Source organism: Mya arenaria, chromosome 8, assembly GCF_026914265.1.
Source record: "Mya arenaria isolate MELC-2E11 chromosome 8, ASM2691426v1".
Taxonomy (NCBI): Eukaryota; Metazoa; Mollusca; class Bivalvia; order Myida; family Myidae; genus Mya; species Mya arenaria.
This window is the reverse complement of record NC_069129.1, coordinates 46186876-46258964: the sequence shown is the minus strand read 5'-3', so window position 1 is coordinate 46258964 and position 72089 is coordinate 46186876. Positions and strand designations below refer to the sequence as shown.

Sequence of the window (72089 nt, the reverse complement as noted above, 5' to 3'; positions counted from 1 at the left end):
CCTGTAAAAATTGTAGTATATATGTTAAGCATGTGTTTGTTTATAAATAAATTATATTTATTGCTTGACTTTCTTCCTGATACTTGCAGGCTGTTTTCATGTTGGTGAACTCCGTTGTATTATTCACAGTCTAGACGTGTATTTTATACCATCAAATCCTAAAAATCATGACAAACACAAAATTTCGTGGGTATTAGTTATTTGTTTTACTTATAATCACCTGTTTCGAGGAAGTCTCCAGTGGTCAGATGGCATGTGTGTTTTTGGCCTATCTCGTTGACTGGACAGATAGCTTGACATTGCTCCATTTCCTAGAGCCATACAATACTGGACATTTGATTGGTAACTTCTTGACCTTCGTTCATCTATAACAGTCGTGAATATGTTGAAAAGAGATAGGTTACTAGACAGAGAGTTTAGCATTCACCCATCTCCTAAAGTCATAACTAACTGGGTCGATTTCTGATAAATGGACAAAAGGCCTGGCATTGATTCGTCTTCTAAATTCATAGAATACTTGACAATTGCCTTGTTACTCGACAGAGTGCTTGGCTTTCGTCCATCTGGTCAATTGCCTGATTTCTTGACAGAGGGTTTAACTTTCGTCCCTTTCATAGAATCATGAAATACTTGGAAAATTATTTTAAATTGGAAAACGGGATTGACTTGGCCAATCTCCAAGAATCGAAAATTTTTTGTAACTGATTGGTTAAGAACTTGGCCTTTGTACATCAAATATAATTCAGATTCATAACATATGCCATAAATGATTGGTTGATAGACAAATGGTTTTGCACGTAAACTCCTTCTTGAGGCAAACACTTATTGCCAAATGATTGGTGACTGGACATAGGTCATGACCCATTCCACAAAATAATAAAATACTGGGGAAATGATTGGTTCCTTGACAGAGAGCTTGGCTTTCATCAAACACCTAAGTGCATATAAAATTAAAGGTGTGGTAACTGGACAAAGTGCTTGTCTTCGTCCCTCTGCAAGGGTCATTAATTACTCGGCCAATGATTTGTTACTGGACAGAGGGCTTGTCATTAGTCCCTCTGCTAGAGTCATTAATTACGCGGCCAATGAATTGTTACTAGACAGAGGGCTTGTCCTTCGTCCCTCTGCTAGGGTCATTAATTACTCGGCCAATGATTTGTTTCTGGACAGAGGGCATGTCTTCGTCCCTCTGCTAAAGTCATTAATTACGCGGTCAATGATTTGTAACAGGACAGAGGGCTTGTCATTCGTCCGTCTGCTAGAGTCATTAATTACTCAGCCAATGATTTGTTACTGGACAGAGGGCTTGTCCTTCGTCCCTCTGCTAGAGTCATTAATTACGCGGCCAAAGATTTGTTACTGGATAGGGGCTTGTCCTTCATCCCCCTGCTAGGGTCATTAATAGCTCGGCCAATGATTTGTTACTGGACAGAGGGCTTGTCCTTCGTCCCTCTGCTAGAGTCATTAATTACGCGGCCAATGATTTGTTACAGGACAGAGGGCTTGTCCTTCGTCCCTCTGCTAGAGTCATTAATTACGCAGCCAATGATTTGTTACTCGACAGAGGGCTTGTCCTTCGTCCCTCTGCTAGAGTCATTAATTACGCTGCCAATGATTTGTTACTGGACAGAGGGCTTGTCCTTCGTCCCTCTGCTAGAGTCATTAATTATGCGGCCAATGATTTGTTACTCGACAGAGGGCTTGTCCTTCGTCCCTCTGCTAGAGTCATTAATTACTCGGCCAATGATTTGTTACTGGACAGAGGGCTTGTCCTTCGTCCCTCTGCTACAGTCATTAATAACGCAGCCAATGATTTGTTACTGGACAGAGGGCTTGTCCTTGGTCCCTCTGCTAGAGTCATTAATTACTCGGCCAATGATTTGTTACTGGACAGAGGGCTTGTCCTTCGTCCCTCTGCTAGAGTCATTAATTACTCGGCCAATGATTTGTTACTGGACAGAGGGCTTGTCCTTGGTCCCTCTGCTAGAGTCATTAATTACGCGGCCAATGATTTGTTACTCGACAGAGGGCTTGTCCTTCGTCCCTTTTCTAGAGTCATTAATTACGCGGCCAATGATTTGTTACTCGACAGAGGGCTTGTCCTTGGTCCCTCTGCTAGGGTCATTGATTACGCGGCCAATGATTTGTTACTGGACAGAGGGCTTGTCCTTCGTCCCTCTGCTAGAGTCATTAATTACTCGGCCAATGATTTGTTACTCGACAGAGGGCTTGTCCTTCGTCCCTCTGCTAGGGTCATTAATTACTCGGCCAATGATTTGTTACTCTTGTCCTTCGTCCCTCTGCTGGGGTCATTAATTACTCGGGCAATGATTTGTTACTGGACAGAGGGCTTGTCCTTCCCCCCTCTGCTAGAATCATTAACTACTCGGCCAATGATTTGTTACTCGACAGAGGGCTTGTCCTTCGTCCCTCTGCTAGGGTCATTAATTACGCGGCCAATGATTTGTTACTGTGAAGGGGGGTTGTCCTTCCTCCCTCTGCTAGAGTCATTAATTACTCGGCCAATGATTTGTTACTCGACAGAGGGCTTGTCCTTCGTCCCTCTGCTAGAGTCATTAATTACTCGGCCAATGATTTGTTACTCGACAGAGGGCTTGTCCTTCGTCCCTCTGCTAGGGTCATTAATTACTCGGCCAATGATTTGTTTCTGGACAGAGGGCATGTCTTCGTCCCTCTGCTAAAGTCATTAATTACGCGGTCAATGATTTGTAACAGGACAAAGGGCTTGTCATTCGTCCCTCTGCTAGAGTCATTAATTACTCAGCCAATGATTTGTTACTGGACAGAGGGCTTGTCCTTCGTCCCTCTGCTAGAGTCATTAATTACGCGGCCAAAGATTTGTTACTGGATAGAGGGCTTGTCCTTCGTCCCTCTGCTAGGGTCATTAATTGCTCGGCCAATGATTTGTTACTGGACAGAGGGCTTGTCCTTCGTCCCTCTGCTAGAGTCATTAATTACGCGGCCAATGATTTGTTACTGGACAGAGGGCTTGTCCTTCGTCCCTCTGCTAGAGTCATTAATTACGCGGCCAATGATTTGTTACTCGACAGAGGGCTTGTCCTTCGTCCCTCTGCTAGAGTCATTAATTACGCGGCCAATGATTTGTTACTGGACAGAGGGCTTGTCCTTCGTCCCTCTGCTAGAGTCATTAATTATGCGGCCAATGATTTGTTACTCGACAGAGGGCTTGTCCTTCGTCCCTCTGCTACAGTCATTAATTACTCGGCCAATGATTTGTTACTGGACAGAGGGCTTGTCCTTCGTCCCTCTGCTACAGTCATTTATAACGCGGCCAATGATTTGTTACTGGACAGAGGGCTTGTCCTTGGTCCCTCTGCTAGAGTCATTAATTACTCGGCCAATGATTTGTTACTGGACAGAGGGCTTGTCCTTCGTCCCTATGCTAGAGTCTTTAATTACTCGGCCAATGATTTGTTACTGGACAGAGGGCTTGTCCTTGGTCCCTCTGCTAGAGTCATTAATTACGCGGCCAATGATTTGTTACTGGACAGAGGGCTTGTCCTTCGTCCCTTTTCTAGAGTCATTAATTACGCGGCCAATGATTTGTTACTCGACAGAGGGCTTGTCCTTCGTCCCTCTGCTAGAGTCATTAATTACGCGGCCAATGATTTGTTACTGGACAGAGGGCTTGTCCTTCGTCCCTCTGCTAGAGTCATTAATTATGCGGCCAATGATTTGTTACTCGACAGAGGGCTTGTCCTTCGTCCCTCTGCTACAGTCATTAATTACTCGGCCAATGATTTGTTACTGGACAGAGGGCTTGTCCTTCGTCCCTCTGCTACAGTCATTTATAACGCGGCCAATGATTTGTTACTGGACAGAGGGCTTGTCCTTGGTCCCTCTGCTAGAGTCATTAATTACTCGGCCAATGATTTGTTACTGGACAGAGGGCTTGTCCTTCGTCCCTATGCTAGAGTCTTTAATTACTCGGCCAATGATTTGTTACTGGACAGAGGGCTTGTCCTTGGTCCCTCTGCTAGAGTCATTAATTACGCGGCCAATGATTTGTTACTCGACAGAGGGCTTGTCCTTCGTCCCTTTTCTAGAGTCATTAATTACGCGGCCAATGATTTGTTACTCGACAGAGGGCTTGTCCTTGGTCCCTCTGCTAGAGTCATTGATTACGCGGCCAATGATTTGTTACTGGACAGAGGGCTTGTCCTTCGTCCCTCTGCTAGAGTCATTAATTACTCGGCCAATGATTTGTTACTCGACAGAGGGCTTGTCCTTCGTCCCTCTGCTAGGGTCATTAATTACTCGGCCAAAGATTTGTTACTCTTGTCCTTCGTCCCTCTGCTAGGGTCATTAATTACTCGGGCAATGATTTGTTACTTGACAGAGGGCTTGTCCTTCGTCCCTCTGCTAGAATCATTAATTACTCGGCCAATGATTTGTTACTCGACAGAGGGCTTGTCCTTCGTCCCTCTGCTAGGGTCATTAATTACGCGGCCAATGATTTGTTACTGTAAAGGGGGGTTGTCCTTCCTCCCTCTGCTAGAGTCATTAATTACTCGGCCAATGATTTGTTACTCGACAGAGGGCTTGTCCTTCGTCCCTCTGCTAGAGTCATTAATTACTCGGCCAATGATTTGTTACTCGACAGAGGGCTTGTCCTTGGTCCCTCTGCTAGAGTCATTAATTACTCGGCCAATGATTTGTTACTCGACAGAGGGCTTGTCCTTGGTCCCTCTGTTAGGGTCATTAATTACGCGGCCAATGATTTGTTACTCGACAGAGGGCTTGTCCTTGGTCCCTCTGCTAGAGTCATTAATTACTCGGCCAATGATTTGTTACTGGACAGAGGGCTTGTCCTTGGTCCCTCTGCTAGGGTCATTAATTACTCGGCCAATGATTTGTTACTCGACAGAGGGCTTGTCTTTCGTCCCTCTGCTAGAGTCATTAATTACTCGGCCAATGATTTGTTACTCGACAGAGGGCTTGTCCTTCGTCCCTCTGATAGGGTCATTAATTACTCGGCCAATGATTTGTTACTGGACAAAGGGCCTGTCCTTCTTCCCTCTGCTAGAGTCATTAATTACGCGGCCAATGATTTGTTACTGGACAGAGGGCTTGTCCTGCGTCCCTCTGCTAGGGTCATTAATTACTCGGCCAATGATTTGTTACTCGAAAGAGGGCTTGTCCTTCGTCCCTCTGCTAGGGTCATTAATTACTCGGCTAATGATTTGTTACTCGACAGAGGGCTGGTCCTTCGTCCCTCTGCTAGAGTCATTAATTACGCGGCCAATGATTTGTTACTGGACAGAGGGCTTGTCCTTCGTCCCTCTGCTAGAGTCATTAATTATGCAGCCAATGATTTGTTACTCGACAGAGGGCTTGTCCTTCGTCCCTCTGCTAGAGTCATTAATTACTCGGCCAATGATTTGTTACTCGACAGAGGGCTTGTCCTTGGTCCCTCTGCTAGAGTCATTAATTACGCGGCAAATGATTTGTTACTCGACAGAGGGCTTGTCCTTCGTCCCTCTGCTAGAGTCATTAATTACGCGGCCAATGATTTGTTACTCGACAGAGGGCTTGTCCTTGGTCCCTCTGCTAGAGTCATTAATTACGCGACCAATGATTTGTTACTCGACAGAGGGCTTGTCCTTCGTCCCGCTGCTAGGGTCATTAATTACTCGGCCAATGATTTGTTACTCGACAGAGGGCTTGTCCTTCGTCCCTCTGCTAGGGTCATTAATTACTCGGCCAATGATTTGTTACTGGACAGAGGGCTTGTCCTTCGTCCCTCTGCTAGAGTCATTAATTACGCGGCCAATGATTTGTTACTCGACAGAGGGCTTGTCCTTCGTCCCTCTGCTAGGGTCATTAATTACGCGGCCAATGATTTGTTACTCGACAGAGGGCTTGTCCTTCGTCCCTCTGCTAGAGTCATTAATTACTCGGCCAATGATTTGTACTCGACAGAGGGCTTGTCCTTGGTCCCTCTGCTAGAGTCATTAATTACGCGGCCAATGATTTGTTACTCGACAGAGGGCTTGTCCTCGTCCGTCTGCTACAGTCATTAATTACTCGGCCAATGATTTGTTACTGGACAGAGGGCTTGTCCTTCGTCCCTCTGCTAGAGTCATTAATTACGCGGCCAATGATTTGTTACTCGACAGAGGGCTTGTCCTTGGTCCCTCTGCTAGGGTCATTAATTACGCGGCCAATGATTTGTTACTCGACAGAGGGCTTGTCCTTCGTCCCTCTGCTAGAGTCATTAATTACGCGGCCAATGATTTGTTTCTCGACAGAGGGCTTGTCCTTCGTCCCACTGCTAATGTTATTAATTACGCGGCCAATGATTTGTTACTCGACAGAGGGCTTGTCCTTCGTCCCTTTTCTAGAGTCATAAAATAAATGACGCATGATTGGTTACTATACTATTACAGAGGGATTTGCAATCTTCTCAAATGGTTTTTCCTAGTGTTATAAACTACACGCAAATGGTAGTATTTCATATTGTTTATAATTTAAATTATGGACTTGTCGAACTTACTACAGTAGAAATATAACAGACTTAAATACGCGGTGAACGATTGCATTTGGGTATACTTGACCTTGGTGTTATTAAAAAATAATTAAGAATAAATCAAATACCGCCTCTTTAATACATGGGGAGTTGAATGTCGAAGCAAGCATTTCGATATTTGGTAATAAATATGTAGCTATGAGATGAATCCGGGACGATTTAAAACGTTGTTATGCTAAATTATTTAAATTCGCAAGATATTCACAAAACAAGTAAAAAATGTATCTATTGCAAAAACTGATATTTGTGAAATTAATGCATTGTTTTATCTATCTCTGCAAGACTATATCAACGTGCAGTCCCATTGACTATTTTCTGTTTGAACACAAATGTTTTTTATCTCCATAAATTTTCAGTTATTTTTTTATTGAAAATTGCATTTGTAAAGTACATTGATGTTTAGCTCTTGGCTCCATAGGCACAAACTGTGCTGTATATGGGTTGTTAATTACCAAAGCTTAACGTACTCGCAATGCTTTTGTTCGAATTTCCTAAAGTTCTAATAAATAAAAAAGTAATATTGAAGTACGAATGGAAGGTTCGTTAAGTGCCAGTTGAATAAAGTGTTTCGACTAAAATGGCGTCCTTTGTATCCTAACACTTGCAAGCATGCACGCTGGCGGGGATCCAGGATATGTAGCTGGAAGAGACGCTAATTGAGATTTTAAATAGATAGGGTTTAAATCTGGTATGGAAAGTCGGGGACCTATCCAAAAGAATGAACGATTTTAACATTCACAATTGTGTCTGTGTTTACTTTCCGGCTGCACTGTGAAGACCATTGGCGGGAAAAACATGTTTGGTTTTATTTTTTATTTTATTTTATTTAAATATATGCCTATGTTTTTTATCATATTGACATACAAATAAACTCGAAAAATGTAAGATGGGGTTAAACTTTATCACTCACAGCAGACTTCAGGTGTGGGAGTCGCTAGTGGTGGTAGTGTGTGTAGATTAATTCTTTTTTCTAACAACGCTTATTTACAAATTCCGGGCGGGTTCTATTGATACGTGTTAGACATACAAATCTGTTTCATTATTTAATAACTCTGTAGCTAGACAAGTCCGAATTGCTTGAAAAGAGCCGTTTCGTTTCAAACTTAATTATTATTATTAACTCAACACAACACATTTTATTAAAGTAAACGAAGACCCCTGAACCAAGATACACAGAATAGATCTACATCTATTCAATCATCATAGTTGCAATGCATGTAATATATTAATTATACTCAATACTATCACGTTTATAATATTCAATGATAGATACGATCATATATTTACATCGTTAATTTTCATATACTAGTAGTATCAATATTGTTTGATCCAATGTTTAAAAAGTAATATTCAGCAATACTGTTTTCAGATAGTATACCATTATTAAAGATATTGTTTACAAATAATATCAAGTTTTCTAAATTGAACAAATGTGTGATATTCATAGTTATATACAACTGTCATATTGTTTTGATTCAGACACAAAACACAGTCTCTCATCTTTAGGAGTATTCAATTCAAACACGAAGGAATATTTATTCAATCGTCGTTTATGTTTTGCGTATCAACCATCATGCCCATTGTATATAATTAATGGTATATGAGAGCTTTAACCTGTACTCTTACAGATTGAACGTTTTGACAACTTTTTTTATTTTTTGTCTTGAAACGAACCAATTTATGCGAAAATGCATGGAAACCGGTGATATAAGACTGCTGACAAAAAATCAGATCGCAGATTTTCGTAGTTAAGTTGAAAAAAATGAAGTTTTCTTAAACAGTTCGCAACGCTTTAAGCCATAAAACATTAATTTTCTAACGGAAATATGAAAATCTTTGATATGATCTTTTGTCATCAGTCTTTTATCACTCGTTTCCAGATATCTACGCAAAAATTGGCTCATTGCAAGACAAAAAAAAAAGAAGAAAAAAAGTTGTCAAAACGGTACACTCTTGCGCACAGTGGTCGGAAATTGGCTGATGGTGAGCATTATTTGATAAGCTTATAGAAAGCTGAATTTTCTACCTTCTGTACCCTGTGCGGTAGGAGTGGGTAAATCTATGAGAGTGCAGCTTTAAGGTTGACTTTATTGCAAGAATATTACTTTAGAAAAGTGAAACATTAACATCGCAACGAAAAATATTATATCTGTTTACACAAGTGTTTAATGATTAAAACTAGAATAAAATCAAAATCATCTGAATTTTCCTCAGCATTTATAGAACGTCAAACAAACAACTGTCAGCCGCTGTTTTAAAATCAGCGGATCTCGCATACAACATGCAGTTCATAAGAACATATGATATCATTCCATTCAAAGTTCATTTCTCCATTCGCGCATGCGCAATTTTCTTCTCCAATGAAATCGTTTGGCTCACCCCCTTCCCATGGAAAGAACGCCACTTCATCTCCCGATGATGGATATTTCCAAATTCTCGACAAATCCGTTACAGCCCCGAGCTAAACCAGTGCCGATCTACCATCTTTAAAACAGAGAAAGAATTTTTAAGTTCAACGAGTTTCAGAACGTATGCGCTAGTAGATACACAATCGAACACCATTTGTTTTCATAAATAGACAGTGGGCAATATGCTTTAATACAGTGGCAAATATTTATGTTCTTAGAGTTTCTATCGGTGTTACCTCTTAAACATTGCTTTTTCATTCTCTGGAATGATGGTAGGCATGTAAGACTTGACGATAAAACCCTTTTTACGCATAAAAAGGCTAGATATTTGTTTGGTTCTCCGTTCGCCCTTATGCGATACTACGTCCCAAACGTTTTTCATTTGGCAAACCAGTCGACCTCAGCGGGACTTGGTAAACCAAGTTTAAAGAATCGGCCAACATATAAGTTATTTTAGCTGGCAATTACATTGAACTTCATTAACACTTATACTAAATATTGATGCCTTGTTATCCCATCTATTTTGTCATCAGTTGAATTGGTATTGACTACTGATAACAATGTAAAATTAAAGGCAAAACAAAAAAGATTAAGTAAATGGTATTTTCGTTCTATATTATATAGCCATCATAAATCCGTACGCAATTACATATCGAAAAAAGGTAGTCCGTATTCCATTGCAGTGTAATTCAGCAGTATTCCACTCTTACCTCACGTCATAACAAGTATCGTTGCACTATGTTCAATAAAATGACGTCAAAAAACAAAATTTCATGACATTAAAATGACATTTTTATGCAAACTTTAGTATTTTAAGGGATTTGATCAGTAAAGGGCCAGGCTCCCGCCTTATGAAATAAATGCAACCCCCTGATCAAAAGGCAATACTAATAACCCTAATTTATTTCAGCTGGAATTGGAGGTGAATTTATAAAATTATGTTACAGTTTATCAAGGCCAAATTTTGCAAAATACGTTCAGTATTGTTTTACATATTGCTTCACTGCTCATGAAACCACGTCAATTGATACTTACATTAAGGGTCACCACCAATTTAAACTCCAATACTTGTAATTGAGTATACGTTACCTTCAATATATTCTTTTCTTTGATTAACTGAGACCATAGTACGCCCCACTCTTTAACACCCTTAAAGATAACTTTATATAGTTTTTCTCTGGCCTACTATTGAAATAAATAATTAGACTTAAATATTTCATCCAGCTTCTCTCGAAGGTATCCTTGCTCAGTGGTATATCTCGGAAGGACAACGTCACCTCCTCTCTCTGCAAAAGCAATCTGAAAACAAGGTATTCAAAATCGAACAAACAATATTTTCCATCTCATTAGATCAGGGGACGTTTCAGTAAAGATCTTAGTAGATTTTAGTCGTAAAATGACAATATCTTAGTGTCATTATTGTGCTTCTCTTTTGTGTGAATCGAACGTAAAGGCCTAGTATAATACGTCTATAAGTGACACCCCCCCAAAAAAAAACAAAAAAAAACAACAACAACAAAAAAAACCACTCCCCCCAAAAAAAACCCAACAACAACAAAATAAATAAATAAAAAACAAACAAACAAACAAACAACGTGTATTGTACACGACCTCTGTGTATTGATCTTAAGCTGATTGCTTAAGTGTCTTATCAGATCTCCGATCTGAATATCCTGCTGTGCAGTTTTGGAAGTTTTATTTTGGAAATGGACGCTAAATGGTCCTGAGCCAATAAACAGATAAACAGGCCTAGTTTAAGGAATGTTTGGCATGATAATCCCAATATAATAAAGCCAATTTCCTGTGTATTCGTTTATCATCGTAAAATATGAAATAAGTGTCTCAAGTTAAGGTATGAAGCCCCCAATGAATTCCTTGGTGATTTCATTGGCCGTTACAACCCGTTAACGCTCGTAAACTTGTTGAAACCAATAGTGAAACCCTGTGCCACTGACCATCCAGGCCGTAGCCACAATATTTATTAATTTATATTTAAGAAATATAACACACCACTGAGGGTCATATGACAGTATAAGGACCGGCCAGTCAGCCACCGAAAGTGTATATGGACAGAGGCGTTAGCCAAGGTCCATTCACCTTCGGGGGCTGACTGACCGGTCCTTATAATGCCATATGACCCGAAGTGGTGTGTTATATTTTTTTTATAATATACCGAACATTACCATTCAATATTTTTTAAAGCGATTTATATGTGTTTTATTGAATAAAGTTAATAATGTTTACTTGCGACAAATTTTCGCCGTTGTGAAAATAGCAAGCCGCACTTACCAATTGTATGACGTCAGCGTTCCATATTACATTTTTGGCGAGGTCCGGACCGGCCAAAAATATAATATGGACCGCTGACGTCATTAAACTGGATTTTCATCAAAATACAGTGATATACGGACCGATCGAGTTTATATATACAAATAAGGGACCCATTTATGTGAGGTATAATAATACTTTGATGTATGTTACGTCTGTCTGTGTTGTTTTGTACGCTGTCGTCTCTCTTATGGTGTCTGTTAGGCCTACGTTTTGTGCTTTCAAATAAGGTCTTCGATACTTTGTATTATTGTAGTCGGGTATTATACACATTTTATAGTAGGACTATAAATATTACAAAAACGAATGCAAACAAATCATTTAAATGTACACTAAATTGACATAAAAAACAAAACAAATAGCATGGGGTTCAATTTTCACATAATTTGTCTTGAATGCCTTAACAGAAAATTCAAGGAAAACCGGCCGAAAAAAAGCAGGCAATTTATGAGTTGCAACCCTTAGTCATCGTAAGCTGTTGAGCGCATGCGTGTACATACGATGTTACTGGTGTTTACGGTAATCAAAATGAAAGCAGAAGAAAGGTTTGAATTTTTGTGATGAAATTGTACTGTTGTTTTTGTGCGTGAAAAATATCAAATGAGAAGCGGAGGGAATACATATAAAGACGCATTAAAAAAATCAATACACTGAATTAAACGAAGAATTCAAATAATGGCATAATATCATGTTCAACATACCACAGCTTAGATTTTGTGACCACCTTCCATTTTCACAAACACTCCCAGAAACTGAACGAGATGGCGTAAAACCTTTGTCGCAAACGACTTTAATGGCCGACCAATCACGTCTCATGTTGCTTAGTAACGTCCCATTTCTTACATCTGGCAGGTGCGCACACTCTATATGGTTAAAGAATTAGCATATTTTGCAATATGATATACCAGTTCATTCTTGGTATTTAAACAAAGGGCATACATTACCCCCCCCCCCCTCTCTCTCTCAGTATGCAGAAATCACAAAGATACCTAATCGCAACAAAACGACTATGGCCAAAATGTTCGTATGCTTGCAAACATCAAGGTTAATTGTGGCGTTCGTCTTTTCTGGAAGATCGCATAAACCAGCATGGGCGGCGTGTGATCTGTCCAGAAGAGAATCGATACGATCTTGATAAAAAGTAGCGTACTGATGAATATCTCCCGAGCTGGAATTCGAACCTGATAGTCGTTATTTCCTAGACAACTGCTTGAAAATACCGATTAACAGTGTGAAACAGTGTTTAACAATAAAACAAAACAAAAACCGAACACCCAACTCCCAAAACCGTAGAAATAAAAGAAACAGTAAATCAATGGATCTCATTAACATCCCAATTAAGTCTCAAACAATCCTGAAAAGAGCAAAAGAAGTAGAATACAAAACAAAAGGAGGGCGGGACGGCAACGACATGCTTATCCGCTGGAAAAGACGTCTCGAACATCATGAAGGATTAACGCTATCATAGACTGACGTTACTGTTATCGAGGGTCTAAGGGCACATACCATCTTTTGACATTCATCAGTATCTTAACAGACCCAAAACAAAAAAGAGCTATATTAAAAGGGCTGAAATGGATGAAGTTTACGTAAAGGAAACACGTGTTATAGCCCGTATTTGATATATTCCACCCTTTTAAGCCCGTATTGGATATCTCCCCCGTGTTTTAGCCCGTATTGGACTTCGTCCACGTGTTTTAGCCCGTGATGGATATCTTCCACGTGTTTTAACCCGATTTGGATATCATCCACGTGCTTAGCCTGTATTGAATATTTTCACGGATTTAGCTCGTATTGGATATCTTCCACGTGTTTGGTCCGCATTGGATATCTTCCACGTGTTTTACCCCTTATGGGATATCTTTCAATTGTTTTATCCCGTAGTGAATATATTCCACGTGTTTTAGCCCGTATTGGATATCTTCCGCGTGTTTTAGTCCGTATTGGATATCTTCCTCGTGTTTAGCCCGTATTTGATATCTTGCACTCGATTAGCCGTATTGAATAGTTCCACGTGTTTTAGGCCGTATTGGATATCTTCCGCGTGTTTTAGCCCGTATTTGATATCTTGCACTCGATTAGCCGTATTGAATAGTTCCACGTGTTTTAGTCCGTATTGGATATCTTCCTCGTGTTTAGCCCGTATTTGATATCTTGCACTCGATTAGCCGTATTGAATAGTTCTACGAGTTTTAGTCCGTATTGGATATCTTCCTCGTGTTTAGCCCGTATTTGATATCTTGCACTCGATTAGCCGTATTGAATAGTTCCACGTGTTTTAGGCCGTATTGGATATCTTCCGCGTGTTTAGCCCGTATTTGATATCTTGCACTCGATTAGCCGTATTGAATAGTTCCACGTGTTTTAGTCCGTATTGGATATCTTCCTCGTGTTTAGCCCGTATTTGATATCTTGCACTCGATTAGCCGTATTGAATAGTTCCGCGTGTTTTAGTCCGTACTGGATATCTTCCTCGTGTTAAGCCCGTATTTGATATCTTGCACTCGATTAGCCGTATTGAATAGTTCCACGTGTTTTAGTCCGTATTGGATATCTTCCTCGTGTTTAGCTCTTATTTGATATCTTGCACTCGATTAGCCGTATTGAATAGTTCCGCGTGTTTTAGTCCGTATTGGATATCTTCCTCGTGTTTAGCCCGTATTTGATATCTTGCACTCGATTAGCCGTATTGAATAGTTCCACGTGTTTTAGTCCGTATTGGATATCTTCCTCGTGTTTAGCCCGTATTTGATATCTTGCACTCGATTAGCCGTATTGAATAGTTCCACGTGTTTTAGTCCGTATTGGATATCTTCCACGTGTTTAGCCCGTATTTGATATCTTGCACTCGATTAGCCGTATTGAATAGTTCCACGTGTTTTAGGCCGTATTGGATATCTTCCTCGTGTTTAGCCCGTATGTGATATCTTGCACTCGATTAGCCGTATTGAATAGTTCCACGTGTTATAGCCCGTATTGGATATCTTGCACTCGATTAGCCGTATTGAATAGTTCCACGTGTTTTAGGCCGTATTGGATATCTTCCTCGTGTTTAGCCCGTATGTGATATCTTGCACTCGATTAGCCGTATTGAATAGTTCCACGTGTTATAGCCCGTATTGGATATCTTCCACTCGTTTAGCCCGTATTGAATAGTTCCACGTGTTTTAGCCCGTATTGGATATCTTCCACTCGTTTAGCCCGTATTGAATAGTTCCACGTGTTATAGCCCGTATTGGATATCTTCCACGTATCATTGAGATTCATCTTCAGTTGGGTCGAAAATCGAAAATTGTCTATGATTAATATTTAAACTTAAACAGTACCTCAATTTAGTGACATTGATCATTGAAGCTGCATCTTTTACCTCGAATGGATTTCAGCTGTCGACGACTTTGAACTTGGCAAACTAGTCTTAAATTTTCGCTGTCTAAAAGTAGACACTAGGACCATCGCCGATATAGATGATAATTCTTTCACAAATAAAGATAATCTGTCATATAGTTTAACTTTCTCTTTCCATACAGTACTTTATACAGATATTATTAATGATTTTTTTTGTTCAGAAAAAAAACCTTTTAATCCTTAAAAGCATTTTGTGTTTTCAAATAGAGGCTTAATTGTATGGTTACACCGATTAAACAGAAGTTCAACAATTGCCTTTTTGTCATTGTCGTAGTTTATAAAGCTTGTTCCCAGAATACAACGGTATTCGCTCTGTACTTATTGAACAGGCAAATACATCGACTGAGTAAAACTGGTAAAACATGCAAAATGTAAGACTCGACTTTAAATGCAATTTAGATTCTAAGCACCAACTTTTCGATTAACTCGTGTTTAATCAGTTGTTAAGGCCAACTCTCTGTTTTTACGTTTTTATATGTTTGTATTTACGAATAAAGCAATTCGATTACTGATTACATTAGCATTAGGCCCCTTGAACGCGTATTCATAACTATCTGCCTAGTTACGAACTATTTTGACAATGTGGACAATTGTTCCAAAGTATATTCACCCAACATTCAAAATATAATTTTATTGTTGACAGTCTTAGCTAGAATTCGGAAAAATTCGACCGAAAATATAATTTATTGTATTTAAATGTTTTACTTGAAACGTCGCATGCCGCGAAACCGGGTTTACAACTTTCATTACCGTCCATCAATGTTAGCTGAAGTTAACCAATGTTTGACGCCCGCCCGGCCGCCCACTCAACGACATCTCCAATGTAATTACATTGTTTTCGTTGAAAAACATGGTTAATAAAACTCAAAGCTATCTTCTGTTTGCCGTGTCGCAGTTCATTTTGTCCCGGCATCGACGTATAAACACCACACACACACACACACCATGGACATATAGCAAGCAGACCACACACGCATCCAAATTATATTACAGTCGAATCCCGTTGGCTCGAACTCGTTTGGCTCGAATTCCTCGTTCGCTCGAGCTAGATGTAAAGGACCGATTTCTTTACACTGAATGTAAACGATCCCGCTTGGCTCGAATTTTCCGAGGCTCGAGGTATTTTCGCCGGTCTCAGGGGTTCGAGCCAACGGGGCTCGAGCTAACGGGGTTTGGCTGTATAAGCTTTACCGATAAATGATGGGATTACGACCTTCAAACGGTCCGCGAAACACGAGTCAACTAGAATACTAGTCTGCGTGGGGCTTATACTTGTTTTTATGGCCACACTTTAATACGTTTCCCATTTTTTTGATAATTACAAACATTACAAGGTCACATAAGACTTTCGGCCGCTTGTCTTTTCTCTATAATTTAAATTGTTTTTGCAACATTCGCAATATAATAGCCGTATTTTGCGGCTTTCTGTCAAATCCATTTTTGGCATACTTTGTACTTGTCTCATGTCCCATGTCTGTAAAAAAATGAACCTCTCTATACATGTATTTATATTATTGTAAATGGAGTGGAATGCATCATTGCGTTTCTATCAGCATGGTGCGTGAACGGTTTTCCTATTGTCAAAAAACATGAAATTCTGAGAATATCTTCCATGGCTGAGAGTGTTCATTCCTACCCGAACATAGGGTGTTTTGTGGAAACGATGTTTACCGAGTTTCCTCAGTACACCAAACGCGAGGGTTGGGATGAACCTATCTTACTAGAGTAAACATTGTAGATGTTTTTTCCCCACCTCAGTTGAACAAAATATAGGAAAAAATAATGATATTTATACATACATGTATGGCTACTTATTGCAAATCGAAATTTCATATCAGAAAATGTTCAATGTCGCATGAACTCACGAAACAAGAAACAATCCCTACATTAACATTTATTTGATATGACTCCTCAGCCATTTCATGTTATAACAAGAAGAAACATCTGCTAGACTGGCATGTAGTACATGAGTTCACAACATGAGTCCATATGTATTGATAAGAACTATGCATTGTTAGCGATATTCAAACGCGGCTGAATTTGTATGTAGTACACGAGTTCACAACATGAGTCCATATGTATTGATAAGAACTATGCATTGTTAGCGATATTCAAACGCGGCTGAATTTGTATGTAGTACACGAGTTCACAACATGAGTCCGTATGTATTGATAGGAACTATGCATTGTTAGCTATATTCAAACGTGGCTGAATTTGTATGTAGTACATGAGTTCACAACATGAGTCCATAAGTATTGATAAGAACTATGCATTGTTAGCGATATTCAAACGCGGCTGAATTTGTATGTAGTACACGAGTTCACAACATGAGTCCATATGTATTGATAAGAACTATGCATTGTTAGCTATATTCAAACGTGGCTGAATTTGTATGTAGTACACGAGTTCACAACATGAGTCCATATGTATTGATAAGAACTATGCATTGTTAGCGATATTCAAACGCGGCTGAATTTGTATGTAGTACACGAGTTCACAACATGAGTCCATATGTATTGATAAGAACTATGCATTGTTAGCGATATTCAAACGCGGCTAAATTTGTATGAAGTACACGAGTTCACAACATGAGTCCATATGTATTGATAAGAACTATGCATTGTTAGCGATATTCAAACGCGGCTGAATTTGTATGTAGTACATGAGTTCACAACATGAGTCCATAAGTATTGATAAGAACTATGCATTGTTAGCGATATTCAAACGCGGCTGAATTTGTATGTAGTACACGAGTTCACAACATGAGTCCATATGTATTGATAAGAACTATGCATTGTTAGCGATATTCAAACGCGGCTGAATTTGTATGTAGTACACGAGTTCACAACATGAGTCCATATGTATTGATAAGAACTATGCATTGTTAGCGATATTCAAACGCGGCTGAATTTGTATGTAGTACACGAGTTCACAACATGAGTCCATATGTATTGATAAGAACTATGCATTGTTAGCGATATTCAAACGCGGCTGAATTTGTATGTAGTACACGAGTTCACAACATGAGTCCATATGTATTGATAAGAACTATGCATTGTTAGCGATAATCAAACGCGGCTGAATTTGTATGTAGTACACGAGTTCACAACATGAGTCCATATGTATTGATAAGAACTATGCATTGTTAGCGATATTCAAACGCGGCTGAATTTGTATGTAGTACACGAGTTCACAACATGAGTCCATATGTATTGATAAGAACTATGCATTGTTAGCGATATTCAAACGCGGCTAAATTTGTATGTAGTACACGAGTTCACAACATGAGTCCATATGTATTGATAAGAACTATGCATTGTTAGCGATATTCAAACGCGGCTGAATTTGCATGTAGTACACGAGTTCACAACATTAGTCCATATGTATTGATAAGAACTATGCATTGTTAGCGATATTCAAACGCGGCTGAATTTGTATGTAGTACACGAGTTCACAACATGAGTCCATATGTATTGATAAGAACTATGCATTGTTAGCGATATTCAAACGCGGCTGAATTTGTATGTAGTACACGAGTTCACAACATGAGTCCATATGTATTGATAAGAACTATGCATTGTTAGCGATATTCAAACGCGGCTGAACTTGTATGTAGTACACGAGTTCACAACATGAGTCCATATGTATTGATAAGAACTATGCATTGTTAGCGATATTCAAACGCGGCTGAATTTATATGTAGTACACGAGTTCACAATATGAGTCCATATGTATTGATAAGAACTATGCATTGTTAGCGATAATCAAACGCGGCTGAATTTGTATGTAGTACACGAGTTCACAACATGAGTCCATATGTATTGATAAGAACTATGCATTGTTAGCGATATTCAAACGCGGCTGAATTTGTATGTAGTACACGAGTTCACAACATGAGTCCATATGTATTGATAAGAACTATGCATTGTTAGCGATATTCAAACGCGGCTGAATTTGTATGTAGTACACGAGTTCACAACATGAGTCCATATGTATTGATAAGAACTATGCATTGTTAGCGATATTCAAACGCGGCTGAATTTGTATGTAGTACACGAGTTCACAACATGAGTCCATATGTATTGATAAGAACTATGCATTGTTAGCGATATTCAAACGCGGCTGAATTTGCATGTAGTACACGAGTTCACAACATGAGTCCATATGTATTGATAAGAACTATGCATTGTTAGCGATATTCAAACGCGGCTGAATTTGTATGTAGTACACGAGTTCACAACATGAGTCCATATGTATTGATAAGAACTATGCATTGTTAGCGATATTCAAACGCGGCTGAATTTGTATGTAGTACATGAGTTCACAACATGAGTCCATATGTATTGATAAGAACTATGCATTGTTAGCGATATTCAAACGCGGCTGAATTTGTATGTAGTACACGAGTTCACAACATGAGTCCATATGTATTGATAAGAACTATGCATTGTTAGCTATATTCAAACGTGGCTGAATTTGTATGTAGTACACGAGTTCACAACATGAGTCCGTATGTATTGATAAGAACTATGCATTGTTAGCTATATTCAAACGTGGCTGAATTTGTATGTAGTACATGAGTTCACAACATGAGTCCATATGTATTGATAGGAACTATGCATTGTTAGCTATATTCAAACGTGGCTGAATTTGTATGTAGTACATGAGTTCACAACATGAGTCCATAAGTATTGATAAGAACTATGCATTGTTAGCGATATTCAAACGCGGCTGAATTTGTATGTAGTACACGAGTTCACAACATGAGTCCATATGTATTGATAAGAACTATGCATTGTTAGCGATATTCAAACGCGGCTGAATTTGTATGTAGTACATGAGTTCACAACATGAGTCCATATGTATTGATAAGAACTATGCATTGTTAGCTATATTCAAACGTGGCTGAATTTGTATGTAGTACATGAGTTCACAACATGAGTCCATATGTATTGATAAGAACTATGCATTGTTAGCTATATTCAAACGTGGCTGAATTTGTATGTAGTACATGAGTTCACAACATGAGTCCATATGTATTGATAAGAACTATGCATTGTTAGCGATATTCAAACGCGGTTGAATTTGTATGAAGTACACGAGTTCACAACATGAGTCCATATGTATTGATAAGAACTATGCATTGTTAGCGATATTCAAACGCGGCTGAATTTGCATGTAGTACAGTCCATATGTATTGATAAGAACTATGCATTGTTAGCGATATTCAAACGCGGCTGAATTTGTATGTAGTACACGAGTTCACAACATGAGTCCATATGTATTGATAAGAACTATGCATTGTTGGCGATATTCAAACGCGGCTGAATTTGTATGTAGTACACGAGTTCACAACATGAGTCCATATGTATTGATAAGAACTATGCATTGTTAGCGATATTCAAACGCGGCTGAATTTGTATGTAGTACATGAGTTCACAACATGAGTCCATATGTATTGATAAGAACTATGCATTGTTAGCGATATTCAAACGCGGCTGAATTTGTATGTAGTACATGAGTTCACAACATGAGTCCATATGTATTGATAAGAACTATGCATTGTTAGCGATATTCAAACGCGGCTGAATTTGCATGTAGTACAGTCCATATGTATTGATAAGAACTATGCATTGTTAGCGATATTCAAACGCGGCTGAATTTGTATGTAGTACACGAGTTCACAACATGAGTCCATATGTATTGATAAGAACTATGCATTGTTGGCGATATTCAAACGCGGCTGAATTTGTATGTAGTACACGAGTTCACAACATGAGTCCATATGTATTGATAAGAACTATGCATTGTTAGCGATATTCAAACGCGGCTGAATTTGTATGTAGTACATGAGTTCACAACATGAGTCCATATGTATTGATAAGAACTATGCATTGTTAGCGATATTCAAACGCGGCTGAATTTGTATGTAGTACATGAGTTCACAACATGAGTCCATATGTATTGATAAGAACTATGCATTGTTAGCGATATTCAAACGCGGCTGAATTTGTATGTAGTACACGAGTTCACAACATGAGTCCATATGTATTGATAAGAACTATGCATTGTTAGCGATATTCAAACGCGGCTGAATTTGTATGTAGTACATGAGTTGACAACATGAGTCCGTATGTATTGATAAGAATTATGCATTGTTAGCGATATTCAAACGCGGCTGAATTTGTATGTAGTACACGAGTTAACAACATGAGTCCATATGTATTGATAAGAACTATGCATTGTTAGCGATATTCAAACGCGGCTGAATTTGTATGTAGTACATGAGTTCACAACATGAGTCCGTATGTATTGATAAGAACTATGCATTGTTAGCGATATTCAAACGTGGCTGAATTTGTATGTAGTACACGAGTTCACAACATGAGTCCATATGTATTGATAAGAACTATGCATTGTTAGCGATATTCAAACGCGGCTGAATTTGTATGTAGTACATGAGTTCACAACATGAGTCCGTATGTATTGATAAGAACTATGCATTGTTAGCGATAATCAAACGCGGCTGAATTTGTATGTAGTACACGATTTCACAACATGAGTTTATATGTATTTATAATAACAGTACATTTTCAACGATTTTCGAACGAGGTTGGCCTGTTATGTAGTACATCCAACTCGAGATATTTTTATTACGGAATGCCGTTAGGGCCATCGCCTATGAATGTGTTGATCTGTAACGCGATACTCGATAGTACGATGATGAAAACACGAAATCACGAAACTACGATGGTAAACACGCGATAGTACGATGATAAAAACGCGATAGTACGATAATGAAAACACGACAGTACGATGGTGAAAACACCATAGAACGTACTACCGAGTAACGCGTTTCAGATCAACACATTCATAGGCGATGGCCCTAATGACATTCCGTAGTTTATTGAAACAGTGTTTACGGTAGTCGAATGCATACCAAATCTTCATGGTAATATACACATAGCCTCCCAAGAACACTGGTGTTCAATGTTTGTAAAAGTTTGCAACACTTTATCTAACAAAGTAAGTGTTCTTAATACTTCCTTTTGAACAGTTTGTAAGTTTTACAAATCACGATCATTTCAAGTAACTCCAATGTTTGAAAATGTATATCTGAGAAAAACTCAGAGACGCCATCTCATCAAATACCGAATGTTATGAAATGTTAGCAGTGATGTTTATTGAATACAACTGTTTTTTTAAAATAAATATGTTTTAAATGATAATTTATAAAGAATTAACCAGATGCTACTCATCTTCTAAATCACCAAATACACATACAAAGAAGCATTTTATAGTCTATTCTGTAATTGCCAATAAGAGACCAAGAAATTACCTAAGTCCTTTAAAATAATAAACATATTCATAATGCTCTAATAAACCTATCATCGACAAAAACTTCGTTTAATTTTCAGAGAACCTAATTTGCTTATCTCTGTAGTTTGTATTATATTATTGGTGAAGGAAAACAACGTTCGTATTCATGATTACAGCCTAAAATACAAGGTAAATTACAGTATTCAGTCTTCATATTATGCAGATTACTGTCCATCTAATCTGATTTGTTCAATTAATGCGACGCTGATTATAAGATACTGCAAGATGAAAGCAAATAAGTATAGAGTTACCTTAAATCTCAGATACTTATTAAATAGGAATCATTTAAGACAATATTGCTTATTGACAAATTAAAAAGTTTTTCATCAATATCAATGTAAACGTAAAACAACTTTGAAAGGATATTCTACGGATTAGAGATGCAAATACGTAGCATTAACATACCGCTCTTAAATTATAGTTAAGCTGATGATCTCTGGTGTGAATGCCCGTTGCGAGTATAAAGTCATCAAGTCGTAGTATGGAGTTCATTATTCTTTAACGCTAAATTACTGTTGGATGGATTCTCAGTCATGGATAGCGATACAACTCAGGCTCTCCACCGTTACAATAACGACAAAACCTGGGAATATCTTCCAGCGTCAATCTTTATCATGACGATAGCTATTCTCGGAGTATTGGGCAACTCCCTCGCTATTGCATTCTACGGACAAAAGAAAAAGAAGACCATGTCAACCATTCTCCTGCTAGTGGTTTCCATCAACGACTTGCTGACATCGATAGCTTTGAGCGACATGACCATCACGCTGTGCTACACGGTGACTTACACAAATTTACTTGGGTGCCAGTTTGTTTGGTTTATTAACCATACTCTCGTTTCAAACTCTGTGTGTTTTCTGCTGCTTCTCGCCATTGAGCGTTTTATGCTGGTATATTTAAACAAGAGACTCACAAAGATGTTCATTGCGTGCATAATCACAGCCATGGTTATCTTAAATCTAAGTTTATCAATTCGTGACTTCTGGATCGTGGATACCGTTCCTGTGAATATCTCTCTCGAGAGAAATGTTACCATTGGCGGCTACCATTGTACGCACACCGGAGATCAAGCACTACAGACGACAATTCAATTGTTTCATTTGATAGATCTAATTGAAACGGTTGGTCTGTTCTCTGCTCTTTTTGTACTTTATATGTTAATTGCGACAAAGATATATAAGTCTAAACAGAAACTACAAACACACAGCAACAAGAAACTACGAAAACACAACAAACCATCGGACGTGGTTTTTCAGGTGTCCGGAACGACATCTTCTGCGGTTCCGTCGGTTGAAATATCTCCAGAGAAGGATGACTTTAAACTGGCGGCCACATCAAATCGTGTATCAAAGCAACGATCTGAAACCCGCATTACAAAAATGGTGTTTGCGATCATCGTCGGCTCTGTTGTTTCGTTTGTTCCTTACTTTGTGGCCCATCTACTGGTTCCTTACCGTTTCGACCGTCCCCTTTGGGTAGTCTTCGCTCGTCGGTCTATTATACTGAACAGTGCCGTCAACCCTTACATTATGGGCTACTTTAACGTCGAGTTCAGAGAGTACATCGTCAGAAATCTAGCTTGTATGAGGTGCAGAACCTAGAGGAAGGTACGACACAAAGTTAAAATTGTATAATTTAACACCTCTGTAAACTTTGTTGTTTTCCATTATCGGGAAAAATCATTAGTTTATAATCAACTGGGTAATGTGTATGAGTTCTGTCTGTTTTCATATGTGTCTTTTGTTGATATTCTGTTCAACTTGAGTATTTGATCAGTGTCCAAAAATAATATCCCAGTGAATTTTAGATGACTGGCTTATACCTGTACATGTATGTCGTCACCTACGAATTATAGATATTGTGTCTGTACGCGTCATATATTGTATTAGTAAGTGGTTCTTAATACTTGGCCTATCCCTTTACATGTTGTCTCCGTTGCGTTATAAAGTGATTCTAGATCCCTGGACTATTCCTATATATGTTGTCTCCGTTGTGTGATTAAGTGATTCTAGATCCCTGGGCTGTCCCTGTCTCTTTATTATTAAATGATACCAGATGCCGTAGCTGTCTCGGTACATGCTGTCTCCGTCGCGTTATAATGGATTCTAGATCCCTGTACTGTCCCATATTATTTAGACTCAAATGCGTATTTAAGGGATTCTTTGGCATCGGGTTTGTCCCGGTAGTTTTCATTCTATTAAAATCATATCAGAACTTTATGCAGTTAAACCTCCAGTAAATTAACTCATGTCAGGATACAAATACAAGTTTATTCTCAGGTTGGGCACACAAACTGGTTCAAACCCCCAGTCACTTTACATTTTACTGACCTTTCCAAGGCGGTACCTTACACTCCTTGATAAACATACATATATACTATGTTGTTTGTGGAGTTATTTGCTGTTGTTCCATGCTTGTGGTTTGTGATTGTTTGTTTTTTTGTGTTTTATGTCTTTGGCGTTAATCCTGTACCCATAAACGGGATTTATGTTTAAATTGACTACTGTGCTTGTTTCTGTAGTTTTTTATATACATATTTATATGTACATTTTGTGAAGAAGCTTAATTGAACGTTTAAGCTTTTTGGAAAAGGAAATACAACATTACATTACCTAAAATTACATAGTACTAAACACATCAACAATCATTAAAATCAAATAACAAGAATACATTATATATTTTTCACCTTAGGTGAAAGAAGACTAAAATACTTTATTAACTTTCGAAAGATAAATGTTTAGTGCAACCTGCAACTTATATAATTTCCAATTACTGATGTACCTGGTTAACTTAAATAAACACCGTTCAGCCTATATTATAAAACAATATTTGCATATAAGTTATACCATGAACTTTGACCAAAATATATGAGAACATGTATGTAGTGTCCCTGTTGTTGTCATTGTATTATTGTAGACAATGTACGATGTATAAGTCTTAATAAAATTACACACAATTTTGTTCTGTTTTATTCCACATATATACACCATCTAAAATAAATCTAAGGAACTATGTATATGTTTCCTTGATATGACATACGTAACTTGATGTGACACAAAAACTGCAAAACTGTTTGTAAAAAGGCGCACAATTTAGGTTGGTGCCTCTTTTGGTAATGTTAATGCATTTTCAAATTAAAATATTTTTCCTCTGACTTTTGCCAAAACTGTTGAGGGAGCCAGCGAAAAAAGACATTCAATAAATATGTCAGTTATAATATGTTACAACCGGAAGAAAGCGAAGAACATTTTTTTTATTCTTATTATAAATATAAAGAAGAAAGATTGTTTCTATATAATTGCTCTATAACCCTTCGGAATTCATTTTTGAACTGAATCTCTATTTAAAAATATTCGGATACATACTATTTATTCATCCGTTTTAGTAATATATATGCAAAAAGCTACAGAAACATGCTCAATAGCAAAAAGTTTAAACACAAACCCGGTTTAGTGGCAATGGGCAACGCCAAAGACATATAACACAAATTCACAAACAAAAAAATAGAACAGCACACAATTCTACAAACAGCACAGTGCATAAATATATATATATATATAAATAATTGGTATGTTTATCAAGAATTGTTAGGTACCGCCTTGGAACGGTCAGTAAAATGTAAAATTACTGGGGGTTTAAACCGGTTTATGTGCACAAACCTCACTCTTATCCCAACAATTCTTAATAAAGATAAAACGCAAAAGATAAGTAAGCCAAATTTAGCAATAAACAAAATTTCTAAGATGATTAGAAAATAAACTAAGTATGATGATCATTCAAAATAAAAATATCTCTGCAATTCAAAAAATGTTTGAAACAACTTAACATCACTTTAACATTATTTGCAACTGTATTTATACATTTATTAAGATTAGTTTTGGATGTTTTGAATATCAAACTAAATGCAGTAGCATGTGCTTACCAAATGAAAAGTATAAGGATATGATCAGCATATTATTAAGGTCAGGGAGTTGTTTTATTTCTTTAAGATTATGCTGTTAAATTAACTTTAATTAAGGTGATTACTTAAGGTTAGAATTACCTATATTTTCTATTCTATCGGGACCGGTGTTCCATTCTGATCAGATATCTTTTCGGAAAGTTTTTGTCAGTATTTGGTCAAAACTGGCGTTGAAACATCATTTTGGACCAAGCAAGGAAACATACTCCTGTTGAGTTAACCCGTTTTTCTACAGCATCGACGTCATAAAGTCAAATATTTATTCACAAGTATCATGACTTGAATCCAATAAGAGAGTTATTTTTCATCATTCCAATTTCTATCCACAAAATAATTACTTATTTTGCATTATATTAGCTACCAGTTTCAGGTGCACATATTTAATTATCAAAAACAATGATTATGTTGTGCATGGAATGATTAACAATAGCTTCGAGCAAGGTAACAACATTCATTCAAATAACAGTACCGGAAATCGCCATTTCGATTGAAATTATTGAAACTCAGCGCATGGGTTTTCTGGCCTTCACAAACAAAATCTAGAACTGCGTATGACAATTATAATTGATGATATTTCAGCTTTCAGTTCTCACAAAAATCCAGTTAGTGATGAAAATAGAGGTGCGGTCGCACGACAAACTTAAATAATTTTTTGTACATTTTCAAAAAATAAGTGCGGTAATCCGCGAAACGAAAAATCAATTTGGTGTTTGAATTTCATAATAAAAACGAAAGAAAACAACAATATATGATAAAGGTACAGATAGAATCATATAAGCGTTTTAAAGGCAACACATGTCCAAAAGAAACAAAAACAACAAAAAACAACAACAATGTTTGCGTGTATGTACACTTGACATTAACAATTTAAACATAAACAATTGAATTTTGACAACTTTTCTTGCAATGTTGACCACCCGAAAGGTCGAGCGCTTAAGACCTGGACTAGCAATTCAGATGTCCAGGTATCTCCTGCCGATTTAAAACATTATTTTAGGTTTCCAGGTTATTTTTTTATTTTTTAGAATCAATTTTTTTTTAACAACAATTCTTGAAAAAAAATTAAAAAAAATATATCATTGATCACACCAATACCGTCGACAATGACACTTCTGAAGCCTTTGATAGTTTCAAACAGAGACAAATATGGTGATATCAATTCACGGGAACATACCTGATCGCAGAAACCGCTTTGTACTGCATTTTCGCATGAAAAGCAATGATATTCCAAGGCGAACAGGTATTCCTGGCTATAAGGGATATTAACCAAATCATCAGTCGTTAAGGTCAATGAAAATGCTACTATGTTTGAATTCTGATGCTCACCTTTTTGTCTACTTTATTAAATCATTATTATCATTCTATATTGTAACTAATTTATTTCCATGGCGTCTTACATATAAATATAAAAAAATAGTAAATAATCAGAACTATTCTACATTTGTTTGCCAGAAAAAACAAAGCGGTCATTTTAAGTACAGCTTTCTGATCTTTATGGCATTTATCATGCTTATCTATTGTAATCTTCCTGCAATGTGATCGGAAGTTATTGAAATACTTATTAATGTCACACTAATATATTAAAGGTTTCGAAAACTAGGAAGCTGATGATCTGGTCTTGGGTTATAACCAACTTAAATTAAAGTAAAATCGACAAAATGTGACTTTAGATGAGCGGCTACAACGGCAACTGTTGAGGCACAATGGCACACCATAATAACATACAATTCACGACGCTAGATTAAAACAATTAACACATTCCTGGTGAAAATTGTGAAGTACGGTATACCGGTGGTACAAGTATTGCCATAGTACGAATCCTACCGGACGGCACATTTGTTTCGCAGTGGTATGCTAAAGGAATGGCTTGGCTCAAATGTAAATACATTATTTATTTTCATCTTTAAGACGAGACAAAATTAGACCGGAACCAAAGGACATGCATAATAGTTAAGAACAAGAACATCATTTATGTTAATACTCGAAGAAGCCGATCATGAAGTAATTAGAGATAACTGGTCTTACCCTAATAATTCAACTTTATTAATTGTTCAGCTAAACAATAATTTAAATTAATAATTGTTCAAGCTATCGTGTTAAAGAAACGATTGGGAGCGATTTTGCAAATCAGAAAATTTGCATTGTTCATTTTATAATAAGGAAAAACAACTGTTGGATTAGTATGTTGTATACGAGTTCAAAAATTGATAGAAACAATACATTGTTAACGATATCAGACGCGGTTGAGTTGGTATGTAGTTCACAAGTTCACAATATGAGTTTATATGTTTTGATAGTAACTATACATTGTTAACGAGTTGTTACAAGACATTGTTAATGATATCCGAACGCAGATGGACTGGTATGTAGAACATCCAACACGAGTAGCTATTTATTGATTGTTACAATACATTTATCGCCAGATACACATACAAGGTATCATTTTATGGTCAATTCTGTCATTGCCGATAACAGGCCAAGAAATTTCCGTCCGTCTTTAAAATAATAACATATGATTCATAATGCTCTAATGAGCCTATTAACGACACAAACTTAATTTATTTTGAGAGTTTGCATGTTATTATTGGTGGAGGAAAACAACGTTCTTACTCATGATTAAAGCCTTAAGTACAAGGAAAGATACAGTATTTTAAAATTTAGTCTTCATATTATGTAGATTCGCGTCTATCTAAAATGATTTGGTCAATTGATGAGACACTAATTAATAGAGACTGCAGCATGAAAGTACATAGTAACGTTAAATCTAAGCTTCCTTTTAAAAAGGGATCATCAAAGACAATGTTGTAAACTGAAGAATAAAGAGTTCTTGATCAATATGAATGTGAACATAAAGCGTTATTGAAAGGATTATCTATCAATTAGACAACGAACATTAGCATACCGCTCTTAATTAAGCTGGTGTTCTCTGGTGTGAATGCCCGTTGTGCCTATAAAGAGCCTGAACTCGTAGTATGGAGCTCATTATATATGCAAAAAGCTAAATTATTACTAATTATTATCATCATTTCTAAACAACGACTTACATTTCGTTGAATTCTCAGTCATGGACAACGATGCAACTCGAGCTCTTCTCAGTTACAATAATGACAAAACCTGGGAATATCTTCCAGCGTCAGTCTTCATCAAGACGATAGCTATTCTCGGAGTGTTGGGCAACTCCCTCGCTATTTCATTCTACGGACAAAAGAAGAAGAAGACCATGTCAACCGTTCTCCTGCTAGTGGTTTCCATCAACGATCTACTGACATCGATAGTTTTGAGCGACACTATAATCACCCTGTGCTATACGGTGACTTTCACAAATTTACTTGGATGCCAGTTCATCTGGTTTATTTACCATGATCTCATTACAAACTCTGTGTTATTTCTGCTGCTTCTCGCCATTGAGCGAATTATGCCGGTATGTCTTAACAAGAGACTCACAAAGATGTCCATTGCGTGTATAGTCACAGCCATGATTCTCTCAACACTAGGTTTATCTATTCGTGATTTTTGGATCTTGGATACAGTGCCTGTGAATATAACGCTGCGGGGAAATGTTACCATTATCGGGCACCATTGCATGCCTTCTGGAGATCAAGCACTACAGACGACAAAACGAATATTTTATTTGATAGATCTAATTGAAACAGTTGGTCTATTTTCTGCTCTTTTTGTACTTTACATGTTGATTGCGACAAAGATATATAAGTCTAAAAAGAAACTACAAACACAAAACAACAAGAAACTACGAACACACAACAAACCATCGAATGTGGTTTTTAAGGTGTCTGAAACGACATCTCCTGCGGTTCCGTCGGTTGAAATATCTACAGAGAAGGATGACCTTAAACTGGCGGCCACATCAAATCGTGTAACAAAGCAACGATCTGAAACCCGCATTACAAACATGGTGTTTGCAATCACCGTCGGCTCTGTGGTTTCCTTTGTTCCTTACTTTGCGACCAGTCTACTAGTCCCTTACCATTTCGTTCGGCCCCTTTGGGAAATCATCGCTCGTCGGTCTATTATACTGAACAGTACCGTCAACCCTTACATTATGGGCTACTTTAACGTCGAGTTCAGAAAGTACATCGTCAGAAATCTAGCTTGTATGAGGTGTAGAACCTAGAGGAAGGTACGACACAAAGTCAAAATTTATACTTAAATTGGATAGTTCTAACACCTCTCTAAAAAATTATTTCATAATCGTTCCAAGGCTGTAAACTACTCATAAGTTGATATCAACTGGGTAGTGTGTATGTGCTCTGTCAGTTATCATGTGTGTATTTTGTTGATATTTTGTTTAACTTAAGTATTTGATCCGTGTGTCATATAGTCAGGCTTATACCTGTACATGTATGTCCCTGTGCTGTCCCAATACATGTTGTCTCCATTACGTTATTAAGTGATTCTAGATCCCCGAGCTGTCCCAATATATGTTGTCTCCATTGCATTATTAAGTGATTCTGGATCACTGGACTGTCCCCGTACATATTGACTTCGTTGAATTAATAAGTGATTCGAGATCACTGAACTGTCCCTGTTCATCTTGACTCCGTTGAATTAATAAGTGATACTAGATCACTGGACTCTCCCTGTACAATGTGACTTCGTTGAATTGATAAGTGATTCTAGATCTCTGGAATATCCCTGTTCATCTTGCCTCCGTTGAATTAATAAGTGATTCTAGATCACTGGACTATCCCTGTACATGTCATGTCGTCTCCGTGGAATTGATAAGTGATTCTAGATCACTGGACTATCCCTGTACAATGTGACTCCGTTGAATTGATAAGTGATTCTAGATCTCTGGAATATCCCTGTTCATCTTGACTCCGTTGAATTAATAAGTGATTCTAGATCACTGGACTATCCCTGTTCATCTTGACTCCGTTGAATTAATAAGTGATTCTAGATCACTGGACTATCCCTGTACATGTCATGTCGTCTCCGTGGAATTGATAAGTGATTCTAGATCACTGGACTATCCCTGTACAATGTGACTCCGTTGAATTGATAAGTGATTCTAGATCTCTGGAATATCCCTGTTCATCTTGACTCCGTTGAATTAATAAGTGATTCTAGATCACTGGACTATCCCTGTACATGTCGTCTCCGTGGAATTGATAAGTGATTCTAGATCACTGGACTATCCCTGTAAAATGTGACTCCGTTGAGTTGATAAGTGATTCTAGATCTCTGGACTATCCCTGTTCATATTGACTTCGTTGAATTAATAAGTGATTCTAGATCACTGGACTATCCCTGTACATGTCGTCTCCGTTGAATTGATAAGTGATTCTAAATCACTGAACTGTCCGTGTACATGGTGACCCCATTGTATTAATAAGTGATTCTTGATCCCTTGACTGTCTCTGTACATGTTGACTCCGTTGAATTAATAAGTGATTCTAGATCACTCGACTGTCCCTGTACAAGTTGACTCCGTTGAATTAATAAGTGATTCTTGATCCCTGGACTGTCCCTGTACATGTTGACTCCGTTGAATTAATAAGTGATTCTTGATTCCTGGACTGTCCCTGTACATGTTGACTCCGTTGAATTAATAAGTGATTCTTGATCCCTGGACTGTCCCTGTACATGTTGACTCCGTTGAATTAATAAGTGATTCTTGATCCCTTGACTGTCCCTGTACATGTTGACTCCGTTGAATTAATAAGTGATTCTTGATCATTGGACTGTCCCTGTACATGTTGACTCCGTTGAATTAATAAGTGATTCTTGATCCCTGGACTTTCCCTGTACATGTTGACTCCGTTGAATTAATAAGTGATTCTTGATCCCTGGACTGTCTCTGTACATGTTGACTCCGTTGAATTAATAAGTGATTCTTGATCCCTGGACTGTCCCTGTACATGTTGACTCCGTTGAATTAATAAGTGATTCTTGATCATTGGACTGTCCCTGTACATGTTGACTCCGTTGAATTAATAAGTGATTCTTGATTCCTGGACTGTCCCTGTACATGTTGACTCCGTTGAATTAATAAGTGATTCTTGATCCCTGGACTGTCCCTGTACATGTTGACTCCGTTGAATTAATAAGTGATTCTTGATTCCTGGACTGTCCCTGTACATGTTGACTCCGTTGAATTAATAAGTGATTCTTGATCCCTGGACTGTCCCTGTACATGTTGACTCCGTTGAATTAATAAGTGATTCTTGATCCCTGGACTGTCCCTGTACATGTGACTCCGTTGAATTAATAAGTGATTCTTGATCCCTGGACTGTCCCTGTACATGTTGACTCCGTTGAATTAATAAGTGATTCTTGATCCCTGGACTGTCCCTGTACATGTTGACTCCGTTGAATTGATAAGTGATTCTTGATCCCTGGACTGTCCCTGTACATGTTGACTCCGTTGAATTAATAAATGATTCTTGATCCCTGGACTGTCCCTGTACATGTTGACTCCGTTGAATTAATAAGTGATTCTTGATCCCTGGACTGTCCCTGTACATGTTGACTCCGTTGAATTAATAAGTGATTCTTGATCCCTGGACTGTCCCTGTACATGTTGATTCCGTTGAATTAATAAGTGATTCTTGATCCCTGGACTGTCCCTGTACATGTTGACTCCGTTGAATTAATAAGTGATTCTTGATCATTGGACTGTCCCTGTACATGTTGACTCCGTTGAATTAATAAGTGATTCTTGATCCCTGGACTGTCCCTGTACATGTTGACTCCGTTGAATTAATAAGTGATTCTTGATCCCTGGACTGTCCCTGTACAAGTTGCATTCAACGTTTTCTTAAACCTATGATAAATGTTTCAATAAAGTTTTTTTTCGGAAAAGAAAAACAAAATTACATTACAAAACATTACAGTGTACAATTAAACGTTTTTATCAAAAAGTGACACTTTTATGCAAAATCAATACATACACACGTATAACAAACATAAATTCTGAGTGATTAACTACTTACTAAATAATGCATTTATGGAACATATTAATTACTGATAACAATATTATAACGTGTATTTTATTGCTGAAAACGCAAAAATAATGAATGATTGGTGAATGCTAAAAGATTTACTGCGATCTACTATCGTCTTATAAGGTAATCATACTGTGTTTTCTGCACATTTCTTTCAAATTAAACTCGTTATCCTTTATAAGCACCATTGTTTTCGACATTTGTTCATCCATTTTGATATAAAAACAATTGTATTTAATGTGTAAAATCTTATTTTGTAGTAATAGTGCACCTTCAAAATCAGTGATTCCGTGTTTGATTTTTATTATTACGTGGACGTTATTATTTTAACAAAATAAGAAAATATAAAATCATTTTATGTTCAGTAATTGTTGTATAAGTATAAGCATCATTTGACATACTATGTACATTTTAAACTTTTGAATTAGAAAAATTGAACACGATATAATAATTTTTCTTACTTTAAGAACATGTGTTAGCTTGCTTAAATGTGTTGGGTGTGACAACGTTTTAAATCTACAGAAAAAAATCGTGCATTTTCTTACATCAAAATCTTGCAACCAAGCTCTAAACCTTCGCTAAACTATTGATAAAAATTAAGTTAATCCTAAAGTTTATATATAATTAATTGAACTGTGAAGTGTTGGAGTCTTATGTGGTTTTCGCACCTACGCACGAACATACACAATAGTATAATAAATCACATTCATTGTACAGGAATACTGTATAACGAGTGTATAGACAGGTGAAGTTATATATAGACAAGCAATATTTTAAAACCTTGTTACTGCATGCATACATCTGTGTTAAAACATCTACAATCATTGAAATCAAATAACAAAAAAGAAATGATTAATTTTCATCCAACATGGAAAGATAATTACCTTATAAACTTTTGAGAGATGTTTAGTTTCAACCTCCAACTTATATTATTTTCAATTACTGATGTATTTTGTTTACTATTTATCTGAACACCTTTAGCCTGCATTTAACACAGCATTTGTATATGTTATACCATGGAATAAACACTTTGACCACAATATATAAGAACATGTATGTAATGTCCATGTAGTTTTCATTGTATTATTGTAGACAATGTACGTTGTATAAGTCTTAATAAACCTTAAATTTTGTTCTGTTTTGTTTTATAAAAAATATTAAAAGCACCAGCTAAAATACATTTCAGTAACTATGCTTATGTATCTTTGAGATGACATATTTCATTGATAAATTAATCATTCGTCATTTCAGCTAAACCGTTTGGAAATAAAAAATACTCTAAAATATATATTAAAACAGTGGGAATTTTAAAGTATATTTTCTGTGTTGAATCTTCACTGCCTTTCCAGGCAAACCTCTAGTTTAACTGCTTTATTGATCTTCCTGATTGTGCTGGTCCGGCAACTGCACTGATATATATTATATTATTTCAAACATTATTTTTCTGATATTCACTTAAGGATGGGACTGACATTCCATCCGATTGTGAACTAACAAAACCAGTTGAAAATGTGACAACAAACTTGAATGTTTAATACTTTGCAATATCCATTAAAGTGCCAGTTGCAAAGGGGAAGCGAAATCCAATGTATACACAAATACAATATAAAAAATGTGGATGTGTCGCCTATTAACACTCCTTTTTTAAAATTTGGTTTCTAAAGTTCTAGAGCTTTTGAAATTGAAGTTCATCTGACGAGAGGTAAATATTTATTTTGTAATGTTAATTATAGCAATAAATATTTTACTAAGAAACCTTTCACACTGGTATTTCTACCATTTTTAACCATCCACCCATTCGTCTATTTGTATCTCCAAACATGTCCGAATGAGTCACATGATAGGACGACAAGTAGAAAACTGTGATAAGTCTGTGAGAATGGTTTCTGTACGGTATTGTCTCAAAGGCTGTGGTGGCGACTGGCACACACATTACACATGTAACTTGAGCAGTCATAAGTTTGAAAAGAACATTTTAGTCAAGTCCGCGTGCAGAGGATCATAAGGCTCGTAAGTGTAAAAGGAGAAGCGGGCGGAGATTGACGGGAGAGTCTCTGTAGCCTACATGTGTGTACACGTCAAGTCATCAAAGTTGAAAGCTGCCGAGAGGCTCGTGTCTTAATCCTACGTTATCTTTGCCATGATCATTAAGCATTTTTGCGATGCACTCATCGCCAAAGAAAATGTAATTAATCATTGGCGATTGATTATGCCGCACAAACCTTTAATGTATATGTTGTCAGTATCCTTGCTGAAAAGTACACGATTTAGGTTGGTGCATTTTGTGTTGTGATTTAAATACATGTTCGTCATTTTCTCATTTGAATTTCACAAGAACAACAAAAACAACAACATATGACTAAGTTAAATATGAAATTTTACTAATTGCATTAGGCCCTTTCAACCTTCTACATGTGGGCATAAGGCAACAAATATCCAAAACAAAAATATGTTTGAGTTTAGGTGCACTCGACATGAACGACTGAAACACAATCAATTGAATGTTGACAAATTTTATTGCAAAGCTTTTCACCTGGAAACTTCAGCGGAGTAGACCTGGTCTAGTAATTCAGATAATCCGGTATCGAAGTCTGCTTCCGATTTAAAAATCATTTTCTAAACTTTCTATTTTGTTTTATTTTTAGAATCAATTTATTTTTTAACTTCAATTCCTGTAAATGTATTTACAATTTTCAAAATTATTCTATATTTGATCGCTTCAGTACTGCCGATAATGACACTTTAAAAGCCTTTGATAGTTTCAAACAGGGACACAAATGGTAACATCAATGGCACGGAAGTGCAGCGCTTAACAAAGCTTTAGAGTGATCGACGCGCAATTCAAAGACATTAAAGTTATTACGTTTCACTAATGGATTTGAGAGTTTTCCGAAGCTGCAAAATTTCTAAAACAAACAGAATAGAAATGTCTGCTTTGGATAAAACTTCGAGCACGCATATTTTATTTCCAACTACATCGCAGTTAGCTATGAAGGTTCTCAAGATATGCACCGCTAGAGTCATTCTCGAAATATTTTTACTAGCTACTAGCTTTTGTCTTGTTTCCACAAATGAATGGATCTTATCGTCATCCAATTGTGTATACAACAACGTTGAGATGGTATCCTCATTGTATAAAGCATCATATGTTTCAAGTTCCAGCAAAAAGTCATCGTACTTTGCATGCTCTTCGTGGTGTTGTACCTTAAATGCAGACTTTTACGTTTATTACCAGAGAAACAACTCGTGTGAATGTAATAAAGGCATTTTATTGAAACTCGATGTGGACTCTTCCAAAACGTCTGGAGTGTTCGTCGGTGAAACAGAAAACAAAATTGAGGTATAATGTTATAGGTTACACTCATTGGCAAATGTTATGTGAAGTCGTGTACTCAAAACTGGTTTAGGAACTATGTAATCAAATTGCCTTACATTTTATATGATTAATCAGATGTTAGCTATAATGTTAAAACATTGTGTGTATATATGCGCAACACGCAGAAACGTTTCAAATAATATTCAAGAATTTTGCAAGTCTGTTGACCTATTATTGTAAACTTCTGAGTTTCTGCTTAATGCGTACCGCCCTCTTGAGCCCCTTGGTCTCCTTAAAGCGCACAGTACATACCGAGTACCAATACACGAGGGTTTAAACCGAGAGCACCCTGTCATTTCCTCAACTATAATGCAAGTGCGAGCGATTGAGTTTACATGCAATAAATTCGTTCATTTTAAAAAGGAATAACATAGAAAATAATAATGTTTTGTTTATTTTGTTACTATGATTCTATAATATGTGATTCAGATTTTTGAGGATGGTGATTTTAAGCGGTATTTGGTTACACCAGAGAAACAGGACTGTTTGGAGTTGTATCAAGGAGGCTACCGGACAGATGGGGTTTACCAGATACGGCAACCTAGCGGGGAGGCAGTTTACGTATGGTGTGACATGGCGGACGGCGGATGGACGGTCATATTAAGGCGACAAGACGGATCTGAGGACTTCAACCGAGGATGGGATGAATATGTGAGCGGATTTGGAAACCTATCAGGTACTAGTTGTCACGTAACAAACGTAGGAGCCATTTCTTTAAATATTTAATCAGTACACTTACATAATATTTATCCTTTATCACATGATGAAAACCCCACAACAAAGCAAATGAGACCACCACGAAGTCAATAAAATAAAAAAGGAGAGCACGGAAGCTGCAAGGACATTTAAGCTACACTCTCACAGATTTACCGTACTGACATATTTTTTTTTCATTTATGTTTGTTTTGATGACAAATATCAAATACTGTGTTTTATATCGACGCCAGAAAATTGATGTTTGATTGCTAAATGCTTTTCTAACGCTTTAAGAAAAAAACAACAGTATTTTGGCAGTTTTTTTCCAAACAGTTAAGGTCTGTTCTATTGAGAGAAATCTTATATGACTGGATTGAAAGCACTGACGCTAAAATCAGCTGATTTCCAGACAAAAATGAAAGTTGTCAAATCGGATACTCGTTGAGAGTGCAGATTTAAGTATTTGCATTTATATTTTGATCATTTTAATAAAGTGACCATTTTGGAATTAAAATGGATCATTTCATGAGGCTATATTTAAAAATGCGTAGGGTACACGTTTGCAAGTAAGACCATGCATTGCGCATTTCCAATAATAGATTAGACGCCACATACGTCATTAAGGAAACACATTTTAACGTATTACTATTGCAACTATCAAATTATAAGTTTAACACTTATTAAATGCCATTTGAAGTAGTTTTGTAGCAACTTTCTATCATAAACTTAACTTAGATGTCAAAAACACATAATCGTGCAAACGTGCTCAAATTAACCTAAACTGACAAAAACAACTTCTTGAAAATCCGTTGCTATGCTCTTTGCACTCTAGCAGATACTTAAAAATGAAAAATCACGGGTTTTTATATAGGTAAATAGACAGCTTTCTGCTTCAGTATTGTATTCAATTCATATGATAAAAATAAAGATTCAAATGGTAAAAAAAATAAAATTTAAAAGTTTTAAATATGTTATAATACTTTAATTTGATAATACCCAATGTGTATATATTGTGTATGTGGTCAGAGAAGATCTTTGATGTGGATTAAATGCGGCAATAATAGAGTCTTGCAGAAAGTTGCTGTATTCCCTACTGGTGACTTTCCGTTTACTTTCTAATTATCTCTTATGTCAAATATTTTTCGGCCTTAAAATATCTTATGCTTTATTGGAAATTAATACATTTTACTGGAATATTTAATGTCAACTTATAACATTATCGCAACCTGCGACATCTGATCGAGACAGAGCAATTTTTTATGCCTTGTTAAATGATTTTTTTTAAAATGCTAAGATGTGATGACATATGTCCTTTTGCCCAAGACGATAGTTATATACCGAAAATTCAAATCCTGAAAGTCCATATAAACATAGATAAACATAGATTGAGTACGAGGGATTTAGACTCAAAGCAGCGACGAAGGGATAATATATCTCTTGTTTCAAAAGTTTCAAAAGTTAGAAGCCATTTATAATCATTGCGACGTACGTTTTGCTTTCAAGACACCCTTAACAATGCAAATGTCTAGCAAAAAAAAAAACAACAACTAAAAACTGTACTATAATCTGAAGTTGACATTTCCTATTCTGAGTTCATGAATAATTCAGCATTATATCATCCCGAGTGAAGCACATATTTTTTTTCCAGGAGAGTATTGGCTTGGATTGGAAAGCATCCACCTTCTGACCGTTCATGATTCCTCGCTAAAGGTGTATGCTGACACGTTCGGTGACGTTACCCCACCCACTATGTACGCTGTGTATGACTCAGTAGCAGTCCAAGACGTTTCCACGAACTACCGACTTGAGGTGAGCGGCTTCTCCGGTGACTGTGGAGACTCATTGTCATCCCATAATAACATGCCCTTTACGACGATGGACAGAGATAATGACCAGCACACCGGTACAAATTGCGCTGCCCAGACTTCTGGAGGCTGGTGGTATGGCGCTTGTCATTCCACAAGTCCGACCGGAAGATACATGAATGGCGCATTTTCAAATGACTATTATGCTAAAGCAATGGTTTGGTACGAATGTTGGGGACACCATTATTCACCTAAGAGTTTTATCATCAAGATAAGAAGAAATAAGACCGTTACTAAGGAAATGCCTACTAAGAAAGACATGAAAAGCATTGCTGCGAAATAATAAATGCACCCTAAATAAAGCATTTGGAGGTAACTCGACTAAAACTTATCATTTCATTATTTAAAATACTTCACCAATTTTATTTAAGTTCTATGGATTTTGACAGAATTTTTTGGAGCGAACGATTGTGATAATAATAGTTTACATTTTTTCCTTTTCCTCTAGAAACAGGTGATGCTATTTTTATATGTCTGATATCATTTGGAATTTTACATTGGTTCGGCGGTTGTCATGTTATAACATGTTTTTGCGTTGTTTGATGCAAACGTGTAGGTTTTTTCATGCATGTCTGATATGTATTGTGTTGTTTTGAAGCTTAGTCTGCTGTCGTGTTTGCAGACTGCTGGGTCATTCTCTTACTATTTACGTTTTTACTTTATTCAGGATTGTTGGGATAAGAGTGAGCTTTGTGCACGTAAACTGGCTTAACCCCCAGCAAAATACATTTTAACGACCATTCTAAGGCGGTACCCAAAATCTTTGATATACATATCTTGTTTTTTATATAGAATATATGAATTGTGTTGTTTGTAGAGTTTTGTGCTGTTTTTCTATGTTCCTTGTGATATTTTTATTTGTGTTCTATGTCGTTGGCAATTACACTGTACCAATAAACGGGATTAATATTTAAACTTAAGGCTATTGAGCTTGATTCTGTAGTTATATCATGTAAAATTGTGCCTCTATTCGTTGTGAATACTTGACCACTAGGCTTATGTCCATGTTATTTTTGATATGGGTGTGTTGGGGGATTTTGTCCTTTTTCAAGGTCAAATAGGCACATTTGGAATATTATTTTCGGCATGGTCTATTGCACCTTTCCTCTACACATTAAGCTCGTTCCTATGATACCAAAAACTATGACGTAACCAGGCCTCCAAAATGCACATATTAGAGTAAGAAACCTTAATTAAATTTTATAACGTGAATAATTTTTAACAAACATCAGATTAAATCGAAAACACATCTCGTCATTCTGTTTCCTGCATACAGGACAAGTGTTTCCGGTCATGTGACCAGTCCTGTTGAAACTCCGTGGTAAAAAATAAATCTCACACAACAGCCCAATTAATGCTTAGAAATTGTTGAATGACATGAAGTAATATCTTAATAATTAAGTATCAGCGGGGTGAGCACAACAACGCACTCAGTGTGACAAAAGTAATACAGTGTGACAACGGGAGACAGAGTGACAACGGTTGACAAATCGAACACTGAAGACTTGTTTGCCAACGGAAAGTTGTTCAAATTGGCGCTACTCTGTTTTCAATAGAATCATGGACATTTCTTGCTGGCTTAAAATAAAAACGACTTTATTTTAAGAAAGGAAAGGAAGTTAGGTTTTAAAATACCATAATTTCCTCAGTATACGTTGTACATACATATTTAAGATAAGACCCCATCCCACCAAAATCAAGTCATCTTTAAACGATTTAATTTATTATTTTAATGACAAATGTATTTCTATATAAATGATTGTCTGTAGTTATAAGAGGATTGTTGAAGAGTGTTTTCTTTATGGTTGTATGCATATAAAAATAATTCATGTTTTGCTGTGATTAATATTGTTAAGTCAATGCGTCTACATAGTATGTGTGTACTTTTTGTTTTTGAAATTTCATTGTAAACAAGTTACTGTTGAACATTCATGTGTACTATTTTAAACATAAGTTTTTAGTATAAGTACTATTATTAATGATTTGAATCACATTTGTAATATAGGTATCTTTATTAAATGTATGAAAGGGGAAGTAACTGAAAATTGTGTTCACTGTATTGATTTCATTAATGATTGATTTTACTCTTTTATAGATTTGTGAATATAGATTTGAAAAAAAATGTTTTGTTACGTTTTGACAAAATGTTTAGTTCCCGGATGTTTCCCAGAATGCACTCTCTATTTTTAAGGCAGCGAATGCTACTTTTGGTTAAAAGTGTGTTAAAGTCTGAATTATGCAAATTATTCTTAGTTATTTTGCTTTGAATACAGTCCAATACCGGTAAATAAAGATGAAATAAAAATGAAATAATATATCAGTGATTTATGTATTTTAACAAGGTTATAATAAGCTTAATGCAAGTGAAAAACATGAAAATAAATGCAGGTGCTTAACTTCACATAGAGAAACATGACATACCTTTTGTATTACTAAACTCCATTGAATTTAAACAAAATGTTAAAGTAATGATTTGTTGTCATATTACAAGAATCGCTAAAAAGGCATTCCTTCCAGTCTGAGGTTAGCCTTAAACGTGTAGTGTAGAAGATAATTAGAAGTCTTTAACCTTTCCAACGATCGAAATAAACAGTCAAACTAGTAACTTATTTCTATCTAGTGTTCCTTTTCAGTAACGATATAAACCAGTACTATTCGCAACAACATGCAACATCAAGCTACAATACCAGCTATCAATTGCAGTAATAAACTGTATGATATTGGTGAAAATGCAGCATCATTTTGAAAACGAGTAGCGGAATGCGTTTTCTACATTCAGATTTCATCGAAAACAGCCTTGGATGTTCGCCGATAGAAGTGTTTGTTTTCACGAATATATGATTCAAATGTGTTTTATTTATCTTTCTAATTATTGATTTTGATAATTGTAACCACAAACCTTGAACTTCTGTGCTTAATCACACAAGATATGATAACAGCTGATCATAATCTTTTGACAGAATGGCAATAGAATAACAAAGGGCTTCAACATTGGCGAAGGCTACATGCAACTAATATTTCCGTCACATTAATAATATCAAACACACTTTTCATAATCTCTGACTTGTAGTCCCACTAATGCCTAGGCTGTGGTGAGTTAAATACATAAGGTAGAAACCAATTTACTACCAGGTAGTATACTGCAGACCCGAAAGTTCACAAAACAAAACGAAATTAGTTCACGAGTTCACTGAAACTGTGAGTTTAAACTAGTATATATGGACATGATATATATATATATTTCTATATACAAAGTAGCAATTTTGTATAGAATACGTTCCCTCAAAAATGATTATCGTATCCACCCGTGTGATATTCACGGCACGTATTGGCGATTATGGCATCGTTACCTACGGAAGACGAGTATGTGCACCATGACGTCATTTTCACGAAAATAAAAATGGCCGACAAATACTGGTAAGCAAACATTAATACAGGGAAATTTTTAACGGGATTTAAACGGAGCTATCGGTGCAGGAAAGTGTAATTAGTTTTACTATTAATGACACCTCCGTGTTTCAGTAACGAGTATTACCTCGAACCGTACTGGATGTTTACATTTGGTGAAGGTCAAAAAGCAGTGAGACAAGGAGATGTTTTGTTGAAACATATTTCAGCGAAATGGCCCGGGTCATTCAAGCCAAGATTCTTATGAAACTGCACCTAGACTTGATCGACCCTAGCTGTACGGACGTCAAAATCAGACCATGTAAAAACAGGAAATATTTGAGAAATGAAAAAAATGCCGTCTTATTCCGAAAACGCTCGAGAAAAGATTTGCGTTTTTGATCCCAGTCACTCGTCACAGTCACTCGTCAAAGTCACAACTAACGTCATTCAAAACCAATTTGTTATATATCATTTTTAACACTTTCAGACTTCATGCTAACTAATCTTTTATTATTTCACAAAATAATTTTCAAAACCAGTTCAAATTATTAACAAATGACAAAACATATGTATTTTACAAGATAAAACCCTCGGGAAATTATTCTTTCCACTGGGGCAATTATCAACAGAGACTTGAATGTATGATGCAGATCCCAACAGCTGCCCGTGGCTTATTTTTGATAGTTGCCTGTGGCCTCAGCTGGGTAAAATCAGTCTTGATCCTGAAAATGAAAAAAATACAACATTTTATGGGCTGCATATCACATCATGGGACACAATACACCTGTTTATATATTATCATGATTTGTCGACGATATTTCAACATCCTATAAAATCTAAAAATCCACTAGGGTTATATAATTGTAAAGAGAAGAAACTCTCCAAAACACAATTCGTCATGAAAACGTCAAGTTCAGACATGAATTTTATAGCTAATATACCAATCCTGACCATATCATTGCGTTCTACGCAAAGAATAATCATTTTTACATCGAAATGACACAACAATTTTACCAGTTATTCCAAATTGTAGCAGAAATCCGATCAAAAATATATAAAATTTCGCCATACACAGGTCTTTTCGACTAATTTTACTGTTGTTATGAGCGCCTAGACGATCCTTATGGTATCATCGAATCATCGGGATCATTTTATCGATTCATCGAATGATCGAAAATACGACGACGAAGAGTCCTAAAACGGAAATACTTTATATTTTAACGAAACTCTTATTACTTTTTGCTTGTTATCGTTCGAAAATAAGCCAAAAACTGTGGTCAAAATGACAACACAATCATTCAGCTGTAAGATATTGCGGTGACAATAAATTGCTGTTTATTTTCTACAATATCTAGCTTCGTTGTCTAAGATGATTTCTGTTCGTGGATGCAGATAACAAAACTTTTTTTTAAAATTTCTTTTTATTTGTCTTTGTTAACTAAATTTAATGTTTTCTTTTATTCGCGTCGAAGTGCTTTCAGTAAGTGATACAAATAAAGCAATGCTTCTTTTATTTAAAGTATCGGTTCCTCCTACGGAGTTTACTTTATCTACTTTTTCAGCATTAACTGCCATACGATCGGTGAGATAACACCACTGGCACACTGTTCATGTATGTATGTTTTACTAAGACATTGTGCATTTTATATGTCTATTTATTCCTTTTATTTTACTTTTAGTCCCCAAATATCCCCTTTAACCAGACTAAATATGTTTATTTAGAAACATTATATTGTTATTTTCAGGGGCCTGAGTCCGTATTCCATGTTTAGACGTTCATTTAGACCCTATAACATTATATGTCAATGCTTTTGATAAAAACATAAATGATTAGTTTTGTGGTCAGTGGTTTAAAGATGTCTTTTTTTATAAAAACATATTTTCGTTTGTTGTAGAACACTTTTGACTAATGCATTAATCGAATGCTTTTCAAACTTTACAAAAAAGGCTGGATTTTCTTAACATTAATTCCTTAAATATATCAGAAAGTCGAGTAATGTAAAAAGTATTCATGTATGCAACAGCACAAAGACGCGAATCTATTTCCTAGCACTATAGAGACACACGCTTATAGGAACAAAATTTAAATCTCAATGACACACATATGATATACGTTTAGATATAAAATACTCATAAGGTACTTTAACATTGTTCTGTACAATACGGATATATATATTGTGCATTTAAACATGGTCTTGTTTAAGGTTCAGGGCATAAGGCTTGTCTCTATAGTTTCCATTCCTTTACTGTATAGGTGTATGCAGAATATTTTACAGCTTATTAAACACAGATCAATCTGATGATCTACGCAGATTAGCTTATTATTTAAACAGTTTTCTATTGAATATAAATAGTTAAACTTAAGGGGAAGTAAGAATATGTTGATAAATATACTATGCATGCAACGATTAATTACCTTGACTCAAGTCGTGCGTTTTTGTTCACGTTATATGTTACGTATTTTCGGCCAGTGGCCTGTAACTAATATTAACTTGTAGGCAACATAAACGAATTTTAATAGACTTATATAAAAAAAAAGCTTGAACACTTTAACATCTAATGTAGATATTTATAATATTCCCGCTTTATCTACGTCGATAAGAATAATGAGCCTTACGAGAAAGCTTCATACAAAACACAATCTGTTATCACCAATCTTCAATCTCATAGCGGACATTATACATACCAACAACGGAATGTAGAAATAATTATTTAAAGGCTCTTTCGCTCCTTTTGGATTGATATATCTGAAAACTATACTATTAAAATCAGTAGCAGAAAATAAAACCGTAGTCTAATCTGGTCAGTGTATCTTTTTTAAACATGATATCAAATTTATATAAAATACTGATCATCATTTTGTATCTGACTAATGTGTACAAAATGAAACGTCACAAACTGTATCCATCTCAGGGGCGTAGCTTCCTAAAGGCCGTGTAGGCCGCGGCCTACACAATTTTCAGAAAAAAAAGCCAAATCTGCAATAAAAACTTAATTAATATATCGGAAACCAAGTATTTCAAATCTATCGTTTTCCTTTTCACTCAAATACACATTCATACGACATTAATGTTACGTATATAATTTGTCGAAATTTGCACTGCGCTTTGACGCTGTTCATTACATAAAACATTTATTTAAGGTAAAACTAACTGATATCGTTACTCTCATTAATGTTTTTACAACAAAAAATATACACTAAAACGCACCCAAGACCACCTAGCTAAAACGAAATCCCGGGGATGCATGCCCTCATGACCCCCCCCCCACCTCCTCAGAAAGTGGCCTACACATATACTTTCGTCAAGCTACGCCCCTGCATCTTACTTTTGGCAATGCGAAAGAACGCCTTTAAAACTCTGACAGAAAGCCATAGCGAAAAACTTTGGTTGATCATTTTAATAAAGGAAACGATTTTAACATAAACATGGATGTACAAAACCTTTTGATCAAATTCGTTTTTGTCTGGATTGCTTTTTCATGTTGTTATCTATCGGCTGCGTACAAATACGGTAACAATATTTGTTTCATAATATTACAGTATTTATTTATCTTACACTTCCTCGCTGATTATCTCCGCTTGGTTAATATTCTCCTAGAGATATTTGATTTTGTATATAACCTTTCTTAATTATAAGATAATGGCCAATGTGACTAAATATTTGTAACTAAGGAAAATTATAAAATTTTAATGTAAATGTATTATGATGTTTATATTATATTTTATGTCTTATTATATTTCATGGCCTTCTAACCTAGTTTTTATTTATTTTTTATTGTAGCTTACTGGATTTGAATTGTACATGAACATTTATATTAGACTCTCATTTAAATCAGGCTGTAGATATATAAGTTAAATGCTTGAAACAAAAAGGCTGATTTATTTTCAATATTTCTACGTAGACAACTGATAACATTTTAAGTTTATTTAGTGTAAGCTGACATATCATTTTTGGGATGGATTGTTTATAGCTGGCGATCTCTTAGTGTGTTGTACCAAGTAACTATAAGTTATCCTTAAGGACCATAACCTATGGTTTACTATCGGTGTCAGTTGACATTAAGGGTTTCTATGTAGACTTATAGTCTATAGTTTTTTAAGAAGACCAGGGTTAGTATTTAATTTTAATCTTATTAGGATCAGTATATAGGATGGTCTATGCAATATCTAAAGTCAATGATGTATTAACATAATACTGGCATAAGTTGGATATTGAATACCACTTATGGGAAGAAAACTGCTCTGAAGTAGGATTTCATTACCATCATTAATAAATACATACACTTTGATTCGTGTGTGGTTTGTTTAAGTTGTTTTACATGTCATATTTGTCTCGTTTAGTGAATATAAGGCATCGGCTTATGCCATTTAACAGGTTCATCGTTAAAATATGTTTACTTCTGGTCTTGCCCCTGTTGTATTATCAATTAAGATCAGATTCGAATAGCAAGTGTAATCAAAATTATATTACTGCACTTGTAAAACGGCCCAGTGCCACTAACTATTAAATAATAGAGACAAAAAAGTGAGTATACTATGATAGAATCTCATATAATGTCTGATTATATCCCATGGTCTACACGATGCTTTATAACAAAGAAATATATGCTAATGAGGAAGATAAAAGGGCAGAGCATATCGCTTTGCAAACAGAAGTTGCTTTATTAGAATGGATAAATAAGTAGAGAAATGCTGAATATTTTTAAATTAAATTTCACATGAACAAAATTAAAGCTCCTGTTTCTGAATCAAATGGATTTTCGAATTGAAAATAATCAATGTCGTTAAGGGAAAATCGCAGATAGGTACTCCCTTTTGTTCTTGTAAAATACACTTTTTGTGTATGACAAAATGAATTGTGGCAAATGATTAGGTGTGTTAAAACTAAGATACCAAAATCTAGAACCCTTCAGTAAATGTTGATATTTGCTCATATATCGTCTATGAAGGCCAAAATTTTCATAAGCGTTAACAATACTAATAATCACTTAATTACAGCTTTGTTATAACTATCAAATAATCAAGTTATCAATGTTTTGTTAAGAGGTCAAAATGTCGACGACTGTTGTGAAAGTCCTGGTGGCCTTTTGGTAAAGACGGTGATATTTTAAATTGATCTTGACATTACCTGTGTAGCTTTGCACCCCAGTGAGACACAAATACTTTTTCAAACTTGAACCTTGCACTGTATTTTTCTACAATTTCGCTATCATAGAGTAAAATAATGGTAAAATGAGTGTCTTCAGACGCATAATCGTTTTTTTAAACAACAACAACAACAACAACAACATGTCTGCGTACTGTGTCAATACCAATTGTCTTATGACCTTAATCAGTCTTATATAATTTTGATTTTGTTTTAATGTTTGGTGTTGATGGAAACAATACAGCTATATTTTGTGTTCCATTTAATCATGTACACATGTTCATCAGGAACGCAGCTAGACAAGTGTATGTCTAGCAGTATAACAGTAAAGTTAAACTCTACAGGCGGGAGTATCGTATTACTTGAGCATAACAGTCAATATCAGAGCAGCTTTCAAGTGGAATATTTTATGAAAGTAACAGTGTATTTTGTTTGAAATTATTTAAACAAAAACTTAAAGTTAAAGTTAAAAATTGCAAATCATTAGTATATAAAGCAACATAGAAGTTTGGGTATACAGAAATTCAGATTTATTAATGACGTTATGCGAGCTTAATTTAGGAATGCGATAAATGCAATTTCTATCATTCTAGGGATTAAAAATGTCAGAAGGGTTTAGAAAAGTAATTTGGATATTCAAACCAAAAAGTTTACACCCCTTTAGCATAATGGGGCTAAGACTAAGTACTAATTACAGATTAAATAATCATTTACTGTGCTGTAGGCTTTGCACTAGGTAACTTTATGATTCAATACAATGGAATACTGTTTACGAGGAAATTATTTTTGATCTGTGAGTAACATTTTAACAGTATGTCCAAGGTTTGCGTAGTTACCCCAATCCCTCCCTTATTCAAATATGTTATCATTCGGAGCCGCCATAACTCTTGCAACCAACAATTTACATGAAATCATATCTGTGGTACCTTTCAACATTCAATAGTTTTAATCATCATCAAAAGTCTATTCTATGAGAATGTGTCATAAGTTAATAAGAAAAAAAATCACACATGTTACTATAAATAGTAACATTTTACTAAAGAAATTCGTTCCCCCAATAATGATTATCGTCTTGGCCCGTGAGATTAAACGTATTTTAAGGGTGCAAGAATAGTGAAATTAGTTTTACCAATAATGAGACCTTCCGTGCTTCAGTAACGAGTACTACCCGAAACCGTACCGGATGTTTACATTCGGTGAAGGTCATAAAGCAGTGAGACAAGGAAATGTTTTGTTGAAACGTTTTGTTTTACATTATTCGCTGAGAAATGTTAATTATTCCAGCGAAATGGGTAGGGTCATTCAAGCCGAGATTCTTATGAAACTGCTCCTAGGCTTGATCGACCCTAACTGTGCCCACCTATGGAAATGAAACAGCCGATGTAAAACAGGAGATATTTGAGGAATTGAAAAAAATGCAGGCTTATTCTGAAAACACGTAAAAAAGTGTTTGCTTTTTTGATTTCCAGTCACTCGTTATGTTTACAGCTAATGCCATTTAAAACCATTTTGTTATATTTCAGTCTTAAGACTTTCAGACTACATGCTAAATAATATGACATATCCTTCATCATTCCAAAAAATATTGTTTTTAAATCCATTTGAAATCATTGACAAATGACAAAACATATGTATTATACAGGATAATACATGGTTGACCATGGCTTTTGGTTGATAATTGCCCAAGTGAAAATAATTGCCCTCGGGCTAATTATTCCTTCCACTGGGGCAATTATCAACCAAAAGCCATGGTCAACCATGTATTATTCTATAATGTATACATATGTTTTGATATGACTCAAGTATTAATATTATAACTTGGTTTTACGGCTTACCTTAATTAAACGTTAGTGCAAGTTAAAACCGAGATTAACAATGATTCACAATCAAGTGTAAGGCTTCTCTCTGCATCAACCTTAAGATTATATTTACCGCAATGTAAAAAAGAAATCACGGTGAATCACCCAATGTCTTAACATAAATACACATGGCAATACGCAGAAGAAAACGATCCTTAACGAAATTGCCCTTCTTGTTCTATGTAAAATCACTCAAGTTCACCACTTTCTTATGAATTTGCAGAATAGATTTCAGCTGTGACACTATTTTCCCACAAATTATGAACACTTTGTCTGTTGATTTAAACAATATCAAGATAGTTTCGTTTTTCTGCTATCATCATTTCTTTACAGTCACTATCTATATCGTCCATGTACCAAAGTCATATCCGCATCTCTGGGGTCATCTCTGAATCCATTCACCCAAGATTGAGGTCCGGCAAAAAAAAAACCCATTCAAAACCAAATAATTATCTTCAAATGTGATATAAATCATAAATCATGTGTAAACCTGAAAATACGTACAAGGATACAATGTACACAATGCACACATCATCAAATACTACCTGAATGGGGAGAAGCATTTTTTCTAAGAACTACTTGTACTACGACCCGGAAGCATTTCGTTGTAGGCCGACACCAGTAATACGCTTAATATGTACACAATCTCGAAATACATCGAAACTACAGTGCGCAGGACCAGGCATACTGACTGTATATAAACACCTGTAACTTTGAGATGAACGAAGAAAGAAGAAAGAGAAAAATACTTAACGTTATTACAGTGAAAATGTTTTTCGTGGTAAATAGAAATATGTCTGCATGGTATAGAATGTTCCCGTCATTTTGGATCATCCCATGCATATCCATTTTCATCTGCCCTGTAGTTTAACCAAAAGTCATGCAATTTAACATTACTTCCCCCACAATTTATTTTTTATTCATAACCTTCGATTTACTCAATATTTTTCAGCTTACATGAACAGCGTGTGTGGTCAAACGATATACGCAAGCGAAGAAACACAAGTTGAACTTCACTTCTCGTACAGCCTTGATACATGTGAAGTGACCATAGCCAAATCCGCCCAGTATCCGAACATGATGCTTTTCTTCGAGAGTTTCAATATCGACTGTTCATATGGAAACGTCCAACTTACGGACGATTATAATTACACTATGGGAGGTAATTTAACGTAATCTAAATTATACTAATTTTGATTAGCTCGATTGTGACGAAAATTGATAGCTTATAGATTCACGCCAGAGCTTGTTGTCAGGGTTCGGGTCAGTTCTTGTGTCATTTTGCAGAGATCATGATAATGTTTCCCTGGTGAGGTTTGAACTCACTACCTCTTGGAAGAGAGGCAGTCAACTTAACCATTGTAACACTAACCCTCAGAGTAGCCAAAAGATGGTGGTCAGAACAAACTCCAAAATAACGTATCATTGCAATGCTGTCTAACAACTACCACATCAAAAATTTACATTCAACTATGTTTAAAAAACCTCAAAAACAAAAAAAAAACTTTCGGCCTTTTCACCATGTAGAAAAGCGTGGTGCATATGATTAGTTTACTCTATTTAAAATTAAAGCTTTGCAATATAAAGAACTGTGTCGACATGACTGTCAGACTTCGGAGACAAAACACATCGTTGTATTTCAAAGCAAAAATGTAATGAAACATATTATAATTCCTTAAAAGAAGAAGTCTAACAAATACTCTCAAATGATGGAGATGTACGGTTAGTCAGTTTAAACCATGTCTTGTTCGACATACACTGTTTTAAACACAGTTTGACTTAAACTTTCGGACTTGTTGCTCCCCCAAGAGTATTGGCTATGTTTTAATGATTGTTACAAAATTGCAGTCACCTTAAGCAATGACAGATGCTTTGCCCTTAACAAGACGTTGAATCAGATTCATTTTGGGTTAAGGCCACGGTCAGTGTTGGTTGAAATACTAACAAAACAATTACTCGAGAGTGATTTGGCCCTGGACCATGAGTTTTTTATGGTATGATATGTTTTGACGAGTACACGTTCAGGACGGTAGTTGAATTTTTAGTTTGAGTTTATGGCTAATAATGGCCGAGGGCAAAAATGTCTGCTTATTAACTCATTTGATTCTAGGTTATTTTCAACGTTCTTTGGAAAACTTTGTTCGCTCTTTTAATTTGCGAAATATTAAAGCTAATGGAACATGTTAAGGTGATCAGGACATGCCATATAAATGTTTTTGGTTAAGAGGTTAAAAGTCAAGAGCACAGACACCATATTTAATGATTTTTTTGTCTGCCTATTACTAGAAGTGATATTATTAAGTATTTGTTAATGCTTATATTAATGGATTTCTTATCATAAACATCTAACGCTTTCCTCTGACAAAGCGGCGCTCCGATTGTATTCGTTAATTGATTTTTCACTGGGCTCTTTCTTGCGGAATCCATTGGATGCATAAAACTACGTATATGCGATAACAAGTTATATATTTCATATCATAACCATATATAACTCTCATCGCGATCTGAAAAACATATAAGTTTTGCATTAATTTACAGGTTTGGATAGAAAGTTATGCGGATTTATTGGACCCTTATTCGAGGTGAAGACATTGGAGGGAAACCTGCATGTAAAGTATATTCGTACCAAGGAAAAAACCTGGGGATGGGAATCCTTCTACTTAAACAGCAATGATAAATTTACCCTTACAGTGACAATGTATGCGGATGAAGGTACCAATTACACATACAAACTAAACGGATTTCTTTTACTTAAACGAAATTATCATTAGCAAGAACCCCAATTCCACCGGTCGTTTCCCTTCACTTTTAAAATATAGAAAGGGTAAAGTTCAGCTCTCAGGTTTGACCTCGTTGTATTTCTGTAAGTGTTCAATAACAGTGCTTAAGCGGGTAACCAAACCAATACTTAAAACACTATTTTAATATTTCTGTAATTATTCTTTGTATTGTAACGATGTATGTCTCTCTTCCTTCCAATACCTATTTGATCTTGAAACAGAGTATTGATTAAATCTGATGTACCTGTCCATGATTTCCAATGCAAAGAAAAATATATGAAATAGCATTCAATAAATAAAGCATGCACTGAAAAAAGAACACGAAATGTAAAAGACAAAAGAAGATGAACACCAATGAAATCATAAATGTCACAGAAATTGCTACACAAACAATTTATATTATTTGTTGGATCTCCATTCTTTCACATGTAGAATCGTGTCCAAGTGACGGTCACGTGTGTGGTAATGGAAGATGCGTTAGCGAGAACTTGCGGTGCAACAGCAAAAACTCCTGTGGTGATTACTCGGGTTGCTGGACCAGATCAAACACTCTTGTTATCATGTGGAGTGTCATGGGAAGTGTGTTCGGTTTTGTCCTCATTGTGTCTGTCATAGTGATTAGTATTTGCTGCAGAAGGAGAAGTCGAGGATTTCTTGGACAGGTACGCAGCACAAGAGAAGCCCATTTTTTAACGTTTTGAGAAGCGTTTCAATGTAAGATTCATAGACACGGAATTGAAGGTTTACAGTTTGAGGCTTCATTGTTTCAAAACAGGCTAAATACGGTATAAAGATGAGCCCGGCCTGTGCTAATATACTACCGTCGGCGTTCAGAAATGCCGTTACTTGATGTTGTAATTAGGAATAGTTTTCTGATTAATAATGCTCTATGTCATCGCAGCAAAATAATTGTGTAAGATCAATTAAACATTGTGATTACCAACATGTTACGCTGAAAGACCATATATTTGACACATGCTTAAAAAAGTATGCGGCCTTTTCCGATTAGCGAATTCAAGACGGACTGCTTGCAAATCATTTGCAACTTAATCCGGAAAACACATCTATCCTCCTGTTATTATTTACATATTACATTCAGTGTAACAATAGAACATCAATCTTTTCTTATTTGATCTTTCAACCTTTGTCTTTTAAATGGACAGACCAACGCTCCGGCACCCACGCAACCAATGTTCACCACCGCAAGCGCCATGCCATAAGGACAACAGACGGGCTTTACCCAGCCAGTATACAACGCTCAAATACAGGGATGTCTGACCCAGCCAACACCTGCCTTCAATGCAACTAATCAGTTTTAAATATACTTAAAAATACAATGATGTTTTCTATCTGATCGTAAACGAATTGGAACATTATTTTCTGCTCCTAAAAGAAAATGCTTGTGAATCGGACAATTCATCCTTACGCAACAAACAATGTATATGTATATCATAATCTGTAAGAATTAACCTCTGTTCCACAATTTTGTTTGCGTTTGAAGGGTTCTCCTCGTACACAAGCAGATAAATAAAGATAAAAAAGAACAACCACGAAATACATTTTCAGATTTGTTTGCATGTAAAAATGTTGCACCGGTCTCAAACTTACAAGCCTTTAATAATCAAAAAAAAGAATATTGACACTGTACCAATTGAGCTATTGTATCAGTCATCAATAAGCTTTCAACGAGTAAATAATATATGATCGTTCATGATTTTATTAAGCATTTGTTTTATGACCGACGAAACAATACATTTAAAAAATCAGCTGTGAAACTATGCTTCTAAAGGTATTTCCATCGACCCATTGCTTAAAAACAGTTACAGTCAAACTCATATGCAATGATGATATTCTTCAGTTAAATATTCAACATTGCTGTTAACAAAAACCTTAACGTTAATTGTAGTTAACTATTTACACAGCATGCCCTGTTTTCAGTATTAATAAATCAGACTTGAAAGCTGTCAGTCAAGTTATCCTCTCAAACGGGAGGTGAAAAGGGACGAGTAGAAGCCTTCATAATATGTCCATACCAAACATGCTGCGAAGGATTAATGGGAAAAACCCTTGCAAAATACAATGTCTCAAAAATAAATCAAGATATAAATTCAAACACTTCTTGTTTGGGCTTCGCCCGCTTACTTTAAATTGTGGATACCCTTAAAGTGGATATAGGATACGCTCGTTATTGTTTGTCCTAGCTATGAAATGAATAGTAAATCTCACCATTTGTTAAACTGTCATGATTATGTATATCAGGTAATCGATTTTTAATTTTATAGTGTTTGCTCAAATACACCACAAAAGTTAAACCCTATATAACTTGGCCGAGCATTTCAAATTCAAGCTTGGGGCGATCTCTTATGGTTACAAACAGTAATTGATTACCGTCTTAAATTAGTATGCACATATAGTTGGGATCTCTAATCATTGAAGTACTTGAGGTTTACCTATAAGTTTATTATAATTTGTCTTATTATTAAGTTTCGTCAAGTTAATTCATACTTTGATAAGATTTACCTTGTACGTGTTTTCTTTATTTAGGATTGTTGGGATAAGAGTGAGGTTTCTGCACGTAAACTGGTTTAACCCCCAGTAAATCTACATTTTACTAACCGTTCCAAGGTGGTACCTAACAATCCTTGATAAACATACCTATTTGTTTTATATATAAAATATGTATGCACTGTGTTGTTTGTGGAGTTTTGTGCTGTTCTTCCATGTTTCTTATTCGTGATTTTTTTGTTTTTGTGTTCTATGGTTTTGGCAGTGCCATTAAACCGGGTTTATGTTTAAACTTTTTGCTACTGAGCTTGATTCTGTAATTTTTCACATAGTATTCAAAACACTACGTGTTAAAGGGACTCACATAGATTTAAGCAACATAAAACACGTATAATTAGACAGTTTTAATTCAGAGTATTGGTGTGATTGGCCAGACCATACAAATCTTTCAGCAAATATCGTCAGAACCCCCATTTTTAGCGTGTACTCCTGCAGTTTGGTCATTTAGCAGCACATATAGTGTAATATTGTTAATTGAGCAGCCGGAGCATTCTCGTGTGATCTGAATCGCGTAAGTTACACAGTTCCACATTATATTTACAAGGATTATTATTAATTTGATTAAAAGTAGATGTACGATTTATTTCGATTTTTTGCTTATCTTATCAATGTTAACAAATTTTGTACGTGACCGATATCACACCAAAGGGTTTTTGTATTATAAGTCTACTCGATTGTTGTTCACCCCAGCAAATTTACAAATAAATGCATTAGTATTAATAAGTATCACTTTGTGATACCATTTAAAGTTTCTATTTACAAATTCAAAGGATCAACAGTACCTTCTAGACTGCACTTATTCTTTATTACCTAAGGGTGTTAAACACTAAATTGAATGCAGACATACGGTTGGCCTATCTGTTTTAGACCTCTCAAAACTTTGGAAATATTGAGTAATGTGGTATATGAAACACGTTCAAATACTAATAAGGGAAGACACTCCACTTATGTTCCTCATTTGAACTATATTCATATACATTTCATTTTAAATTATTTATTAAAACTATTCGTTAAATGAGATTGAAATAAACATACTTGCATAAATGACTATAGGTACAACATTTGAATAATTGTATAAAGCATTGACTAACTCCAAAATATTTTTGAAATAATATTTCCTAACCAGTCTTTTAAGAAATTTGGTAACTCCTTGAAAATAATTTCTAGTCATGTTTTGACAATTCTGTATTCGACCAATCAAAGTCACCACTTAAACTTTTAAAAAATAAGATTAAATATATAGTGTTAATATAATTGGACAGACGTATCTTTTATCTAAATAATTGTTCAAAACCAGTCGATAAAAAATATTTTGTTTAGTATATTACTCATTAGTAATAAAACGTTTCCACGGGGAATTGACTGGTCAAACCATAGACTGAAGTGATCCACGTTTAAGTAGTATTCGCCGTCGGCGCGCAAAGGATCAGTTCTTAGTGCGCAAAGCGTAAACAAGGGTAGTATCGAAACACTTGGAATAAGAAACAAATGAACAAAGAGACATTGAAATATAAACTTTTGGTATAATACGCAATTCGAAAAGTATTCATCATGCAAAGATGAAGGTGTTAAGCTCTCAATGTAAAATAATCATAAACATATGAAACTATTTTTATTTAGACATGGAACTAGGTTAGTTGTATTATAACAATAAAAAATAACAGTATTTTTTGTGGATACACAAAATGTAAAGTCAAAACAAATCACTCGCTGGAATTTATGCAAAACATTTCGTGACAAACGCTTAGCAACTTGGCCAGTACTCAATGGCCTGTTGTTGGCTTCCCGTGATGGCCCGATACCCGTCGCCTAGAAGACCTGCTATCCTCTTTATACCACGGACGAAGAATGCCTTGAATCTGCGCCTGTAGCTGTAATATTCCCACTCGAGGTTTGGCCGTTCCTGGTAATCTAGATACACACGGCACTTCACTTCAGGACGGCTGCATCCTTCAGGCATTATGGAAATAGGCTCTTGATCTTCATAGTCAATGTATATCTCAGCTCTATTGAAATTGCTGTTGTTTAGAATTTGGAATTTCACAAAGTTAAGAAGACGCCTGTCTCTGTCTGAAAGCCCTGGGGCCGTATTCAATATGTATCTTAGATTGGTTTCATCCTTAGATTGGTCGTTTTGTTCTTAGATCGGTCCTCAATTCTACCAGATTCTAAGATTTGGACTTAGTAAGTTCAAGAATCTGAGATTTCAACTAAGATCGTTTGAAGAAGTTAAGGAAGTGTTTACCTTCCTTAAATATTTCATAACATAATAAGATCACGGTATTTTACGGGGATTTTGGTTGAATTTTAAAAAAAGTCTGCTCCTGTCGCTCAGCAGTAAGTACCTTTTTTCGTTTTTATAGTTTTCTGTAGCCTACTGTACAATAGGGAGTGGGAATGGAAATGTGAAGGTCGAACAAATATCTCACCTAAAAACACATGCTAGAGTTGTAAAAACGTGGAATTATTACAGTATTATTCGTCTGATTTGTCATTCTTTGGTGTTGATTGATTCGCTACCAACAGCAAAAATAATGCATATTACATTAGCGAACGCCTTAACTACATCATATAATTTCGCGATATTCCGGAAATGTTTACATTTCAACCGTTTCACATTTCTTCAGTGGTTATTTTTTATGTCATGTCGATAACCATTTTTTATGTGGCATTTGATGATTAATAACATGAAAGATATTCGTTTACCACCTTAGACACATGTTAATAAACAATTATGTCAATTTATTTGTTTGACTGTGTGTTATGTTCAAATGTCAACTGTCAGTGATAAAATAGTTAAAGCAGTCAGACATGTTTAGAATTCGAAAGGAGAATGTTACCTCGAATTATAATCATACCATGCCAAAAAATCATTATCTGGATGTAATAGAGATTGGATTCCAATTTGAAGGGGGTGATTTAAAGAGGGTTTTGTTTTGTGTTGTTTATATCACAATCCAATTCTTGTCATATGTTACCCCCTTCAATATCTTCTGGTTCTTCAAAGGTTAATCTCGGAACAGAAAGAAACAATGTTGAAAATATTACTGAAATAAAGTCAACTGTAAGTAATGATAGTGAAAATGTGCAGCTGCAACCAGGTAATATGAGTACTTCTTTACTAAAAAGCTACATGTAAGTTTAATGCAAACTATCGGCCAAAATTGATAATTTTTCAAAGTATTTGTCATGATGTTATTTTTTAATTTAAATTATGATTAAATAACATGTCAGGCTATTATTTCAGATCATGGATCGTGCCCCGAATCTTGATACTCTACTGGAAATGGATATTATAAATAGATACAGATTTGACAGAGCTGGAATCAATTATTTAACACAGCTGATCGGGGCTAACATTTCACCTAAAGCAGCCAGAAATAACGCCTTAAATGCTGAACAAAAAATCTTGATTACATTACGATATTTAGCAACTGGCTTAATACAGTTAAATGATGCGGACATACATGGCGTCAGTCAGCCAACAGTGTCACGTGTGTTGACTGAAGTTATTAATGCTCTGTCATCACCTGCGTTGATTAGGCAATTTATTAGGTTTCCAGGTAGTGTTGAAGAATTCAGACGGAATGCCGTGCAAATGCAGGGGATTGCACGGTTTCCGAAAGTCATTGGGGCCATAGACGGAACCCATATTAACATTGCCTCACCCAATCAACATGAAGAAATTTATGTCAACAGAAAAGGGAAACATAGTATAAATGTTCAAGTTGTTTTTGACGGATGGTACAATATAATTGATGTTGTTGCACGCTGGCCTGGATCCGTGCATGACAGTAGAGTTTTAAGAGAAAGCTCGTTAAACAACCTTTTTGAGAATGGCCACATGCCACACGGTTTCCATCTGCTTGGGGACAGCGGCTATCCAGCCAAAAGGTGGCTGCTTACCCCTTTCCTAGCTCCGCAAACCCAGGCCGAACAAGCCTATAACAGGTATGTTTCAAAATTAATTTAACTCCGCATAATATGAAATGCATAGCCCTACATGTATTGATCTTGTAACATTGTGGTTGATTAAATTTTGAATAAATTAAATTGAGAGCCCAAATTATTTTATTCTGTTGTCTGATCTGCTAGATGTAATTGGAATCAAAACAAAAATTTATGCAACTTATAAACATTACATTAGCAGCTCAATTTTTGTTTCATACACACAAAGGCTGTTTCATCAATAATATTTATTGCAGGAGCCACAAAGTCACTCGAGCTTTGGTTGAGAGAGGGATAGGTCAGTTAAAGAGGAGATTTGGCATTCTACATAGGGAAATAATCCTCCAGCCAGTTAAAGTGTGCAGGTGAATTATAATATAAGATGAACAATTTAAGTGTAACCTAATTTATTTGAAATTTAACTTCAAATAAAACTATCACAATAATAATATGTTACAGAATATAGAATACAATTACATTAAATAATTAATTGTAACACTTAGTACTTTACTCATGTACAGCAATACATTATAACAACAACAAGTTTTTTTTATGAATGTTAATTCAATACGGAATTCAATATTGTTGGTTAAGTTGTGTAGAGTTTCAGTATACATTCATAATAAATTTTGTATTAAGATTTAAACGGTCACACAAGTGATACTATACACATTTAAGGAGGAAAGGAATTGCACTTAAAAATCATGAAGCTAATTTCTTAAAATTATTATGTTAGTTATAAATCATCAAATACATATATATAATTATATATATACATATATATATATATCATACATGTATAACTTCTATTTAAAAGGCTAGTCATTGCTTGTTGTGTTTTGCACAACGTTTGCAAGCAGCGAGCCATTCCCATGGCAGCTATAGAAGACAACAATAATGGTGGAAATGGTGATGATGGCAGGGTGCAGCCTCAAGCTAACAATCTTATTGGGCTAAGATACAGAGACCACTTTGTTTCAACATACTTTGGTAAAATAATTTTATTTCAACATTAACATTACCAAGTATGCTTTAGCATCTTTTGTCATGTTATGACAATGTTTATAAAATGTATTCTTTTGTTAAAAGTAATAGTAAATAAAGTATCAATGGCACATTCAATAATGTATCTAAGAATTTGTTTTCAATGCAAAATACTATTGAACAAAATATAAATTCTGCTCATGAACACTTATTCTTATGGCTTTTTCAGTTAAATATATAACCCACATGGGGAAAGGCAAATATTTTTTTCAGTATATGGTCACATGTGTCTTTTTGCTAATTTGGACCCCAAATGAATAGGGTAAATTTGATTCTGTAGGGGAGTGGTATTACATGTAGTTTAAAGTGCTTTTCCCCCATATAAGTTAAAAATGGATATCCCTTGAGTGAAATGTACATAGACTAATCAAATTTGGAGCCTTACTCTTGAAACATAACTTTAGGTATGGGTAAAACACTGTTGTGCAGAACACAAGTTGCATAATTTCTGAAATGCCATCAATGAACAACAAGGTGGATTACCAAATACTCGGTACATGCAAGTTAACAGTAGTTTTAATCAAAGACTTTAAAGAGTACCAAAATACATAACTATGTTCTGTAATAAAAGTGTACTAAAATGTGCTGATAATTGGCAACAGACATATATCGGATATTAAGAATGTAGTTAGAGGTCCTTTACTGTAATCTCTTTCCAAATTTAACCTGTCAATGCCACAAAATTTAACTTAAATATTTGTATGTAATTTTAATAAAATTTGGCATCAGCACTCAATGTGCATATTGATCTTTATTGTTCTTTTTTTAATTGCTTTGCTAAAATAGCCACTTCTAATTCTAATTTTCTTTTTTGCAGCTGCCTGATTGCTTTACACTCCTGACAGCAACATCGATTGCATGATGTAGAGGTTGTGAACACTTTGGAAGTCGTGCTAGCCTCAGGTCTTGAAAGATGAAACGTGGCAGGAACCTCATCTGCCTCCAACACTGGCTGATATGTCCTGGAATTACAAACTCTAATTCTAAAATGTGCTATCATATTTTTGCAAATCTTGTAAAAAAAGTCACTATGCTGACTTGTTTAGAATGTGAGAGTCATTTTTAAATATTTTTCCCAACTTGATCATACCCGAGAATGTCTGTGATATATTTTGGAATTGAACCTGGTACCAAATTGGGACTTTCCAAACTTTGGGAAAAATACAAAGTTATGTTTGAATGGAAAGTATAATATAAAATAGACCTATTTCTACCTTTTTATACATTTAATCTAAAATGGCTACCAGGTAGTCTTATCAAGATGTTGTTATCTTTTTTAAGCAATTCATTGCTGTATTCACTGAAAATCTTAATAATTATTTTGGAAAATATAATTTCATGGGGATTTTTTGGCAAGAGGAAACATCTCTTAAAACAGTAAATTGCACCAAAAAGTCAATGAATGTGTGCTATGTTTTATTTAAGTCCTTAGATATTTACATGTACATGTCGGTATACATCTGAAATCATTTCTGTGTTCATGTTATTTTATATCAATGTGCATTGTAGTGTTATCTCACCCTGTTATATATAAATGTCTTAGTGATATAAATGTCTTAGTGTTATCAATGTCTTTGTGATATGTTTGTCTTAGTGATATGATTGTCTGAGTGATGTAAGTCATATAATTGTCTTAGTGATATGATATAATTGTCTTAGTGATAAAAATGTGGTAGTGATATGGATGTGTTAGCGATGTGAATCTGTCAGTGATATGAATGTCTTATTCATATAAATGTCTTAGTGATATGATTGTCTCAGTAATGTGAATGTGTAAGTTAATGGCAATGTTTGAATATTTTAATGTTTAAAATGTATTGGTTACATTCAGATGTTATTGTTAAAAGATATGGATATGTTAGTAATAGCTAAGAATACTTTTTATAACAAAGATGACATCAACAGCTTGACGAAAATGTTATACAACAAGTGACTGTGAGAGATACTTACGTGTAATCATTTACAAACTGATATACAGGCTGTGAATTGAGACCAACATCTGATCTGCTTTGGCTGAAAAATAAAGATTAAAATAATTATTGTTTATTTGAGAAAATTCACACATCAACTCATTTCTGTATATGGTAGGATGTGGAACTTAAGCCTTATAAAATATCATTTTCCACCATCTAATCAGTACACATATGTTCACATATTGACCCATTTGGTTATTTATTTCAATGGTAATATAGCAAGATGAAGTTCATTGGCATTATGCATTATTGTTGAAGATCTCAAATTTGGTTTGTAAGATATTCCATCTATCGATACCTTTCCTGTATACATGTTGAATCAAATTCTTCTGATCCACCGATTCCATCCATGGCACAGCCATCCCTGCCAATAACATCAATGACAGCATTTGTCAAATCTGAATTTGAAAATAATGTTTTGCTTCCATTAACTTTTGATAAATTATTTGTGACTTTTGTACAGTATTATCATTTCTATTTTTAATTACTGTTTGTATATAATATGAATATCACCAAGTGTGGTGGAAATAATGGCAAGTTGAGAGTTAAGTTGAGTCATTACATTTCATTTCAATTAATTCTTAATGTAATCAAGAGTTCATTAAGAAAATATTTATGTACATAATAAGAATGTGAAAGTGTCAAAATTCACTTTTTAAATTTATTAATATGTCTAAAAAAGGGAATCAGTATGTAGTTATAATATTACAATTACTATTGAAACTGCAAGTACAGTTGTGATCCTAATTGATTACCTCATTTAATAAATAACATGAATTGATTTAACTTTTTATTTAATTTCATAGATATATGTAAAATGAGAAAAATATGAACCTGTCAGATGAAGCTGCCTTTTGTAGTCCATGAACTTAGGGCGGTGGACTTGGGTCAAGTTGTCCCACTTCTTAGTTAGAAGGTCTACAGTTCTATGTATTCCTGTAGATTGGACATTGAAGCTTCTCTCAACAGCCTCCCACATTTTTCTTTTCGTCTCTGAGGTGATTCCTTAAGGACAATTTGTTTTATAAAAAAATGAATATACGGTACATGCATGATTTTTCATTATTAATTATCAATAAATCCAAATGTCATGACCAGGAATCCATAACTAGGGGAGAAGGAGGAAGTTTCAGGAGCATAAAATATTTGCATGATTATCTTCTTTTCATTTACAAATTATATTGACATATAAATTATTTTAAAATGCCTATAATTTCCGGGCAACAGTGTTTGTGTTTTTTTTTTTTTGTTGTTGTTGTTTTTTTTTTGGGGGGGGGGGCGCACGGGAAAACCTGCATCTGGATTACTACAACTAGGCAAAAATTTGTTCCAAATAAATAATTTGCATATATATAATTAATCTATCGCTCTCTTTTATTTATAATGTGTTCAAAGTAAAATGAATATCAATGAGAAAGCATGATATTGGTTATGAATGATCATTTTTTTCTTCATTTCAAGGATAATTTTATCTTTAGTTTTCAATTACTTGGCAAATAACAAGATGTACTTACTTGAAGTATAGCCTTTCTTATATAAGGCGTGTTTTGACATGCCGTGGCCACTCTCCTCCCCCATCAGCTTGCAAATTAACAAACATTCTTCTTTTGAAAAGTTTGGATTTCTCTTTTTCTCGTTATTCGCGGCCATCTTTGTTTACATCGTCTGCATAACTTCTACAACGTCCGCGCATTTTTGTTACTATTTTTAACGCTGGGAAACTACAGAAAATCTATATTTAGAACCGCGTGCTTGGTGACGAATCTGAGAGTGGTTCTAAGAGAGGATCTTAGAATAAGACTTAGATTTCGATCTTAGTTCACATTTTCAATCTAAGGACCGATTTAAGATTTCAAATTAAGATAAGGATGAATCTAAGAGTAAATCTCAGATAGGTATTGAATACGGCCCCAGAACGATGCGGTCTAACGACGCTCACGAGGTGATCAGTGGTAACCGTCTGCGGTTTTGAATTCTGTAAAAACGCAGGTTGTTATTGAATGACAACTCTAAAATGCGCACAAGTACAGCCTAAAGAAAAAGAAAGGTACACCTGCACTTGAACACACATGAGATTAATAATGAAAATGCTGAAATGTTGATACACCTGTTTCCAGGTAATTTCCACCCACTGAAAGCTTTAAAAAGATTAAATGTCTAATTGCATAGCACGCGGATTTTATCGCATTTTAAAGGCTCACAATATAGGTTGATGCAATTTCATTATTATTTTTGTATTTTAATGCACAATCGTAATTAACTTGACTTTAATGATCAAAACGAAAACAATGCATATGATTTAGGTACAGATGAAAATAGCGATGTTTTGGCCTCTGGAACTAGATATTTTGTGGCCACTTGGCTGTTAATTCAAACACATTTTCAATGGCTAATATTTTTTATCCGTACCTAAATTATATACAGTTTTTATTATTGTAATCAAATTTGTTAAAGGTTATAATTCAAATAAGTTCAAAACTATTTTTCACCAACCTGTATTGTACGAGTTTAAAAGTTTACGCAGATAAAGACCGAAACCATTCCGCTATTAAACCATGGAAAGACCATACTTTCTAACTACCCGAATGAGAAAAGGAAGAAATGCACAAACAAAATGTTTAAATTAACTGAAAAGACACTGGCGTGATTCCATTTGCTCATGATGTAAACATGTTTGGTTTTTTTTGGTTGTATAAATATATATGGTCAACAGATCTATTTAGAATATGCATATAAGCTTAACTAAGTTGTTTTATTTTCATGATTTAACTTTGGTGTTCGGATTAAGCTATATTTAAACACATCATTTTCTTTACTTGTATGGCTGGGACTGACAGTTTTGAAATTAATGAACTGTTGAATATAAATCGCGTCATTTGTTCGAAGCAAATGAGATCATTTAGGGAACGTGCTTTTCAAAAGAAATCAACACTCGATACATCAGATATAAACTAGCATTAGTTTATATTACAATGCTAATTGATTTGTACTTAATATTTTTGTTAAGAGCGACATCGATTTTTATAAATATCCAATACTCTGTTTCGTTCCCTTATCTATACGGATGCAAATCGTTTTAAAGCAAGCACTTTGTATATCAAGGCGTTGCAACTTTATTTTTAATAACAATTATAAAAACAGTTCTTTGTTCAGTTCCTTTAACTGAGATTCGATATTGAGAATGATATTCATACTGGTGTGAATAAATAATGTGTTTTATTTGAATATAAAAGTCCATTTAATAATGATACAGATACAAACATACCAAGTTCAATATAGTAGTGGGTCAGTAATGACAAAACAACAAGAATACGTCCTTCAATTCACAATGATTTAACATTAATACGAAAAATTGCGTCAATGTCTGTTTCTTTAATAAAATGATATAGCCTTCAGGGCAGTTTTAGCACCAATTGCCAGAACATCAGGCAGGTGTCGTACGATAGCTTGAATTCCACGAACAATGAAGGCCTTTGCACGCCGCCATAAGCTAAGTTCTTCCCATATCATTTTAGGGTCATCCTTATGGTCATAACCAACAAACATTCTCGATTTTGGCCTTGCACATCCGTCGGGTTTCACTATTATAGCGTCCCGATTTTCGAAGTCCAAAAATAATTCAGATTCGTCCATTCTACTCGAATTTTCTACTACTTGAAATTTTGCAAAATTAAACAATCGTCTATCCAAGTCCGATAAATCGTTTCGAAAAGGTCGTATCTTATCGACAACATCGTCAGACGTTAACACATGTGAGCTCTGAAAAGATCATCAAAATTAAATTTTGAACCACACTATGAAACTAAAAATACTGCCGGCTGAGGAATATATACAAAAGTTGATAATGGTAAATAACAGACCATTACACCAAAAGAAAATCTAAGAGTTTTAACTTACGTTACTTCCTCCCATTTCAACTCTTGTATTGAAACTGTTTTCCTTAGGGTTAACTTGTTAAATGTGTTACAGAGCGCTTTGAAGAGATCTGAACAACCTTAAACCGCCCGCAAGTATTCATGAAATGTTGCGTGTACTCGAATTAATAAACCAATCACTGATAGTTATCGTGTGATTGCGAAACACTACCAAGAAAACATTTTATTTTTCTATCGATCTTTATTTATAAACTCACAGATTTGAGTTATAACCATATATGGCAAACATTTTAACCAATTTCTGATAATCAGCGAATTGTTGCGAAACACTTCCAAGAAGAACTTTTATTTTTCTATAGATCTATATTTAAAAACAGCTCACGGATTTGATCAAGTTTCCATATATGGCAATCTCTATGGCGGATAGCGTTTGTTTGCTGATATCAACTGAGGCAACCGAAAGTCCCTACGCATTCCAAAACTATTCCTTCGGCTTGATTATACAGTCAGGATAGACTTGAAGGTTAATATTGAATTTACCTGCTTGCTTAATGTGTGTATTGTGCTAATAGAAGAACGGTGACATAAAATAAAGTTGAAATTTATAGTTTAAGTAAAACGATATGGCTTCGAAGCAACAACAGTCAGAGGCCGATGCGGTGAGTAGATATATTTTAATGATTTCGTTACACTTAAAGTACATATGTCTTTCGTATTTCTATGTATTCAATTTAACACGTGTATGTCCGACCTTAATTATTGAGTATTGTAAAATGCAGTGTGTGGTTGTAACATGAGCGTAGAGAAAGTTTTAAACATATTTATCAACAGCCAAGAGTCTACTATTATCAATGCGATGAGATCAACAAAAGAAGCATAGGAAAGGTTCAATTAAAATATTGTGGGAACGAAGGAACGATCGACAACACCAACAAAGCAACCCTTCGGAGAACTTTGCAGGCGGTAATATCACACATTCCAAATGAAGGGCAAAGCGTTTGGAGGAACGCGGAGGTCAAAATGTTCGATGACAATTTTGATAAATACATAATACGCTCAGGTGACGGACGTTACAGATTTGAAGCCATGGATAACGGAATGGACGATTTTAGGATTGTGAAATTGAGGAGCGAATCCTGTTGTACAATATTTTGAATATTAATTAAACATCAATACACTAGCTCAGTCCTATCATGTATCTTGTCGTTGTTGCAGTACGTGTAGGTTTTTTGTACAAAATGTGTTTGATTCGCCTATTATAAGTTATTACTTTATAAAAGTATTCTGTTTGTTTCACAGTTTTGATGCGTTAATTTATTTTATGAAGTTTGTTAATTTCTCGTCGATAAGTAAGATTCGCAACACTTTTACTATTATTTGTGATGTTTTTAAATAATCCTTTAAATACATTGTTTTATGAATGGAATAGTTTCTTCTTCTTCATTGCTTGAGACACTTGACATACCATGTACTTTGATATGATTCAGCGGAAAAATGCATTCTCTAGTAAAACTATTCTGTACATACTAAACTATGTCGCACTATGAACTGCAAATAGTGAAATTCCTCTCGATTTCTCAGGAAATGTTTTTATATGGCCAATAAAACAAAATAGGCACCATAAAATCTGTCAATAACTATCAAACCCATTTGCTTTTTGAATACTCTTAATCATTTTTGTAAATACCAATCATGTTGAAAGGAAAAAGGCAATAAGATATGTTTAAATCAATAATTGTATAAAAGTGATTTCAAATACACTAGTGCTAGAACATATAGTCGAGAACAATTTATCTTGACTTGAATACCGGTAACGATCCTTTAATGCAAATTGAATGTCATTTGGTTGTGGGTCGACAGTGAAAAGTTGGTTTAAATGACGAGAATAAAGGTGTTTCCTTTTTTGAAGTTTATTGTTTTCTTTAAAGAGCTCAATATGTTGAATTCATTCTTCATTTATTCTTGCAAAATGTGAAGGTAAAAAAAGAGTTTAGCAAATTTTACAAAAGAAGGATTTGTTTTGGCATCCCTAGCCACTTCCACACTGTGGAAGGCTCTTAACTTATCACTATTTTTGCGCTTTATTATCATGGCATGAACGTATAAAACGGGTATTATTTATTCCACTTCTAAAACTGCAATTTAAATACACCTCCAAATCGTCATATTCTTTAAATATTCTTTTAAATTCGACCACAGTGATAACTCGTATGCAGAGTACTTCGCATATGGTGGGAGAATCAGCGCTCTATATGCTTATCAAATATTGCTCTCCCTGAGTCATTTTTAGCGTTTTCCACAAAAGTATAATTAACGTTTATTGAACGATTCATACCCCAAGGTAATCAAATATACTCAGTCGATTACTTCCTGATTAATTATTAGTAAGTTTTCCATTGTATCATTAATCAGGAGACATATGATCTGAGTTTCAAGTACGCAGATTTAAATACGTCAGTCGATACGTAAATAAATCAGTATGCCAAATTATGTTTTAATCTCCTTCAACAATTATGGATAAGACCATTCATCTTAAATTATTATACGACATTATACGACATAAAACATTTTTGGCAGAAAGAGAGCTACAAAGAAAGAAATATTGGGTGCTTCATTTCCATAACATAAACGTTAATAAAGCAAAGGCAAAGATTTATTGCCGATCTTTCCGATAAGGTCAACGTTAAGTGATTTATTTGAGACACAAACAAAGGACCTGTTCATCTCAAGTGGACTTGAAACTTAACGAAACAGTCGTGAACTGAATATATCTAAGTGTCAAATGTTCATTGCTAGGCTGTGTACCGAACTTAAGCAAGTAAACAAATGAACTCAAAATTGGGGAAAAAAGATATAAACTAAAATGTTTTTATATAGTCATTATGGATAAATGTAGGGATAAGTGTTTAACTGGCTGTTACAAAAGACGGCACCAATTCCACCATTTATGGGTAAAGCATTTTGGTGAGTGTGTGGTTTGTTTTTGATGTTGATTTTCGACTACTTCTTTTTTCCTTGTTTATTGCATTGTTTAAGTGTTGCTTTTTGAGCCGTTTTTACAAATTTGAAGATACGATAAAGACCCATTAAATAACGGAGTCCTGGCAACCTTTAACAGTGAATATATCGACCTTTGCGCTTAAGAAAAATTCAGAGGTTTTACTTGACTCAGCAATTGATATAGATACACTGTAAAGTTCATGCAATAATTACGAAAATATTTGTTTTTTTGTCAACAAATCAGTCATCTACTTGATGTTAATATCCTGATTAACATTGCCTATGGAATGTATTTTCTTTTTAAAAAGTTCCATGGTTAGCGATAATATTTTTCTTTTTCCCATTTTTGCTCTATGGAATATACCTTATATCTAAATTGGTCTATTCATTGATGTATTTTCAGTCTGAGATATATTCCTGTGACGTTGTGAGCGAAGAGAACGTGAGAAAAGCAGTAAAGCTTTTCTGCAGCGTTCTATCGTCAACCGATATCGATGAAACTACCAAACACTCACTACTCATCCTGCAAGATTACTTTATAAAGTGCTTACCATTCGAAGGCTCCGGTGTTTGGAAGAGCGCAAAAGTATATTTCCTTAAAGACAACAGATTTATTCTTCAATCAGGCCCTGGTATTCATCCAATGCGAGTACTATTCAATATCAAAGGTGAAGCATCCATTGAGAAAATGACACATCCAGGACCAACAGACAGTCATCGAAGTACGCAAGCGCACCCTCCTGTAAGTCGCCAACGGTCGAAGAGCGCTCGGGTGGTCAGACCTGCCGCACAATCCACTAGCGGTGATAAGGTGCTTTTTACATTTTTATACGTACACATTATAGTAAAGTTGTTAATTAGCTCACTGATTGCAGAACCATATTTTACTATTTATATGAAAACACACTTATAACAAAAATGTGTATTTAGTTCCTCATTATACTTCTCTATGATTGTTTGACTATTACATAAAATATGACATTTATCATGCCCGATATTCACATTTTTATTCGCAAATAGTCTTTTAGATTTTATGGGCCGTTGTATAACTATTCTAATATAAAAAGAGTGGCATGCTAACATTAATGGTTCTTTTCCTTCATTCAAAGCAAAAGCATTTCGAGTTCCCTTGTGAAGAGATCAATCAGCGGAGCGTCGGGAAAGCCATTCTCCGATTCTGCGGAAACGAAGGTACCGTTGACAACAGCAACAAGGCGACTCTACGACGTTTATTACAAGCGTTAATCTCCTATGTACCGCTTGAACCTCAAACGCGGTGGAAAGATGCTGAAGTGAAAATTTACGACGACGATTGTGATGTATACAGAATATATTCAGGGAACGGACAGAATCGTTTTGTTGGAACATTCGATGGGATGGGCAATGCAAGAATTGTCCGTGCCAAGTACGATAAATCAGAATGTTGTGTCATGTGACAACCTATTAGTTTACATGTATATGACTATTTTTTGTAGAATGGTGCTTATATTTCTGATTTCAATTTTCTAATAATATTTTCTATAAATATATGCAAACATGTTTATTACAGAATATCTTATTTTGGAAAACCTGATTCTATCAGGCTTGTTAATAACTAAATGATAATCTATTGGTTCAGAAAAATAGTATTTTCGTTAAGACCGTGTTTTTATGTGATACTTCTCACAGTCTTTCGGACATATATTTACCGATATTGAACGGAGAAACCAGAGATACATACGATTAATGAAATGAAGATCAGCAAGTGGTTGATGTTAATGTTAATTGTTTTGCCTAGTGATCCCATATACCTTTGGTACCATTTGAATTGTAATGCTTGTTGTTTACTTATTTGTCAAATAAATTACTGATAGTACACCACTGTGCCAGCAGTTTGCATGTTTAAGCTATTTCACTCAACTGCGATCGGACACCAACTTGTCTATTTTACAACCGTTCAGTAAAACAACCTTGTGTGTAATATTATATAATTATATGTCTTAGATAATCGTTATGTACAGTAACATATAAAAACCCATCAAATGATATTGAGATGACACGAGATAACTCGCCCTCAAGCATAGAGATATATTTTGGAAGGTCGGAAAACTCAGAAAAAAATGTTAATTTCTATCAATATTCAATAACCTCCTAAACAATGATTTATATAAACTATATTTAAATACATCAAAGTCCAATGTTTGCCCTTTTCATTATGTAAATATATCGTGTGTGCATATCATTCGATTAATAGCATTAATAACGGATTACAGTTTTTCACTTACATTCTACCTGACTGATTTGCTCTGGAGACAGAATACCTCACCACATGCTAAGTTCGGTAGGTTAATGGAGTTAAGATGAACTCGGTTTGCCCTTTCTATATCCATATAAAATGCAATCTTGATTTTATAAAGCCGCTAGGATTCGCAATGCCTTGTGCAATAGTTGAGATTTAAATCTGGCTGATTTAATACCTTTGAAAACAATGTGAACATAAGCATTCTATAACAACAACAGGTAAACAGACAAACTCAATTTTCCTATTTATTATAAATATATATATGGAACAGGTAAATAATTTAAAATCAAACATACAGCACCAGTATATTTGTCAGAAAATGTCCTTGCCCATATTATGGCTATATATTTATCAAAATATCACATCAATCCTTTAAGTAAGTTTGAACATTGTATAACCTGTTCAGCAGTTCTTTAATGCACCAGTCAAATGTAACAACGCGCCCCCCCCCCCCCCCCCCAGGTCCGGGGGTATACCGGGGATAGCTGGGGAAATGGGCCGTGTTTTTACCTTCAGTGCCGGGTGAATGCGGTGGTTTTGTCTTTGCAAACAATAGCGGGGATTGAGCCTAACATAGGGTCCCTGGGGGTACGGGGGCATTTCGCGGGGATTTTACCATCTGTTCATTCCGGCAGGGCGGGGATTTTACCCGGGGTTGGCTGGACCGAAAGTCAAAGTCCCCGCTATTCTCCGGACCTGGGGGCCGTGGTTAAAATTGACTGGTGCATAATTTCCACACACACTTTCAATTATACCTAAACAACCATTAATCAATGGTAACACATTAGCATATCCGTGTAAGAGAACGACCTTCTAATTTCTATATATCTATCAAATATCACTTTAATCCTTTAGGTAAATTTAACAATACCATAACTCGTTGGGCAGTACTTCTATATTTACACACACACAAATATTTCAATATCATATTGCCTCATTCTAACATTCTTCAGTTTCACGTACTAAAAAGTTCTATTAGTTCACAACACGCCGTCTTTGGTTTTCGGTTACACCGAGATTGATAGGTGATTAACGTGAGCAATTCCTAATACTTCCAATCGGTTTAATTTTTATTTTGTCAAAATGTAATCAAGCGTATGACAGTTAACAACTGACAAGTAAAATATGTAATTATAATCAGATTTGATAAACTCCCGCATAAAAACCGCTGAAGATTCGAGTTTAAATATCATTGCGATGTTTAATCGAACATGACGTTTATTATACTTGGATTATGAAGTTTGGTTTTTGATAATGGCGCTAATTTTGAAT

General features: G+C 35.4%; 4 protein-coding genes and 1 long non-coding RNA gene across 5 annotated transcripts; 3 read left to right on the top strand and 2 right to left on the bottom strand.

Moving 5' to 3' along the window:
* The first annotated feature begins 45724 nt into the window (after positions 1-45724).
* LOC128243774 (uncharacterized) lies at positions 45725-55359 on the top strand. The gene is made up of 5 exons (XM_052961708.1): positions 45725-45857; positions 50304-50513; positions 51890-52063; positions 52564-52793; positions 53295-55359. Exons 1-5 carry the CDS (start codon positions 45773-45775, stop codon positions 53349-53351), a joined length of 756 nt encoding a protein of 251 aa, XP_052817668.1. The 5' UTR covers positions 45725-45772; the 3' UTR covers positions 53352-55359.
* A 2656-nt stretch (positions 55360-58015) lies between these two features.
* On the top strand, positions 58016-59013 carry LOC128244257 (putative nuclease HARBI1). Its single transcript, XM_052962276.1, has 2 exons — positions 58016-58647; positions 58902-59013. Exons 1-2 carry the CDS (start codon positions 58295-58297, stop codon positions 59011-59013), a joined length of 465 nt encoding a protein of 154 aa, XP_052818236.1. The 5' UTR covers positions 58016-58294.
* Positions 59014-59062: 49 nt separating this feature from the next.
* On the bottom strand, positions 59063-63564 carry LOC128243775 (uncharacterized). The gene is made up of 5 exons (XM_052961709.1): positions 63176-63564; positions 62496-62666; positions 61960-62059; positions 61639-61701; positions 59063-60650 (listed from the first exon to the last, which is right to left on the bottom strand). Exons 1-5 carry the CDS (start codon positions 63309-63311, stop codon positions 60440-60442), a joined length of 681 nt encoding a protein of 226 aa, XP_052817669.1. The 5' UTR covers positions 63312-63564; the 3' UTR covers positions 59063-60439.
* A 1296-nt stretch (positions 63565-64860) lies between these two features.
* Positions 64861-65774, bottom strand: LOC128243776 (uncharacterized). Its single transcript, XR_008262895.1, has 2 exons — positions 65559-65774; positions 64861-65420 (listed from the first exon to the last, which is right to left on the bottom strand). It is a non-coding gene; the product is annotated as an uncharacterized LOC128243776 (long non-coding RNA).
* Positions 65775-65970: 196 nt separating this feature from the next.
* LOC128242139 (uncharacterized) lies at positions 65971-70393 on the top strand. The gene is made up of 3 exons (XM_052959196.1): positions 65971-66195; positions 68940-69347; positions 69646-70393. Exons 1-3 carry the CDS (start codon positions 66160-66162, stop codon positions 69970-69972), a joined length of 771 nt encoding a protein of 256 aa, XP_052815156.1. The 5' UTR covers positions 65971-66159; the 3' UTR covers positions 69973-70393.
* The last annotated feature ends 1696 nt before the right edge of the window (positions 70394-72089 follow it).

What these genes read in the sequence shown, in the direction of transcription:
- LOC128243774 (XM_052961708.1), top strand. Translation starts at nt 45,773, where the DNA reads ATGGATGTACAAAACCTTTTGATCAAATTCGTTTTTGTCTGGATTGCT. An exon ending in GACAATGTATGCGGATGAAG is followed by an intron (nt 52,064 to 52,563) that starts GTACCAATTACA and finishes TTTCACATGTAG; the next exon opens with AATCGTGTCCAAGTGACGGT. An exon ending in GTCGAGGATTTCTTGGACAG is followed by an intron (nt 52,794 to 53,294) that starts GTACGCAGCACA and finishes TTAAATGGACAG; the next exon opens with ACCAACGCTCCGGCACCCAC.
- LOC128242139 (XM_052959196.1), top strand. Translation starts at nt 66,160, where the DNA reads ATGGCTTCGAAGCAACAACAGTCAGAGGCCGATGCG. An exon ending in AACAGTCAGAGGCCGATGCG is followed by an intron (nt 66,196 to 68,939) that starts GTGAGTAGATAT and finishes ATGTATTTTCAG; the next exon opens with TCTGAGATATATTCCTGTGA. An exon ending in AATCCACTAGCGGTGATAAG is followed by an intron (nt 69,348 to 69,645) that starts GTGCTTTTTACA and finishes CTTCATTCAAAG; the next exon opens with CAAAAGCATTTCGAGTTCCC.
- LOC128244257 (XM_052962276.1), top strand. Translation starts at nt 58,295, where the DNA reads ATGCAGGGGATTGCACGGTTTCCGAAAGTCATTGGGGCCATAGACGGA. An exon ending in GCCGAACAAGCCTATAACAG is followed by an intron (nt 58,648 to 58,901) that starts GTATGTTTCAAA and finishes TATTTATTGCAG; the next exon opens with GAGCCACAAAGTCACTCGAG.
- LOC128243775 (XM_052961709.1), bottom strand. Translation starts at nt 63,311, where the DNA reads ATGGCCGCGAATAACGAGAAAAAGAGAAATCCAAACTTTTCAAAAGAA. An exon ending in AAGGCAGCTTCATCTGACAG is followed by an intron (nt 62,060 to 62,495) that starts GTTCATATTTTT and finishes TTTCAAATTCAG; the next exon opens with ATTTGACAAATGCTGTCATT. An exon ending in CAGTTTGTAAATGATTACAC is followed by an intron (nt 60,651 to 61,638) that starts GTAAGTATCTCT and finishes TTGTAATTCCAG; the next exon opens with GACATATCAGCCAGTGTTGG.